The sequence below is a fragment of the Sturnus vulgaris genome, chromosome 8 (genome assembly GCF_052056855.1).
Source record: "Sturnus vulgaris isolate bStuVul1 chromosome 8, bStuVul1.hap1, whole genome shotgun sequence".
In the NCBI taxonomy this organism is placed as follows: Eukaryota; Metazoa; Chordata; class Aves; order Passeriformes; family Sturnidae; genus Sturnus; species Sturnus vulgaris.
In genome coordinates this window covers 36,399,292-36,469,291 of record NC_142250.1, presented here as the reverse complement: position 1 = coordinate 36,469,291, position 70,000 = coordinate 36,399,292, and the positions used below count along the sequence as shown (strand labels likewise).

General features: G+C 43.5%; 1 long non-coding RNA gene across 4 annotated transcripts; it reads right to left on the bottom strand.

Moving 5' to 3' along the window:
- Window positions 1–21,184: 21,184 nt before the first annotated feature.
- LOC148223065 (uncharacterized) lies at window positions 21,185–62,329 on the bottom strand. Of its 4 annotated transcripts, XR_015805222.1 has the most exons (13): window positions 61,671–62,329; window positions 59,488–59,609; window positions 52,014–55,346; window positions 51,086–51,196; window positions 44,755–44,975; window positions 42,550–42,656; window positions 34,408–34,598; window positions 31,918–31,970; window positions 30,840–30,941; window positions 28,832–29,730; window positions 23,548–28,295; window positions 23,037–23,124; window positions 21,185–21,746 (listed from the first exon to the last, which is right to left on the bottom strand). It is a non-coding gene; the product is annotated as an uncharacterized LOC148223065 (long non-coding RNA). The 4 variants fall into 4 exon arrangements; XR_015805220.1 differs by lacking the exon at window positions 31,918–31,970 and having other exon boundaries at window positions 23,649–28,295; window positions 28,832–30,941; XR_015805223.1 differs by lacking the exons at window positions 23,548–28,295; window positions 31,918–31,970 and having other exon boundaries at window positions 28,832–28,895.
- Between the last annotated feature and the right edge of the window lie 7,671 nt (window positions 62,330–70,000).

Sequence of the window (70,000 nt, the reverse complement as noted above, 5' to 3'; positions counted from 1 at the left end):
TTAATTATATTCCAGAACAAAAAATGGCTTGTTTAAAACGACTGCTTCCTGCAGGATATTCTGGTTACAGCCAGATTCCTGCACAAAGCAGGTCCCGCTCCCTCCCATGATGATCGAAGCCCCCACCAGCACCAGACGCTTTGCTGCAGACGTTTATTAACCCTTTGGTCCTGATACTTTTGAAGCTCTGAACTTGGCACACGGGTTTGTTCAATGTATAGATCAATGTATTAATTTGGGAGGGAGGCTGGAATTAAACTCCCCTATCTGCTTTGGCTGCCCCCCAGGGCTCTCCTTGGCTGGGAGGAGGAGCGAGGGGCTGAGCTGGAAATGCAGTGAGGGGATGGATCAGCACAGGGAGCAGGGATGGAAGTGGTCCCCTGCCACCACCGCACCTCGGGACCCGCCTGAAACTGGGGCAGAATCCAACCCCCTCTGCCTTCATCCCTCTCCCAGGGTTGGGCTAGACTCCAGCGCTGGGGAGACCTTGCCTTGGAAAGGCCATTGCCTCAATCAGCATTTGAATGACATTCCTAACCTTTTCCTTAAGTTCATTAATCCCTTTGTGTTTTCCAGCTCTAAGACCCTAAGTCAGGATATCATGTAAGCATAAATTTGAAGTTTATGATAGGATTTATGTTTAAATAAGAGCATCTGTTTAAATACCTTGTGAATCAAGGCTCTGGACTGAATTTACGGTCATCTGTGTGAGGAGAGATTGGGGAGGCTTTAAAAAACAGCGGTCAAAATCGATTCCAACCACAAATCTTGGATCTTCCGAGGAACACACTTTTGTTAGGAGAGCCCTCTCTAGAAATGTTTGCTGATTGACTCCATGCTCTGAGGTGAGCAAGGCCCATAGCTGTGGGAAGGGATTGAAACCCTGCAGGAGATATTTCCATAAATATCTTTACAGCACTGGACCTGCAGCGTCATGGCTAAACTAGCACCGAGCCATCACCTGGATCTGTCTGGGGAGAGATGGGAGTCCTCCAGGGACTGGAGCTGGTCTTAATGGTTGTCTCTGTAGAGTTCAACAGGGTGTAAAACCCTCACAGAAAATCTCCTGCCCTCAAAATATCTCCAGTCAGCTTCAGCTTGGATGAGCCTCAGGACCAACATAACACACGCTTTTAGTACTGATACCACACAGATTTGTCCATTCCCCCTTGGGACTCCTTGGAAGGACTCACGAGCATCAGAAGAGTTCATTCCAAAAAAACCAAAAAACAAAAAACAACTTTTGAACCTGACAGGAGAGAAGGTGCCTTTTAGCAAAGTGTCCCTTTGGAAGAACAGGAACATCTTAGGGGTTCCAAGAGGCCGGTCTCTCTTCAAGCAGGGTTGGGATGCACTGAGCACATCTCCCACACCACGACCAGCCAACCTCACGGGCTGTTTGTCCCAAATTCTCATCAGCTGCAAAATCTCACGTGCACAAAGCTCAGTTTGGAAACTCCTTAACAAAGCACTAAGCATTTATTGAACTTCACTTCCTTTAACTGCAGCTGCTAAAAGCTTTCCTTTATCGTCCAGCCCCGGAGGACAGCGGCGAAACCAAAATTTCCATGAATGTAAATTCCAGCTTCAGCTAATTTTGATGACAATGACTTCTCCTCTTTATGAGGTGCATAATGAGCCGGACCACAGGCTCGCCAAGAGCCATGACAAGCTCCAAGCATGCCCCAGTGGCTCCCAGTGCTTTCTGTACCCAAGGTTTAAACAGAGAGTGCCTCCAGCCAGCGCACATGAAGAACCGAGCTCGGCGATAGACAAATGACTCTTTTGTTTTACATTCTTTTTTAATTAGCCTCTTTTTAATGACCTGAGTTAATAAGTGTCAAAAGGTGCAAAACACAGCATGACTTCATTTTTAAAAGAGAGCATTTGCCTTTAATCTCATAAGTAAAGCAAGTGCCCTCTTTAAATATCAACTTCAAATCCAGATATTATATTGTAGGGGATAACAGTTTGCTGTGTACGGTGAATTCCCTCTCCTGCTCAGGCAGCTCAGTTGCCTCAAACCCGACTTACAATCCCACCTGGCGATGATCATCCTCTCTAATTCACCAGCATCTCTCTGAATTTAAATGTTATTTCAACTCCAGCTTGCCAAAGCATTGATTAAAAAAATATTTGAAAGCTTATCTGTTTCCTGAAGTTCCCATATCAAGATTGAGACCTGGAGACAAAATTATTTTAAGAAGAGAAAAACCATCAACTGCAACTAAAAAGGAATAAAGGACCCTGCTGAGAGCAGTAGGATTCCTTTTTTAATTTGCCATGAATTTAGAAATAAGGTTATTTTACTTTTTATGCCTCTGTGTTTTCCCATGGGCAGCTCATCCCAAAGAACTGGACAAACCCCCTCCAGGTGCCACATTCCTCCTGTTTTCCCAGAAACCTCCCTTGTGCCTGTCCTCCTAGGATTTTTGTCTCCTCCAACTTGTTATTTCAAAAAGACTTTTGAACACAAAGCTGAATTAGCAGTTTCCCAGTGAAACTTAGCAAAAACTGCACATTATTTGCAATTTGTTTTGTCTCCAACGATTACTGAATGTAGACAGATGAGGATTTGCTGTGCAGGAAGCTGCTCATCCCTGGTGAGAGGATGTGCCACTATCACATGTCATGGCATGAGAAAATCTGTCCCTGCATCCCAAAAAACCCTTCTGTGAAATTTGGGGTGCCAGGGCAGGGGGAGCACCGAGCTGGCACCTGCCATGGGCATTGCTCCATCCCAGTGCTGTCCCAGGTTTTTCTCCAAAGGAGGCTGCTAATCATCCTACCTCACTTTATGTTGATTTTGCAATACAGACTGATTTCCACCAGAGATTACTAAGACATCAGAAAAGCCATTTTCAGCTCTAGCTACGGATAGGCAGCAACCCCAAACTGGAAACCTCCAAATTTAGGGGTGGCTCCAAAGTGGTCTTGGAACTGGGTTTGTGGTTCAGCCTCCAAACCAGGGACAGGATTTAAATCCCCACTTCCCGGGGTGAAAACGCAGGAGAGTAATTCACAGAGTCACTCAACTTCTTTATAATATTGATCTTTTCCTGCAGCTAACAAAGAGAAAATTGTCTAAATGCTACAGTACATCTACACAGGAACATAGACATCATAAAATAACACAAGTGCTTTACAACCATCCCAGGCTCTCTGCAGAGCTCTCTCAGCTTCTCCTCTCTACCAAGAAATCAGAATTTTGGTAATTTTTATTGCAGATCCATCCCCATGTCATGTTTATTCCAAACATTTGAGAATAATCAGAAACACACCATGAGAGATGGAGTTTGTGTCTTTCTATTTTTAAGACGATCACTTTTTTCTTTTTTTTGCAATGGAGCTGAATATTCCTGACTTTACTGGGCCGGGGTCATTAAGCGAGAAGGTAAACTACAATAATAAAATTATCAACAGAGCTTTTGACAAGCAGTCATGTGCTTGTAAATGAAATTTATTTAGGTGCCACTCAAAACATTGTAATTAAGAGGTACAGAATGTATTACCAGATGGTTCCTGTTTAGTATCTATTTCCTTCAGAGAACAAGGTGATTAGAGAGAGCACTAACTTGTAACTGAGCACCAAACACCCCACAGGTCTGATCCAGCGCCTGTTGGAGTCAATTAAAAACTCCACTTGACTTTCATGCCACAAAATTCAGGTCCACCCACTATTTATTTTCACAAACACGATATTTTTTGGGTTTTGTGTTGTTTTTTTTTTCCCAGGAAACTTTCTTGCAATTTAGCGAATAACTGACACACATCAGTGGATGACATTGGCTGCTCAGGACAGTGACATATTTGCCAATCTTAAATACATCTAATTAAGAGCTTTAATCAGATTCGCCTACATTTAAATAATTAAAAGGTGGCAACAAAAAGGACCTTTGAGTTTCAAGCAGGACATAGAAGTGTCAATATCCCCTTGAACATCAGTGATTCAGAGGAAAGAGACCTTTTATATACATGAAATAAACTCCATCAGCCAAAGAAAGGCTTTGTTGCTCTGTTCTTTTCTACCCTTTTGCACATAATCTCCATTCATCATTATTTAGCTCATGTCATGTCACAAGTGTCTTGATTTTTGGTGCAAAGGACTGGGATTTCCAAAATGAAGAAAATGGTTAAAAGTACACTGGGAAAACAGAAATTATTTTTAAGCAAAAATATTTTTCAACGGAAAAATCTTTTCAGCAAAACCATTTATTTTAATGCAGTTACCTGAAGGGGGTCATTCAGCCCTTGCAACTCTGAGCAATCTCACTGAAGCCTTTTGCACTTTTCATGTGAAAAAAAATGGAAAATTCAGTTCAAAAACAATCTCAGCCTTGCAAGGTGGTTATGAAACCCATCAGCTGCAATCTTTTCATGGAATCATGGAATCACTGGATGTTTGGGTTGGAAGGGACCTTGAAGACCATTCAGTTCCAATCCCCTGCCACAGGGTTAGATGTGGAAGCAGTTTTGAATTACTTAAATCAATGTTTTATTTTCAAAAACGGCTGAAAGAAAGAGCTCAGCCTTTAGCAGCAGTGTGCAAAGCTGGGGTACTGAAGACTAATTTTTGCCCCTCTTAAAAACTCAGATTCAATAATACAATAAACTCTGTTTAATGATATTCCTTCTCCAAGTGTGTCCTTTTCCTACTGGATTTTCCCACCTGACATGGTCTATCAGTGAGGCTGGTCTCCAGCTCAGCTCCCAGTTTCTGCAGCCGGATCAGAAAAGCAGCAGCAGTGCTATTTCCAAAAAAAACCCCTAACACTGCTGAACTTTCAATTTAGAGGAAAATACTGTATTTGTTAGGTACAAGCACAAGTAATGAAAAAAAATACATAACTGCATTTGTATATATAAGGACAGAGAGGTAAACCAGGGTCTTAATTGTGTCAACCGATGAACCAGGTCATGCAAACCACATTTTTTAATTCTATGCATTCACTTAAACTTAGATAAAACCCAGCAGTTTTGGGGAGAATCTGTCCTGTGCAGTGTTTTGAGTCCCAGCAAGTTTCAATTAGTTGTCCTCATTCCATCAAACTAAATTTAGTCCAGGCATATCAGTTGTGAGTTGTAAACTTTCTTCTTTTTCATCAAATGAACCACATCACGTAATAAGTTCTTTTTTTCTTTTAGAGGAGCAGAACTGTCCTAGGAATTTAGATTTTCCAAAGGCAGTTTTGATACAGAGTACATTCCCCATTTGTTTGTCAGGATAATAACAGGAGTCCTGGTCTGTACCAGACATGGAAATGGCAGAATTTTATGATACAGCAGAAACCACACAGAACCAAATATTTTATATAGTCAGGGATAATTTTTAAGTTTTACCAGTTCACTATCACACCACGACGCATTTATAATTAACTCAAGGATTGTTTCTCTCCACATCAAGCACCCAGAGCATTTTAAAAAGCAGTTTTTCCTTAAGCTGGCAAACTGGAATTCCAACCCCAACGATCCTCTCTGTATTCCGAGCACTTTCCCCCCCTCTGCCACAATTCCACGACGATTATTTTGCAAATTGCCAATCCAGAATGGTCTCAGCTCGTGCCTGATTTTCCGTGGGCATCTCCAGCTTGCATTAATTGAAGAGCCTGGCCAGCACCGCCTCGGCTTCGTAAACAAAGTGAGATTTCCAGAAGCCACCGAGCAAACTCTTTTCTGGAGACCCCTTATTAAGCTGCAGGTTTCTGTTTCATTTGCCTGCCTTTCACTTTAAAGCAGGCAGCAGCCACTGAGAACACAATAATGAAAGAGGTCATGGAGCACCAGTTGTGCATGAAAGATGCGAAAATTTACTGCAAATGAGACAAGAGCAGTAAATTCATTTTTATTCAAATTACTGTCATCATACATTACCACTTCTCCTGTAAACATTGTGCTTCAGACAGTGTGACAGCATATTATTATTTGCGAGATTATACTATTATTAAGCTATTAACATGTCACCTCCTGCTTGAAACAATGACTCAGCTTGGTACTGCATAATAGGACAAGTTAGGGAGACAAGGCGAGGTGACAGAGAGGTTAGTTGTAAGAAGGGAGGCCATGCATAGAGTGACAGCTGGCACTTAAAGGCTAACATTTATTCAAAAGAGCCCCCATAATGAGGATGCAAGTGGCTTTTATTTACATACCGGACCCATCCACTTCCCATAAACTGATTCCTTTTTCTTTCTGTCCACACAAGACAGCCCTCGGCTCCTGGAATGGGCAATGAGGAGCCACCTTTCCCTCAAAGCTGGAAAAAGTTGGGGATTGAAGTTGTGGGGATGACAAGTGGGGAGATCAGCAGTGCTGCCGCCCTCTCCCTTCCTTCCAGTGGGAAATTGTCCTAGAGGTTTTGTCCCCAGGACCCTGAGAGGTTGCTAACGATTAGAATTTCGTCATTTCTAGCCTTCAAAGGCTGCCAGTGCACGGTGGCAGCACAAAGCTGCAGTGATGAGTGGGTGATTTGCTGCCTGGTGCTGCCCTGGCTATCCCTGCAGTGGGGCTTGGCCCCTCCATCACTCCCCACAGCTCTTCCTCCACATTTCCAGGAGTTTTAGGGGTCTCAGGTAACGGTGTGACTCTCTCAGCAGGGCTGCACCAGCCCTGCAAACACTCAAAGTGCTTCTTTTGCAGCCCTAGATGAGAGATCAGCTACTCTGCCTCGTGCTCTGCTTTATTTCCCTTCCACTCGGGTTTGCCCTCCTTTCCCGACCTGTTCTTGATGAAGTTGAAACCTGTTTATGTAAATATTCCTTGCCAAGACTTTGCAGCAATCTTGGGGGGGAAAGAGTGTCATTCTGTGAAGCCAAGTAAACACCAAGCTTTGTTCTAAATTAGTTGGGGAAGTGTCTCGTGAAGTAGAACAAACAGAGAGAGACATCAGCGAGTTACTAATGATCCCTTGTCAGGCGAGCAGAGAACTGCACACACACACACACGAGGTTTCCAGGACTCCGAGGCTGCCATTCCCACGTGTGGGATGCAATGAAAGCCACGATGCAAATGACACTCCCTAGGCACAGTCCGTGCCATTCCAGTGAAACCCCAGGCTGCAGGAAGGCAGCTTTGGTATCAATCTTGAAAGCTTAGGCAAGAGTTACTGGTTGGGGTTGGAAAGACCTTAAATCCCATCCCAATGCCACCCCTGCCATGGCAGGGACACCTCCCACTGTCCCAGGTGGCTCCAAGCTCCATCCAGCCTGTTCTTGGACACTTCCAGGGATCTGGGGGCAGCCACAACTCAGCCAGAATCACAGGGAAGAATTTCTGCCTAATATCTTAATGTTCCCCTTTCTATACTGTGTTTTCTCTCTTTTTATACTTCTTTTCTGGTTTTAATCTGTCTCCTGTTCCTACAGAGTAAGACACAGAGAGGTGGCATCACTTCAGGGCAGTGGCCCTGTGAATTTGCTTTACCTGAGCAGAGCACATCCTCCTCTTGCCCCTTCTCAATCTCTGTACTCTTCTGTAGAACACCAGCATTATTGAAATCACTCCAAAACGTCTTTTTTGGGTAAAATAGAAGTTCAAACCCTGCAGCACATCTTGAAAGGTGCCCCCCACACTGCAGGGTGGCTGAGGCCAAATGTTCCCCACGCCTGCAATCTGCAAGGATTAAAGCCATGCAATAAAAACAACCAAAAATGGAAGTTTAGACAGTCTGATCTAGGTGTGCCTCAGTATTTCCAATTTCCAGGGTGTTTCCATTACACAGGACTGGATGAGGCTCTTTGGGTCTTCCCACCCAGGCCCTTCCCAGTGCAGACAAGGTGTCCTCTAATCCTCTGTCACCAGGCTGTGCTTTAGGAGCCGTTAGTGGTTTTTCACATCATTACCCACATATGGAGTCTGCTCCACAGCCTGGCTGCTTTGATATCAGAAACCTTCTCCTAAATTTCTAACCTCTGTGGAGGAGCAGGTAGCTGGTGCTTAGATGTTGCAGGGCCTGCTTTTCTCCCAAAGTCCCTTTTTCTCTCTCACTCGAGCACCATAATTGTGCATTTACCATCAGTAGTCTCGATTTCACCTCTCACTTCTCATAAACAAGAGGTTTTCTTTTAGTAAATATGCATTTATTTGCCAGCACAGTTTTCCCTTTGGTCACGTCGCCCTCATCCATCAGATTGTTTTTTCAATCTGCCTCGACATGTCTTGTCTTTCCCTGCCATGGACTGTCCTGAACTGTCAGGATCTCCTGACCCTGCTGGTGAAAACGTCCTCTCTCCCCCAGATCAGCTCTCCTGGCTCCTTTGTGGACATGTCCTGGTCAGCAATTACTGTGTTTTATCACACAAGCAGGACTGGTATTGACCTGCTCGTTATTTTAGGAGAACGAAGTACTCAGCAAGGTCATTCACAGAATTCAAAATAGTGCAGACAAGTTGGAAATGCAGCTTTGTGCTGTTGCCTCATCTCCCTAAATTATCACCCGTTTTTTTTGGAGCCCTTTGCCCTTTAGAGGTACCCTCCTTGTCCATTTACCATCTCATGGTTATTAAACCAAAAAAAAAAAAAACAAAAAACCAAACCTGAGAACCACAATGAGACCCATAGATGGATAGAAACCATTCCATTTGATGTGTCCAAAACAACACTACCTTGCCCTGCTAAATCAGCTAAATAAAAGCTCAGGGGACTGACATGTGGTGTCAGTTTTTAAAATCCCAAACCCTAAGAGATACACAGAGCCCTGCTTCACATCAGCAGGAATAAAGTTGGACAAAACTCGGAATTAGAAAGAGTTTGTGGTTTTTAATCTGGCCAGTAATCGCTGCTCTCGGGCACACCACAGCCCAGGGCTCTAACAAAAGATCAGCACAGGAACCATTAAACACTGAATTTTCCCAGTGCACTGCGAATGCACATATAAACACTGAGTAACCTTAGGCTTAATCAGGGTTCAAAACACAGTTAAGCACCTCTTAAAACACTTTTTTGTTTACACTGCTGCAGCTTAGACTTGCATTTCCTTGCATGGCACCAGCCACATTTGCAGGCTTAATTTTTAACCAGGACTGAACAAGGGCACAAAAATCGCTCTTCAATAGAAATCAGGATATTCTAAGGGCACGTGAATACCACAAGGGAAAATGTGAGGGGAAAAAGCCCTTACAATTAGAAAATCAGTGCAAAAACTAAAAACTGCACTTCATTTCCCCAAGCATAGGCATGGATTATTTAGGCTGCAGGAGCAGGAGGATGGTGTGTCCTTCACACTTCCATCAGAACGACCAACAGCAATGCTTGTCCCCACACTTAATAATGCCCTGCTGCAAGTGTGTGTCCAAACACCAAGTCTGTTTAAATCCAACAGCAATAAGGAATAAAAATACCAGTGCAGGTAGCAGCCCTGGTGCAGATATCAGCAGTATGCTGGCTGACAAAGGAATGGGCATTTGGGTCATGATGGCAAATATTTGATCTGATTTATCAAAGGAGTCAATGGCGTCATGAAGCCAAATTAAAACAATTTATGACCCACCCACCCCCCCCCATGCAGGTGTTTTTTATATACACAGAAACCAGTGCAGCTTTTCTTTAGGTATTCACAGCAATGACTGTAAAGGGTTTTTTTACATTTAATTTTTATACAAACATCCTCAAACCCCTCTTATCTGTGAGCAGCAACAGAGGGGTGGTGGTGGTGGGGATGCACGAGGAGGTTTTTCCAGCTGCCTTTCCCTCCATGCCATGGATGCTGCTCCTCAGGACTGGGAGGGCTGTTAAAAGCTGCAGAAGGGGAGTCACCCAGCCCAGCAGAGCCTGCCCTGGCAGGGGGATCTCGTGTGCTGATTAGACTGCATTATTTCTATTATCCTATTGGGCTTCCCACTCGGAATTGAGGCACTTGCCCTTATTTGAAACCAGCAGCCACCAGGAGAATTTGCTGATTGCTAATGAGAAAGAGAAGGTTTTGTTGATATCATCTGGGACGTCCTTGCTGTGGTTTGCTATTAAGATCTGGAGCTCTACATAACACACCATATTAAGCAGGCAGTGACTTTATTATGGGATCAGTCTAACTTTTCATGTCTGGTGTACTCCTAAAGCCTAGGCTAAAACACCTTTTTCCAGAATATGAAACATAATATCTTGGTGCTAGCTGCATTATTTAAAAAGGGGCAATGTGGTTCATAACTTTACATTTATTGCATACTTTTAAGCCACTTGACCCATATAAATATTACTATAGAGTTGCCCTCAGTTATTAAATTCTTATTGCTTATAAAAAGGGCAGCAGGAAGTATATAATCTATAGACTAAGGTGTGTTTTTTTAAGGGGGAGAGGGAAGAATAAAAAAAAAAAAAAAGAAGGAAGGCTGGAAACAAATGTGTTTTGATCTTGCCCATAGCCTTGAAGTTAAAACTTTTTTTCCCCAGCTTAAAGCAAAAGTCAGTTTATTTAAACTCCAAGAATCATGTACTCACATAGCAAGCAGGTCTTGAAGTCAAAGTGGAAACCCCACCTCTTAAAAGAAATAATTTGCGGAAACTTTCTGGTCTTTATTCCATCCAAGGCCAGGTAGGGATGGGACAGGAGCATTTTCAGGGGTCCCACACAGCCCCTGGTTGCACACTGGCCCCCTGGGCCACGGTTTGCACACGTGTGGCTGCATGACAGCGAGGACAACACATTAACATAGGTAATTTTACTTCAGAGTTGCTTGGGGCAGAACCTCTAGACCTAGAGGTTACTGCTGTCAAAGTAGGACCTTTTTCTTCCTGTCACTTCTTTCAGAGATGAAGGGAAAGATTTCCCTTAGCCTACAGCATTTAGCGTGCAAACGCTCCACCACAACATTTTGAAACTATAGAAATCATGAAACCAGCCTGTGACCTTCCATTTCAGTGACAGTACAGGAATCCCTTGAGCAGCGGAGGCATCCTCTGATATTTGGAAAAGTGTCATGTTTTCTTTACAGAGAAAACTGTCATATTGTTGTTGGCATAAAATACAACACTTCCTGGAGTTGTGATTTCCTTGTTTGCTACAAAATGTCACCTGGGCAACTGACATGTTTTTGTTTTGCTTAGAGCAACTTCCCACTTATGATATTCAAATCGAGTTGATATTGATACCTTAAGCTGTGCTGAAAGGAGCAGCAATTACAGACATCTGAAATTCCTGCAGAAAAAGGCAGTTTAGCTAAAAGACACGGACCCTCCCGACAATGGCAATCTGGCTGCAAGTTAAACACAGCCCTTATATAATTTGCAGCCTATTGATGTGCCAGGCAGTAATTCTCCAGCAGGAAAAAGTCTCGGCAAGAAGCAGGCACAGATGAATGAGATGCTTCTCCTAAATAAGCAATGGAGTGTTCACTGGAAAAGGAAAAAAAAAAAAGAAAAGAAAAGAGGAAGGAAAAAAAAAAAAAAGAAAAACAAAATGCTCAGCCTGAAGCAATAAGTGGAGCTGACTAGAAAAGTACGGGGCTTTTAAATCTTCCCTGTGCTCACATTTTGCAGCACTAAAGGATTTTAATCTCAGCCAGCATAGCCTTATTCCAGCATTGCTTTTTTAGGGACAACTTTAACCTTTGGGTCAGTAGGATTGCTTGGTTTTTAAATACCAGTGGGGGTTTTTTGACATTAAATAAATTGAGAGCAGTTATATTTCTATTTTTGAATGTCTAATTTTTCATTTCTAATTTTGTACACTGCAAGAAGCAACATTGCCTGAAATTAAGGGTGCTGAGAGGCATCACTTCTTTGCACAGTTAAAATGAAGAAAATCATATTTTTGTTTAAAAAAACCTCCAAATGCTTTCAAATCAAGAGAAATTAAACTTTTTAATTACATGCCCCTGCCATAGTTAGGGAAGTTAAATCACCACTGAAATCATGCAATCTGAAGCAGCAGATGATCTTCAAATTGTATTTAGTAAATGGGTGCTGGAATATCTAAGAATATTTAATATTTTCTCTGAGGTTTCTTCGTTAAAGATGTTTTAATGGAAAATGAAGGAAAAAGTGTTCACCTTTGATCTGGGCAGAGGAAAGGGAGCTGTGTTTATTGCTTTCCAGTAAGTACTTAATGATGCCAGTTTTGACATGTGGGTGTAAAATATAAACAAACTTAAGTACACACATGGAGATCTGTATGTCTAGATATGTTTATCTCTAAGTATTACAGAGATATTCTCTATATGAGCTCTGAGTGAAGCTACACAGATGCACAAACAATAATTACTTCTCCACAGAAACAAAAAAAAAAATCCTTTCTAAGGCAAAAAGAGCCTATTGTGTTTGAAGTTGCAACAGCAACAGAAAGAAAAAAAAAACGAACCAAAAAACAAACGCACATCCTAAAATTATATCTATTTAGCAAATACTCTGCTTCATTTAGGAAGTCTGCCTTTTAAATGAACAAGCAAATTTTTAACAGATTCGCGTGTTTTGTAAAATATGTCAAACAAACTAAAGAGAAGGTCTCCTAATTACTCATCAAACAGCCTGCAGTCAGCAGGGAATGCAGCCGCAGTGATATGTTGCACTAATGTTAGGGCAGACCCGAAATATTTCCTCTTGGAAAATAACAACAGCGGCGGCGGCAGCAGCGCTCGGCAGCGCCTGCAGCTCGGTCCTGCCAGCACTGGCCATTCCAGGGGGGCAACTAGGGGCTCCTAAACCCCCTAAAGCAGCCACCCCACACGGCTTTTTGGGGGTTAAATATTTTGTGTGCCAGCGATGAACAAAGTTTTGTGTTCGCGCAGCTTTTTTTTCTTTTAGCCCTTTTTTTTTCTTTTTTCTTTTTTTTTTTTTTTTTTGTCCTTTTTATTAAATATCTACCACAGCTAATTAGAAAATATGCAGAACTGCTTCCTGTTTGAAATGTGGAATTGTGTTAGAGCCCTTTTGGTAGGAACAGGAGAAAAGTCCCCATTAGGCATATTAATTCCCGTCCCTTTTAACAAAGCTGCTCCCTGCTCTCGGCGTTGGAATTCATTTGAAAATAAGAATACTGCGGAATTAGTGGCCTTCCTTTCACAGGCAGGGTGATGTTATCTGATATTAGATATATACAGATTTTTCTGGCAGGATAATCAGAATAAAATTCCTTATTCCTGCGTAATTGCTATAATGCAAGGCCCTCTTATCCTGCTCTCCCTCCTCAGCCAAAACTCTGAGTCACTTCAGGTTTTTTTCTAGGCAGCAGCTCTGGCACAAGGCTCTCGCTTTGTAACTCTTCATGTCTCCCCTAAAGGGAGCAAGAGATGTTTGGCATGTCCCCAGCACAAGACATTTTTAAAGGTGTATTTAAGGTGTGTGTGTGTGTCTTGCAGAGTTAAGGGTAGAGAGTAAAGGTTTGTGAAAATCCACAGCCTAAACTGGTCTGACCCTCATCAGCTCCCAGCCTCGCTCCTCTGGCTGTTGGCAAATTTAGAGAGCTCAGATTGCCAATCTGCAGTCATTTGCACGGAATAATTAATCTGATGTGCACCCCAATAGCGGCAAACAGGATCAGCCTGATAATTTCACTGTGGCCAAGAACAGAATCCAACCCATAATTTCCACTCTGCTCCGATTTATTCTGTAATTCATATTTTCAACAATATGCAATCCATTAGCAGTACAGAAAAACACGCAGTAACTACTTGGGTGGACTCAGGATTCTTGGGCTGCTCACAGACAGATGGCTTGGTTTGTGATGTTTCTGGTTTATTTTCCCCCCTGCACTTTGCTCTCAGTTCTATTGCAACTGCTTTACTACTTCCACAGGATTTTTAAGATAAGTAGAAGGATTATTGGTCACACTCCTTGAAATTCATCATGAAGTGGGGCCGGCTTTGACTGCAGCTCGTTATTTGTTGCGTCTCTCTAAAGTGGAATATGTTCAGGACATGCTCCCTTCAAATCTTTGCAGAGAGGAAAACGCTCTCAGCAGAATCTGCCTTCGCATCAGCTCCTGGAGGGTCCTTAAATAACTTCTCTCCAACGTGGCAATATTTCAATATCTGCTAAGAGATCCTTGTTAACAGGAGGGACCCCGGATCTCATAACTGGGTTTTTATTACAAATCCCAGGGATGTTTGCTCTATAGATACAAAAGAAAACTTCTGCTCTCTTGACTTTTTTTAAGGTAAATGTTTCAGGGGTTGTGTTTTTTAAACGATGTATATTTGGTAAATGCAATTCCCTGCCTTCTCTTAGCGGAACTTTATTTTCTTCCTTTATAGTAATATATAGATCTGAAATTCCAAGGGTTTCTGGTGCTTTTCAGCTGTCACCTCAAGTCAAAATCATGGAGTTCAGCTATAAAAAAAATTGTATATAATAAATTTAACTTGACCTAACTGGAGGCTTTTAAAGCAAGCAGGTATTTTTGACATTTAAAAAAGAACATTACTACGACTGTATTATCCATGTATCTCCTTGCTGCTGAAAAAAAAAACCAAAAAACCAAAACGTGTCCTGAAGTTCAGTCCCTGCTCATTTCAGCAATAGTTTGTTGAAATGGAAAAAAAACACTTTGCAATGTTTCGGGTCATAAACTGAGCCCCCTGAATGTGATCTCCAGTCCCACCTCTGTGGATGTTGTAGGATGGTGGAGGGACCCCCGGTTTTTTGCAGCATCCCACAAGGTCCTGAGCCACCCCTCAGCCCAAGGTCTGCATCAGCCCCTGTTCAGCGCTTGCCGGGCGATTTCCCCCACCCAGCCAAACTTTCCTACTCCAGCTCAAATTTAATCAATTTTTTTTTTTTTTTTTTTTTTTTGTTTTGCAGCCTTTTGTAGATTGAGTCTTTTGTTAAGAAAGGACGTCTTGTTTCCCAAACACGGCAGGAGGAATCGCTGGCATCAGAGTGCCACCAAAAGGCAGCGGAGGAAACCGGCAGGCAGGCGCTGACCTTTGCAGAGACAGCTAAGGTTATGCACATAACATTTGCTTGTTTACTTTGCAAAATAAGCAGTGAGTTGGAAACTCCGGGCTTAGCAAGCGTCTCGCTACACCTGAAAAGCAACACTGACAACAACAGCAAAAGCCCTCGGTTGTTGCTGGGTTTGCTGTTGGTGTGGGTGGAAGCTGTTTCCCGCTCCCCTCTATATCTATCATGATGCAACTTTAATAACGTTAGCCAAGACTGCTCAGAAAATCACAGCTGTAGCTGGAGGCGAAAGGGAGAGAGGAAAAAAAAAAAAAAAAAAAAAAGGAAAAAAGAAGAAAAGAAAGAAAGAGGGGGAAAAAAAAAAAAAAAAGCTAAAATGAGGTGCTTCTCCCAAGCCTCACCTAGTGAGCTGAGTATTGGCTTATGCGTGAGAATAAGCAAACGAATCGATCGCTGCAGTAGGTTGATGGCTACTGGTCGTTTTGATGGATATGACGGTAAAAAAAAAGTCCAGATTGGTTCACAGTGGACCTCAAACCATGTCAGCTAAAACCAAAGAGACAAAAAAGTGACAGCTGCGGAGAGTACACTGCAGGCAGTCAATGGTTCCTGTGATTTATTGTTCCATCTGCCTTGCCGCTGTGAGGACAAGTTCCCCCTGATTTGGTTAAAATGAAAAGGACCTCAGAGAGCACAACGTGTTTTTTGAAAATGTGCAGAAACTATTTTTTTATTTCGTGATTTATGTGCCTTTCCCCCTCCATAATGTTTGCACCAATTGTTACCCAATAATGCTTACTGAAAAATGTGAAGCTTCCCAACCACTAAGAAATCCTCCAGACAGCCCCCACCCCTCCACCCCAGCACAAAAAGAGAGGGGGGAAAAATAGAAGAAGGGGGGGAAAAAAACCTGGGGAAAAAAAAAAAAAAAAAAAAAAAGAAAAAACCTGCATAAATAACCCAGGCTGTCAAAGCCAAGCCAGAAAACTAGTTTGTCTCTTTTTTAACCTTCCTGCTTTCCAATTAACAGCCGTGTTTCGGAGCCTGCCAGGCTGCCAGGCAGTTAAAAGCCAGGCTCGGCAAAGGCTGGTGTGCACCCATTTAATATATTAGAGAGATCTAACCCCGATTATAAATTTGCAGAGCCACCCAAGTGCTGTGGCCAAGAGTTTCCCATTCCTGAGGGTTTCACTGGAGTGGAGGGGACGGAGGGGATGGAGCCTTCGCTGGCTTCGCACACCAACTTTTTTCGCCGTTTCTGACTTGAAAAGGAACATTTCCTTCATGCAGTTGATGTAGCTTATTACCCCATTAAAGAGAAGCACCACACGACACTTCTGTCAGGGTAACACCGAGGCCTAATCAACACTTGGAGGTGTAACACAACACAAATATTCTCGCTCCTCAGGGAAGCCGGAGTAGCAGCCTGAGAAACACTCCGGCTTTTCCCCAGGAGGATTCAAGTATGCCATAGCAGAAATATGGTTAATGTTTTAATACATTTATGGAGCATAAATCATAAATGAAGCATTAAGCATCCGGTGCTCTCTCTCAAAAGTTTGAACAAATACAGGCAAATTGAAGGAATCTGCTAGAGCGAGGTATTGATAATTTTCCATGTGTATCGCACAGTGGGGGGAAAAAAAAAAAAAGAAAAAATAGACGCAGGGCCTGGGAGCCCTGCCGCCTCCTCGCATACATTATGTTCCCCACTTAATGCCACATGAACCAGGAACCCACAAGAAGCCAAGGGACGGCTCTTCCTCTCCCCCTCCAATAAATGTTTCATGCAGATCAGCAAATTTTCAGCAAATTTCCCATGAAAAGGCCGGCGGGGCCTGCGGTGCGCGGCGAGGAGCGGGGTCCCCGGCGGCCTGACCCCAGCAGCGGCCGCTTCCTGGCTCCAGGTTTCCTTCGGCCTCGCAGGTCCAGCCCGGTGTCAAAAGCTGGCCTTGTCTCCTGTCTCAGGATGTTGGTTTTACCTCTCAAGTGTTTCCTGAATTTGCAAAAAAAAAAAAAAAAAAAAAATTCTTGGGGTTTTGGGGTTTTTTGGGTTTTTTTTTTTTTGGTTGGTTTTTTAATTTTTTGTCTTCTTTCTGGCGGCTGTCTGCTTGTTCAAACCTTTGATTGGGAGGGAGAATAAAGTATAAATATGGAGGGGAAAAGAAGAGTAAGAAAGAAAAGCAAGAGAAAACAAGAAGGAAAGAAAGAGAGAGAGAGAAAGAAAGAAAAAAATTTCTTAGTCGCTACTGTTGAGCAGGGGGTTTTCTCCCGGGACCAGTTCTACTTTTGGAACATGTTATTGTCAGGCAGAGGTCAACATCTTTTACCTCTTTTTTCCATTATTCAAAATAAGTATTGATGTTATGTTTTAGCTATTTAAAAGCCAGCTGCCTTGCTCATTTCAGATATTTTTCCTGGTATTATTGTATGTGGTAATAGCTGGCCTGTGTATCGTCTTTCACAAAATCTACCCTTTCAGGGTCTCAGTCTTCAAATGATATCAATCAAAATTTATGCAATTCAAAATCCATATGTATAGAGTCCCAGTTCACCTCATTTAATGATAATAGTAAACCACATGTTGTGTACATGTCTGAAACACTTTTCTAGTTCTTGACTGTATTAACCCTAGGGGCACTATGTTTTTGTACAGCTTGCCCAACTGAGCAGCATAATATATTGATTAATACTTGGCAACAACTGCATTCTTGAATAATAAAACCATGAACAAGGTAAACGTGCGCTAATAAAACAAGAAGAGTGTCAATATTATTTGGGGATGTATGTTAATAAAAGATGCTAAAGAACAGGCGAGCCCCCGGCCCCAGAATTAACAAAGCTCAGTGCCTAAAGCTGCTCCCATTCCAGCCCCGTGTGATGTCGTTATCCGAGAGCCTCCTCGCCTACCTGGGCATCCGTGAGGCGGCCACAACAAATGCTCCATATTCATGGGGGCTGCGTCCAGCGCTCGGGAAAAAAAAAAAAAAAAAAAAAAGTTCTGCTTTTCCCGCTCTGCAAAAAGCAAATTAAAATTAACAACATTTCATTGTTACCCCCCCTGATTCTTCCCAGGCAGAACCCTGTGCAGGTATCACCAGCAAAGCCTGCGAACAGTAACTGATTTTACAATAGAATTTGCTTCTTACAGGCTGCATTATTTACTTAAGCTTTAATATACAGTTCGAAATAAGATTTGCTTTCATGGAAAAACGCTAAAACATTTGGCAAAGGAAGAGCCAAACGTTCTCCTTAATTTGTTTTGGCAACTCTGAAAAATAGATCCCATTACGCTCACGTTTGCATTCCAGAAACATAACAACAAATTATCATTTTACGAAAATCAAGATATAATTAAAAATGGGGGGATACAATAAGCAGCAAGTGAAGGCAGAAGAAGGAGGGTGACACATGTGGAAAGCAATCTTTTCAGCACTGGGGAAGGCTGAGGAGGGGAAAAAGCAAAGGACACCAGCTGAAAAGCTATTGCCAGAGCTTATTTATTTATTTTGGGGCAGAGGGAGGGGGGAAAAAACAGAGTGGGGGAGGACTTGGAAGTAAAAATTGTTTAGCAAACAGTTAAAATAGTTTCATGCCTTTTTTTCTTTTTTTGTTTTTCTTTTTTTTTTTTTTAAGGAAAACAATATTTAAACACAGGTTCATATTCATATTTCAGTCGTTTGACTTTGGTGGGAAAACAAATATTGAGGAATTAAACACAATTATGGTTTGATTAACTGGAGCTGGCTCCTAAAACCACAAGGTAGAGCAGCAAGATTGCATCTGTGTCTTCCCTCAATGCCATCCACATGAGTCACAGCGAGGCAGGAAAGCTGTTGACAAATTAATACTTTAAGAAAATAAACTATGGTCATGTTGAACATAGAGCAACTTTATCCTGATTAATTTGTGTTGGAGTGGCTCCAGCGCCCTTTACAAAGCCGCGCAGTTTGTACAAATGTAATTTCCTAATATTTACACGAGAAAAGCCTCAGCCGTTAAGATTTGCCTCCAGTGTGAGTTTTGTGGTTAGTAAAAAGACAATAAAAATACAGAGAGGTAATTGTAAGCACATTTGGAGGGGAAAAAAAAAAAAAAAGGGGAGAGAGAGAGAGAGAGGGGGAAAAAAAAAAATAAAAAATCCCTGGTTCTCTCCACTCCTCCTTGCAGAGCCCTATAAAAGTGGCAGGGACGCGGTGCCAGGCAGCCCCAGCTCAGGGCTCAGTGACACCCAAGGCTCCCAACGCCTGGAACAGCACCCCCGGCCCTCCAGCACCCCCAAATTCCCGGGATGCTGCTCCCTGCCCCAAGCCCCCTTCTCCAGCCTCATCCCACGCTCTCCCTCATTTTACGTCTTTATTTAAATACAACATCAGGCGTCCGTACAATTGTCTGGTTTAATAAATACGAGGAGGGGAGATGCAGTCAGAAGTGTTGCTTTGTTTGAAGAATATTAAAAATAACCTTTAGTTTTAATGAGATTTCTCCCCCCTCCCCAACAGTTTACACAATTTTCCAGATGCAAAATGAGCTTTTGGCTGTAAAATATTTTATCACATTGTCTTACACAATAAAGATTAGATGTTTTCGCTCTCTCTCAACTCCACCGCAATTATTTTTTAGTGTTTGCAAATCATAATATCATTTAAAAACCATATTTTATACCTCATCTAAAATACTTTTATAGCAGTGTGATGAAAAAAACCCAACACAACATCTATTTAACTACTCTTTTTAAGTGGCTGTAATATGCTTTGGTATAATTTCCCAGAAAAAGGCACAGCTAAAAAAGCTTAGCTGTTCTTGAAAACAAATCTCCCAAGAAGCATCTTTGCAAAAAATCCCCAGAATTGAATTCCCCTGGCTGAAGAGCCCAGAGAGCCTGAATATAAAAATAGTAGCCCTGTCATTTCACATTCATTAAGTGTGAAACTCAGAAATTAATAATGTAAAAATATGCTTTTTAATTAGTCTTACATTCTGCCCAATGTACTTAAATGGGATCAGCAGCTCCCTAATGATTTTTTTCTTAATAAAGTATTAGCCTGTGATGCACTGGGGTTGACAGGTATGATAAACTGGAAAGTACTTTTGGAGGCGTATGAATGATACCAAAATAGTACTCTCCCATTTAAATGTAATTAACATCAGGGAGCAATATTACATGAGGAGAAGCCTGCAAGATTTTTATTTCAGGGTATTTTTTTTTTTTTTCATTTCTTGTTTTATGAGTAGTTTGATGATTGCAGCAGTGATTTTATAATTTAATTACCTTTGTTGAAAGCTAAGCTTTTGCTAATAGCAGGTCAACAGGATCATAAAGCAGCCTTCAAAAATATTAAAAAGGAGGTAAATCCCCTTAGCTAAACCTACACAATAAGAACACGGGTGCGCATGTGTGGATGCAAAGGATTTTATGGATGTATGGATATACAGGCTCCACGCCTGTTCCCCTGTTATTTGTTTACTGTGTTATTGCAAATCAGTGTTTACTCTCCAAAGGGCTCTGTTATACATTCATCATCTTTTTTTTTTTTTTTTAAATAAAAGAAAAAAGGAGGGGGAAAAGAGAGAAAATTTAAAAAAAAATTAAAAAAAAAAAAGAGGAAAAGAGAAATTTTTTTTTTAAATTTAGAAAAAGGAGAGAAAATAAAAAAATGGGAGAAGAAAAATTAAAAAAAGAAAGTTGTGGAGAAATCCATCTGACACACCCTGGATTTTCCCAGAACCAATAGGGCTGAGGAGTGAAGCCACTCACCCTGGACCAGGACCAGGACCAGGATTCTCAGTTCCACCACCCCTTCCACAAACACTTTGCACTTTTTTCCATTTCCAGAGGAGCCAGCTCTACACCAGGAGATAAAAGATCACTGTTGACCTGCACTGCTTGTGCAGGAGTATTCCCTAACTTATTTATATGCCAAATGTCACTTGTGTTTACTGAAGAATTTCTTCTCATATCTCGGAGTCACAGCGCTCCCCAAAGATGCACTTGCCATAGGGTAAACAAGCAGGGAGGAGGGCAGCATTCCCAGTGCCATTCCCAAACCAGAGGCAGCATTCCCAGTGCCATTCCCAAACCAGAGGCAGCATTCCCAGCTCCCTCATTCCCAAACCAGAGGCTCCTCCATGGGTGTCACCTTCTCGAGCACACCCTGACTTTTTTTGTTTGCAGGCTGAGGTGCCAGGTGACAGGAATGGCTCAGGACACGGATTCATGGTGGCACTGGGGATGTGGCTCTATGGTCAGTGTCTTTTCTCCACCATGGCTCCAAGTTGGAATAAAGAGAAACTTGGAGCTGGCCAAGCTAACCGGGAAAAAAACATGGTCAGACCACAGGTAATGAAAGGGACTTTTTATTTTCATACTGGTTTTCATTTGGCTTTGGGAAAATAGTCAATCCAAAAAACAAGCAAACAAACAAACAACAATTTTTTGTTTGATTGGTTGTTGGTTTTTTTTAACTCACTCTTCCATTACAATCACATCCTTCAAGGCTGATCCTGGTTCTGAACATCCCAACTAAACGAGAAGGTCTTAGGCCAAGTGAAGCACTCACGTCCAAGGTGGGGTCAAACATCAAGGCACAGTCATTCAGGTTTAACATCAGGAAGAATTCTTCATGGAAAGGGTTGCCAGGCATTGGAATGGGCTGCTCAGGGAGGTGGTGGAGTCTGGATGTGGCACTCGGTGCTCTGGGCTGGGTGACAAGGTGGGAATCAGGTTGGACTCGATAATCCCGGAGATCTTTTCCCATCTTAACAATTCAGTGATTCCCCATGAATGCAGTGCCACGCTGTTATCCCAAAGACGTGGGGTGAGGAGTTCAGGGCCCAAATGGCAGCACTGCCACACGGGAATGCAGCTGCATTACTCCAGCACATCCATTTCTCCTGCTTTGGTAACTTCCAACGTCCTTTAAAAATGCGATCATGAAATGTCATCTCTTTCCTATTTATCTTGGCGCTACAAAACTGCCCAACTATTGGCTATACGTGAGCTCTTTTATAATATTTTTCCAATCACAAACACCATTCCATTGCTCCCCAGGGATGCTCGTGATGGATCTAGCTATCTATCTATTTACGCCTTCATGAATCAAATCATTGGACTGGAGAAAGTTTGGATAATCTACAGCTTTCATAAGATTTCACCCAACTTACACTCCACGGGGGATTTCCAGGAGTGTGACGTTGTTTGCACCCCTCTCCTCTTTTCCCACGTGATTTACTGCCCTCGCTCCAAGATCCAAGTTTAAAATGCATGTCCAGCTCCCAGCCTGCAAAGGGAGTTTTGCAGGAGCAGGGATGTTTTAATGGGCAGCTGAATCAGAAACTAATCATCCGAACTGCCCTCATGTAAACACGCGCTGGAAATTTTATTACGGAGATATTTGGGGTTTTCCTGATAGAGAATAAAAGACAAATAATCGAACTTATTGGAAAATATTGACATAGGGCCACACAGTGCAAACCTTGGGAAAGCTGAGCAGTATTTGCTCAGAGGAATAGCCCTGGTGCAGGCAGAGGAGCGGATACTGCTCGGCTGGCCGGGGAATTGGAGGGAGTTTGTCTGAGTCAGACATGCCGGCGATGGCCCCACACTGGGGCATCATAATGCTTTAATTAATTAATGTCTGTAAACTGTTTGGTGATCTTGGGATGAAAGGAGTTCTGGAAATGCCAGGTATTATTGAAAATTAATTACTCCAGCCTTCCCCCCCAAATCTTGCTAAACATATTTCATTTTTTAATCTATCCTGCTGCTTTAATAAAGCTCATTGCAGAATTATTTTCTGCTAAATATTAAAGGAAAAAAAAGAAAAAGAAGAAGGAGCCTTTTAAGCAGAGGATTGAGCTGCAGCAGAAGAGATTGTGCAAAAGTCACATTTTGAGGGGACAAAGTCTCCATGTGTGAGAGAGGACACCATGGTGAGAGTGGGCTCAATCTGTGTGTCCCCATCGTCCCTCCCAATGGCCAAGCCAAGCCCTGGCATTCACACGGGGCTGGAGAACCCTATTCCCATGAGAAACAAAGCTGTGGGAGAGGCAGAACCAGTGTGAGGGATCCAAGGACAGCACAGACTGTTCCAGCCACCGCCACGAGCCGACAAATCAATCACTCTCAATGCTATTCATCATTCCATCACAGGAGACAGAACATGTGTATTATTTATACAAGTCTGAAATCATTTGGTGTTACTTACTGAAGAGTCACCTTCCACATCATCATGGAGCAAAAGCCCTGGAAGAGACTCTGTGTCCAAGCCCCACCAGGCACATTCCAGATATAGTCTAAACAATAAACAACAAGAGATAAAAACCAGACATTATCATGGCTTGGCTTTTTTTTCGGGGGGGGGGGTTGTTGTTTGTTGGGGTTTTTTAATGCTGCAGCTTTCTACACATGAATTTTAATTTATGTAACACAGCAATTAATGATTTTGTTAATTTATAAGGGCCAGGCCTATGGTCTGGCTTGAGTGTTACAAGACTGTAGTAGAGTTGGAGCATCTTTCAATTCTTCTCAGGCCAAATCAACCCTTCTGCCTCTGCAAGCAGACAAACCCAGTGTGTAACACACATCTCCTAAGAAGTTCAGGGGGAGAAGGGAAGGAAAATGTCCCAGTGAAATTTCATAGCCCTAAAATGACCCCACTCTGTGCCCTGCAGAGATGTGGGCCATGGAAGGACCTGTCTTCTCCTGGAGCATCCCACCCCATTTCTCTTGGAGCCATTTGAGCTTGCTGGGATAAGGAAGCAGCTGCATTAGTAGGGCATCCATGGTTACTCCAGCAAGAACAACCACCAACACCAACTTCTGCTCTTCCTCCTCCTCCTCCTCCTCCTCCTTCTCCACAGTACATCCTCAGTCATGGGTGAATGAAAGAGGAAACTTCCACTCCCTCAACTTCTTCCCACAAATTCTGAAAGAGATGAAGCCCTTCCTTATGACAGTCAGTAAATCCACAGGTCAAGTATCACCTAACACCAATTTTCCACAGAAAAACGCACATTTCACCAGATCTTCCTCAGGCTACTTCTGAAACTGAACAGCAGATGGGGCTACAGAAATCATCACATTAAAAAAAATATATATATGAAAACCAGCCTTTTGCATTCTGAAAAGCAATTTATTCTACACCATTTCAAAAAATAAATAGGATTCTCCTTTTCTGTTTTAAGACATCAATGAATCTGTCGCATAATGGGCTTTTGTAAACCGATTATCCTTGATAATCTCATTAGCTGAAATTATTTTACTTTTCTAACATGGTAGATTTTTAAATACCTTTTATTTCAGATCCCTCTGGGCACGTTGCAGTGAAATTTACTATTAAGCAAAATAATTATCTATCTCAAACCTTAATGCTAAAAAGTAGAAAAATAAAATAATTACAATCTAAGGGCAGATATTAGAATAGAGAAAGTAGAAGGAGGAAAAGGGAAATTTCTACAAGCAGGTAAATATCTTCTCATTATTAATAAATAAATCATACTTGTTTTCCTAGGAATATGAGGACACAAACAGTGGTTGATGCAAATGACAGGTTGAGGTGGGGTTTGCACCTCCTGTGGTGATGCTGAGAGTGGCTTCATGCTTGGGAAGGACGATGTTCCCCAGCTCCCACCAGCCAGGAGCTGCAGCACCCACTCCCCACCCAGACCTGAGCAATTAAGAAATGTGAGTTGTTTCAAAATCACCTTAAACCTGGGTTTTTGGTTTTTTTTTCCCGTGTGGAAGTTTGCAGCTGTAATGGGATTATGGTGTCAGCAGAGGGAGGGAAGTTTGCAGCTGTACTGGTTCGAGGGGTAGGAAGCAGCTGTTAAAATAGAGGACTAATGGTGATTAATTCTTATTATGTGTTTGAAGATCTCACAATGAGTTCAGGAACCAAGCCCTCCCTCAGGGAATAAACTGAAGGAGGAGGATTTAAAAAGAGGGAAAATAGAAGGGGAATTTTAATGTACATTTGGCCTAAACGGCCTGGTCTTAAATCACTTTATTAATATTTAAGTAAAATTTAAATCAACATTATTAAGACAAAAAAATATCTAGCCTGGGAAACCTGTAACTCCTGCATGTTTATGCAGAATGGGAGATCACCTGTGCTTCCTCAAAAGCACACATGCCAGGACCAGCAGGGGAGCATCCTTTCACCTTGTAGGGGATGGGTGCTGTCACCCCCGGCACGGGAGAACCTCCCGGTTCCCACAGCCCTTCCCCAGCAGCTCCGTGCCCAAACCACGACGGGAAGAGTTGGGAAGAGCCCCCACCCCACTTCTGCATCCACCACCAGAGGCAGGGATGCTGGTAGAGACAGCCACGGGGAGGAAGCAGCACAAAGAACCCAACCTGGGCTCGGCTCAATCTGCAGCCTCTGGGGAACCTGCAGCATTTCCCAGTTCCAGGACAATTCACATCAGAGCCAGGTTATTTGTTGCAATATTGTGGCCGGATCCTACAGCCCGTTTGCAGAGGTCTGTGATGTGCTGGATGTGCTGGGGCTTCCCCAGAGCACAGCAGGTAAAAGATATGAGATTTCTATTTATATACCACAGCCTGGCCAGGAGAGTGACAATTGAACAGCAAAGGTACAGGGAGAGAGGAGCAGCCTGGAAAGGCAGGCAGAGCAGGAAAGGTGCCCTGAATCCCTGGGAAATGGTGACCCAGCACAGGGTGCTCAGAGCACCCAGCCCCTCTTCCCTGGGGAACATCCCCCAGCTCACCCATTCTGCACCCTGAGAGTGTGATGTGGCTCTCAGGGCCCTCCTGAGGCCAAGAAAATGAAGGAAACAAAAAAAAAAGAAAAGAAGGTGAAAGCAGCAACAGGGCAAACTCCAAGATCGGGGGTTTGTTTTTCAGCCAAGGCTTTAATGAGGATTAATCAAATATCACACATGCAGAGAGATTTCCATGAATTATTAGAGGAGAGAAATGGGTGGGAAAATGAACAAAAAGCTAAACTTTTTTTTTTTTTAATGTGCACTTTTCCTTTTTGAACTTAAACTTTGAGATCATACTAATCTTTTCAAAGCTCAAAGAGATCACAGAAAGATTTTTTTCAGGACCAAAAAAGAACTTCCTTTACCAAAATACCTCTGCCCGTGATTTTTCCTGTTTCCACATTTTTAAGATGTTTTGTTTTTCAAATATGAAAGGACTGACAACAATAACTCAGGACTGTGCACCAAGAGCACCACAGAACCCTGCCTTTCACATGGCTGCAGCAGATACCCATTCCCAGCAGAGCTGGTTAGTAAATTAAACCATTCCTTCTAGCAGCAACTGGTAACTTGGAGCTGATGATGTAGGTCAGAGACATCTGCAGTAAATTATACCCCTCACCACAGAGGGAAGGGGAGCACTTGGGACATGGAGATGGTGTGGATTCCATATTGGAGACCAAAACACACATTTTTACTCATAGCTGCTGCATAACCAGATCCCTCACTTTGGTTATTTTGCACCCAAGCCTTCATGGGTCAGTGATAAAGTTTAGGATGGATTTATGGCCTGAGAGTCAGAGACAGGAAAGTGGAATAGGATGGGGTTTAGGTGCTGGGTGCTCAACCACAGGGCCCTAGGAGCAGCCCAGATGCCCAGAAAAATACAGGATGGCCTGAAAATTCCTGTGAGTTGGTTTGCTGGCTTTGTGGGAGGCTTGGGTTTCAGCAGTGTGTCCATGTTATAATTAATAAGCAATTTCTGTTTGAATGGCGTGTTTTGTCTTCCTTTGAGCACGTTCTCTGCAAAGACAAAGATCAAGACAGACCTACTCAGAACACAACGAAGATAAAAGGGAATCATAAAAAGAGACAGACAGAGGAAAAGGAAGAACAAGGAAAAAGAGAAGACAAAGAACAGGGAGACACCAAAGAGGACATAGAACAAAGATAGGCAAAATGAAAAGACAAAGAAAAGTAAAGACAAAGAACAGAGATGATAGAGCACCACAAAATATGCAAGAGAGGCACAAAAGGGAAAGGAGGGGAAACAGTAACTGAGAACAAAGGGCAGAGAACAGAGCAAGAGCAGAAACACACAGGAAGGGAGAGAAATGGGAGAGAATTCAGCCAAGATGAGGCATGAAAAACAGCCCAAAGAACAAGCAAAAATAAACACAATGAGGGGAGAAAACTGCTAATCATCTTCTGATTTGCATTCAAAAATAAGTCATGGGAACAGAGGCTCAGCGACAGAAATGTTGACAAGTTGAATGTCAAGATTTCTTGTGTCCTCTAAATTCAGTCAGCCTGTCACTACTTATGAAACTGGCTGTGGGAGAAGGGGAATGGGAGCTGAAGGATCAGTGCCTGGTGTGGGAGGAATAGCAGGAACCAGTGCTGGCTACAGAAGTGATTTAGAGGGAAGTGCTTGCAAGCAAGAAGTGCCCAAAAAGCCAAAAATCCCTTTTCAAAAGCAGGGGATCCATTTCTGTGATGAAATAAGAAAATGCTTATCCTATTCCTTCTGCAGCTTTGCAGTAAAGGAGCGACAGAAATTCTGATGTACAAGTGTAAGTGTACATGTCTAGTTCTAATATTTCTGTAGGCAGGTTTAGGTTGGATATCTGGGAAGGTTCATCCCCAGAGGGTGCTGGGCAATGCCCAGGCTCCCCAGGGAATGGCACAGCCCCAGAGCTCCAGGAGTGTTTGGGCAGCACTGCCAGGGATGCCCCAGGGTGGGATTGCTGGGGGATCTGGGCAGGGACAGGAGTTGGACTCAACAATCCAGATGAGTCCCTTCCAACTCAGGGAATTCTATGAGTCTATGAAAAATCATATTATAAAATATCAGCTTTACTGAAGCAGTTCATGAAAACTCAGCCATGGTAGAAATGCCAGGAGCTGTGGGTTTGGGGCTGGCCAAGGCAGTCTGTATGGAATTTAACTAGAGAGGCCACAGAGGCTTCAGTCCTGCTGCAAAAACTGCACCAATAAATCATTCCCAAATCTTGACAATGGGCAAAAAAATAATTTATAGGAGGTACAGAAGTTCATGGTGAGCATGAACACTCAGGAGATTTGTGCATGCTACAGAAAGGTATAAAGGACTGGAGGATTCTGGGGTTTCCCTGTTGGCAAGAACAGCAAGAGGACACCAGAATGATGGAGCCAAGCCAGGAGGAAAAAGTTGAGGCTGTCCCATCCCTGGAAGTGTCCAAGGCCAGGCTGGATGGGGCTTGGAGCAACCTGGGACAGTGGAAGGTGTCCCTGCCCATGGCAGGGGCAGGGACTGGATGGGCTTGAAGGTTCTTCCCATTTCCAGGAACTCCTCACCTCCCTGATGGCCCATTGTGTTTCAAAGCAGATGTCATGGACTGGGATGAAAATGTCATTTTTCAAATCTGAGACAAAAAAACCTCTGATTTTGTAAAACACACTTGGAAGAAACTCCAAAGGTGCAGGGTCCAGTTTGGTCTCATGAGACCAGATCTCCCAAGGGACCTCTGGATCTGGTCCTGCAGATGTTCCAAAGCATAAATTAATAGATCTGTAACTATAAAATAAAGTTCTCTTTCAGGTTTCTTGTAGGCCACGGGAGGTTCTGGAATTTCATTGGCCATGCAAATGGGGAATTGCACAACAGAAGTTTTTTTGAGCTGCCACAGCTTTCCAAAACTGAACCTTCAAAGGTTTTGTGCTATTTTTCTTACTGAAACTCTACTCTTAATCCATATACAGGATCAGCTGCCATGAAGGCCTCAACTACCACTGATTTTATGTCTGTGTCCCTGCTGCAATACATTGTCTGTTATTTTAATGTTAATCATTGACATTTCCATGGAATTTGATGTCACTAATACACAGACCCATCCTCCCTGACATTCCTCATTCTGTGTGCTGGCAGCACAGAAAAGCTGCTGTGCACTGGGTTAAATGCTTCCCATGCTGCTCCTTGGTTATATTTTATTTACCAGGTTTTCTATAATGTGTGATATATATATATTTTTTTTTTCCTTTTGAGATTTCCTCATTTCTTTCAGAACACTTTCACCTTATTTCCGGGCTGCTTTTCCCCAAGGGGCAAAGTGGAGGTTCAGAAACTTCATGTGAACTTCCTGAAAAAGAAACAGATCACCTATTAAAAAACCCAAATGGAATGTGCTGTGAATATGGTTTAATATATCCCAAAGAAAGAGCTGGCTCTAATCACAACATAGGATCTAAAATTCATTGTTGTACTCGGTTTATTGATTTACTAATGTATTTATTATTTATGATTTCGATGGCAGATGGAATTCTATTTCCATTATTTGATTCAGATTAATCAGGGGATAATGTGCTTCTTTTATACTTTCACCAAAAAACTCTTCAGGTGCTGAAGACTCATGTCCAGAACTGCAAATCAAATCCCTTTCTATCCTGCAATTATGGCTATTTCCTTCCACAATTATAATCTGTTTCAAATCTAAGGTTAATATTTGAAGTGAAATAGTTGCACACATACAAATTACATCTAAGGTAGAAAGGTTTTTGTAGGGCTCTGGTCTTTCAGGTGCTTTCACTGCTTTTAAAATATTTGTAAGTTGTTTTGGGGATGTACCAATGCTCCTTTACCCCAAAATTTCACTGGAGACATTGCTGCTGGCCTGGATGGGCTCATCCCACCACTCCAGACCTTGGGAAGAACAAATCTGCCAAAGGTCCTATAGACAACACCTGTGAAGATGTAAAAAACAACTCACCATGTCATCAGGAACTCTTTGATTTGTTTGCCTTCAGAACAGTTTTGACATTATTTAACTCACGGATTATGAACTTCCCAAATCTCCTTTATTCCTGTATCCCAGCACCAAACTTGTGATGCTGGATCACTGGTTTCCTTGGAGAACAGCAAATACTACTTGCAAGAGGTGATTGAAATCAATTCAGAATATATGAGGTGAAGGAAAACTGAAAATCATAGAATCATGAAGGAAAATACCTCTAAGACCATCAAGTCCAGCCATTAACCCACCACAAAACCATGTCCCCAAGTACCATATCTACATGTTTTTTAAAAGAGAAATCAGAGAAATTAGGTTTTCATGCCAGCTGACTTTATTCTACCCAAGAATATTCCCAATAGTGCTGGTACTTGATACAAGGCTTTGTAAGATCTGGTTGGAAGTTCCTTTTAGCACTTTTTATTAAAAGGACACTCTACTCTCTGAGTCCTCATTGCTACAGTGCAAGCTTGGGGTGTCTGAAATAAATAAAATTTAAAAACCCAACCCTAACAGGCTTGAAACTGGAATAAACAAAAAAAAAAAAAACAACCAACCAACCAAAAAAAATTTTATATATATATGCCACAGCCTGGGGCTATTTCCAGAGACAGACAGAGGAGCAGAGGCAGCTCTTGGACACCCCAGGAAAGCAGAGAAAACAAATTGTCTCCTCAGGATGTTTAAAGTCAATTTTCACTCTCTGTTTTCCAGGATTTCAAGAGGTCAGAATGAGGATGCTCCTCCAAAACCTCTTTAGGCCCCATTCCCTTTAGGATATGTGAGGATCCACAATCCTAAACCAAAACTTCTCCATCTCACCTGAAGATGACATTGGTTCTATAGCACCTACAGTGCAATGAAACGAGGGAACAATCCCACACCTTCAATATTCGAGGGAAAAAAAAAAACCCTATATCTGTAAATCTGAGCTTTTTTTCCCCCTTTTTGCTTCATTTTTCCATGTCAAAAACGAGCACCACGGGGCAAGCCGCCCTTCTGCCTTTGCAGACTTAGGAGAAGCAGGGCTGAGGTGCAGGGGTGTAATTTAAATCTCATTATGTCTGAGTTAAATCTCTCCTCAAAAATCTGGCCCCGCACAACGCCGAGCTCGGGCACAGCCCCAAACCACAGCTGTAAAAAAAAAAAAAAAATAAATAAATAAAAACAACAAAAAAAATCCCTCTCTCGTTTGAAAGGTCCAGTTGTGCTGCGGGACAAACACACGGCTCTGCCCAGCTCTTTTCTGCTCTACACTCTCTGAATTTTATAGTTAGAAAATGAGGGGCATCTTACCCAATTAGGTACTCCATAGCCTAATCAGCTTCTTTCCCGACCAGCAAAATGTGATGTGCCTCGGCCCAGCTGTTCCCTGGTGGTGGTGTTGTCAGTCAGATCCTGCTGGAGAGAAAAGCCATGGAGAGCCGAGGACATTCCTGCACATCTGTTAGCTGAAAGCAGCGAGAGGAAAGGATGCTACAGCAATTTCCAGCAACAATAAGGGTTAGTTGCTCATCTGATACTGACAGCGTGCACCTTTCCCTCTTCTTCAGCGTGTCTGTCAAATAATGTAATTATTAAGGACCAACAATGTGGCTTTTTATGTGAACCAGCGCTGACTATGCTGGAGTATTGCATTTTTAATTATTATGATGTTAAATGGCTTTAATTGCTGGCACTCTCCTGATTCACAGAGCATTTTTATAACATTTATTAAAAAAAAAAGGCCAAAGTTTATTTTACAGTCTGCAATAAAGCAGAACACAAAACCCAGCAATTGGCTCAATGAGCCCAACACATTAGTTCTATACACAGACTGCATATTATTCTTGCTCTGTAAGTGATGTGAAAAGCAAAATTGAAGTCCTGCACAAAATTTGATCATCTTACTTAATAACAACAGATGCTCAGAGCAGTGGCATTTTGAAAAGAGCTCTGTATGCTACTGGTTATTAAATGGCAGGACATTTGGCATCCTCCAGCATTACACCATTTGAAAACCATGGAGTCACATAAATAGCCGATGAGAGCTGGGAGAGAAAAAAAAAAAAAAAAAAAAAAGCCAGCTCCTGTCTGCATAGCAAAACTCATTTCATTTAAAATATTTAAAATGAGCAGGCTGCCTTTCAAAAGAAAAGTCCGGAAAACTTAGGGGAGGGGGAGCTTCCCTTTTATCTGGGAAATACAGGAAAGCAAATACGTTGGGAGGAAGAGAAGAAATGGTTCAACAGCACGACTGATCAGCCTTAACTGAGAATGTTAATGGCTTCTGCTGCTTTGTGACAGGAGCTCAGCACAGTTTGGGAAAGGCTCTGGCACCAAATGTCCTCCTTGATTTAAAAAGGAAAATATTGGCAATATGTAGGCAAATTACCATAAATGCAGGATGGATAACAACACGTGGGGATCATTTCAACGGAGCAATTCCTATTCAAAAAGAAAGGGGGAATCACCAAAGACCGTGGTTCACTTTCTTTGTAGGGTAAATTCTCCTCACACAACATGTGCTGCCTGCAGTTACACCATTGTTAGATTCATATCTACTCTAAAAAGTTCTAATCGAGCTGATGAGCACATAGAGTGGAGTTTTCACATTTTTATTTCAGTTTCAGAACAACTCTGTTCCACCTTTATCAAGACACACTCAGGATGCATTTGCCCAACATATTTTACTTAGAACAGTTAATTCTATACACTGTTCCAAGGAACATCAGCAAAGCTGTGAATAAATACCTACATTAGGTATTTCTACCATTAAAAATATATAAATTAACTATCTTTAAAACACCCCCAAACACACAGTGGGTTTGCCTGCGAGCTGAAGGAAGGATTCACTGGGCTATAAGGGGGGGTGGGATCTGTGTGCACATTGCTTTTATTTCTACTTAATAAAATCTTGAAGATTGGGTTATAATGGCCGTGCCTCCCCATCCTCAAGTATGGTGTGGCAAATGGTGCCACTGTCATTAAGGGTGCATTGTTGTTTGTTTTATGCTAATCTTCCTTCAGTGTGACAGACTGTCACCTGCATGGGGGGTAACTTTCAGCACTATATTAGCCCATATGGCACAAGCTAAATTGTATCTAAGCTATGGGCTAATTATGGATGAGTTAATAAAACCAAGCAATGTCAGTCTGGCCACTTCTTCTGGTCCTCTGCCGACCCCCCGAGTGAGTTATTGCCTGCACTGTTCTCTTAAACTATTTTCATTTTTGCTCTCCACAATTGCTGCCAAGCTTTATGGTTAAGACGCTTTTATCCTTCTCCTTTCTCAATCCGGTGCAGGATGAGATTAAAACAATCTCTGCACCCTTTTTCCATGTGATAACTTTCCCTGCTAACCGAGGGGTGGTGCAACCTCCCGAATACTAAACACAAACACACCGTGTTCAGCTTCCTGGAAATCTGCTGGCACGGCTGTGACATAACAAACCGATTTTTGTGTTTTCAGGGAGTGAAAAACACGGTTCATCTTCCTTAAGTACAGGATCAAAGAGATGAACATTTATTCCCTTAAACGCACAGAGGAAACAGAAAACCACAGGAATGGATGAAGATAGAATCTTTTCACGGGTTTTAAGGTCAAGCAAAGGCTGAAGTGTTTTTTTGGACAAAGACCCAGCTTCTTTCCCTTCTTCAGAAAGAGGGGAGGGAGGAGGAGAGTCCCTCCCAAGTGTTAATGTTCCCACATCTCTCCGTCTGCTCTGCTTTGTCCCCACTTGTGCCTTTCAGTTGTCAGCCCTGGCAGCTGTTTCAGGCTCCCTCTTCAGCAAACTTTGCTCTCCCAAATGCTCTGTGCTGTGCAGCCAGCACAAGGAAAGCACAGCAAAACAGTACAGGCACCAAATTTTGGACCAACTGGACAGAAAATGTAGAAAAATCGTGTCAGTGATTAATTAAAAAAAACCCAAAATTAATACTTATAATAAAAAAAAACCAAAAAACCAAAAAAACCCAAGACAACTACAAGAAAAAAACAACAAAAAACCCCCAAAAACAAACAAAAAAACCACAACCCCCCCCAAAACAAAACAAAAACAAACAAACAAACAAAAAAACCCAATGCAAACCAAACAAACCACCACAACTTCAGTAACAGGAAAATAAAAAAGGAGGAAAAATGAATGAAAATGCCCATCAGTTCTTTGTTTTCACTGTTGCAAGGCTCCTGCACTGATCTACTGCCTGGCAGAGCATCTCAGGAGCAGGTAGAAACCAAGGCTAGCTCAGAAGGAAGGATTAATCACAGACTGCTCAAGTTTTAATTAAACAAAACCCCAAACAAGTAATTTCTAGCAAAACGTCATTTTGGGGGATATATTCTTCAAACCTGTCAGGGAGGTGTTTCCTCACACCAAGCAGTAGAATTCAGGACTCAAGGATATGAGATATTCAGGATATGAGATATTCAGGACACCACTCAATTTGTGGCATTAGCCACCCTCAACCCAAGAGCCCAAAATTTGGGGCAGCCTCTCTTTGTTTGCTCAGCTACACCCACGACTCCTCCACTAGTGCACAGGTCTTGTAGGATTTTCAAGATTTGGATTGATTGAAGATTTGATGAGTCCCTTCCAACTCAGAATAATCTGGGATTTTGTTTTCTGCATGCAGTCCAGCTGGGTTAGCAATGGAGTATGACAATGAGAAGGCTCAAGCATAAAACTTCTGGAGCAAAGCATAGAAAGTGAGAAGTGTGAATTTGGATGTAGTAGCAGATACTCAGCACTTCAAGGTTTTGGCCCAAGCTGTCCCCAGAGGGGTGTTAAAACCTCCCTGTGAGCAAAAGTTTGAATTATATCAGTGCACTAAAGATATTTAATAAAACTTACAATAAAAAAAAAATTAAAAAAACAAAAATACCCAGGCTCAGTTTGTGGGAGTCAGAACATCCTTCCAGTCCAAGCAGCCTCATTTTTAGATAAAGCTGTGCAGCTCTAAAAGGAAATACCTCCAGGGTCCTGTGCTTTGGAGTGATTACTTCCCCATCACAACTTCATACCCCTTTCAACACGAGTATGGAAGAAATAAGGAGATTTCTTGTTCTTTATTTCCTGTAAGGAACAATGCCATGTTTCACACAATGCCTTGTTAAATACAAAGTCATCAGGCAAACTGCCTTTAAACCCATCATTTATAATGAAATGTTTCATCTGGAACAGGAATTGTTTTTCCAATTCCAAGTTTTACTCTCTCCTTGGCTTTTTCCTCTTTCCTTTCCTATTTTCTTCCCTCAGTTTATAGACAGTCTGTTAATCTACTCAGACCTACAGTACTGAAAGCTCTTCTCACTCGGGGAGTCACCCCTGGAAGTGTATTTGTGCCTTAAAAGTCAAGTTCAGACTTAATCACCACTTAAATAGCACAAGGAGACCAAGGCAATATCCTTGCTATTCAAGTTACTTAGTCCTTTGCTCAAGAAAAATTCTTCCCTAGACTATTCCCTCACAGAATTGAACCCATTGGTTTGAAACTGAGATTAAGTTTTCCCTCTAAAAGATTAACTTAATGAAATGAAATTCAAATTCCATTCAAACAAATTCAGCAATTCTGGAAAATCTGATGGTTCATGTTACACCTGAAGTGATTCTAACACTTTCTGGCCTGGTGGAGCTCGATGAGTCTATGATTCTGTGAAATTACTTACCAAATTAATTAAGATTAATTAATTAATAAAGCCTAGTTCAACCTTCAAAGCTGAGCTGGCGTCTCTTACCCTGTTTTCTCTGTAACACCAAGGAACTTTATTTGCTGTCCTGCTGTAAAAACACTGACACAGGAATTTCTGGGTTGTGCTTTTCTTCCAAGCACCACCACCCCTAAAATTGCTGTTTCTTGGTCCACCAGGGTCATTTGTTTGATTCTTCCCCCAGTGGGTGGTTGGGTGCTAGAACAGGCTCCCCAAGGAATTGTTCATGAAGTCCAAGAGGAGGTTGGGAAAGGCTCCCAGGCACAGGGTGGGATTGTTGGGCAGTCCTGAGCAGGACCAGGAGCTGGGCTCAGTGATCCCTGCAGGTCCCCTCCACCTCAGGACATTCTGATTCTATGAAATTCCCCAGGCAGCTCTTTTTAACACTTCAGCAAGCTGGGAAAGGCAATCAGCTTCAGGAGCTGGAAACCTCTACTTCTGATCTGCAACCCAAAACCCGACTGCAGGAGGATTCACAGGAGCAAAAACCCCACAGAAGGTGTTCGTGGCTCTGTGGGTGGATCAATCCCATTCCTACACGAGCTTTTCTTGTAACAAACCCTCTACAAATGACCAGCCAGGCTCTGTGACCTAGCCTTTGTTCTCATGAATTGCACCTCAGGTTGCTTCCTCCTCTCGTGTCTCACCTGATGTTTGAAGAGATCTAAAGATCAGACCTCTTAACAGCACACTGTGTTCACTATACAAATTATTGATTGCTTGGTTTTAGACCATTTTTCTCAGCGTCTCCTGGAGTGAATTGAGAACAAAATGCAGCTGATAATATGTGCCCTTTCCTCAAGTTCAACCACCAGAACTCTTAGGTTACAATCTCACAGGATGTTTCCATCATTATCTAGCTCCCCCCAACCAGTAACACTCAGGTTTTGAGAAGCAGAGCAGCCCTCACTGATAGCCTGAGACATTCATTATCTCTCTGTAATATCTGTATATCTGAATTCTATAACACAATCTGGATTATACGTTTTCTATATTTGTTTTCACGTTTCTTTTAGCAGAAAATAAACTCTGAGCCAAGCTGCTAACTTGGCTGTTGTTCTGACTTCTTTTTCCAGAAGATCCATCAATACACTAAAATTAAGCTTACACAGCAAAAGCCTTCTTTTTCAGGTATCTTCTTTGGAAAAAAAAGCTCATTACTCTGTGTAAATGAAGATTTGATCCTTATTTGCATGGCAAGATTTACCACAGGGCATTTGGAGTAGGAAAGCAGTTACAGTGAAAGCAAAATGTGCTTGGGAAGAACCAGTGTTATCCCAAAAACAAGCTAATGAATGCCCATGGAGTGCTTGATTTATTGCTCCTTCCCTGCATAATCCTGCCCTGTTCAAGGAGCTAAAAGACCTTTTTCAGGCACTTGTTTTCCTCCACCACTTTGCTGTATCCCCCACAAGCTCAAAGAAAACAGATCCTCACCCAAGATCATCATTGCACTGGCATGTGCTGCCTTTATGTGTTCAAACCATCTAAATTAAAATGACCTCGAGGCTTTTTTTCACTAGGAATGCACAAAACCCTCCTTGACAGAAGCTGCTTTGGGCCACCAAGGCCAGGAGCAGCAGGGATGAGAGGCTGAGCTGTGCCAGGCTCCACGCTCACATTTACAATGGTTTGGAGCTGGATAAAAGGAGCTGATGATCTTAAAGGTCTCTTCCAGCCTTCAGGATTCTATCAAAACAATTTACTGGAGGTGCTAAAGGTGCCACATCTCCAAGTCCTGTGGAGCATAAAAGGGTTGGAGCATCTCTGTGCCCAAGAAAATTTGAGGGAGCTGGGGCTGCTCAGCCTGGAGAGGAGATAAACGAGAGGGAACCTCAGCCCTGTGTGTCCCTGAGTGTCCCTGGGTGTCCCTGATTGCCACTGGGTGTCCCTGGGTGTCCTTGAGTGTCCTTGTCTGTCCCTGGGTGTCTCTGCATGTCCCTGTCTGTCTCTGAGTGTCTCTAGGTGCCTCTGTGTGTCCCTGTCTGTCCCTGGGTATCCCTGTCTGTCCCTTCTTGTCATTGTCTGTCCCTAACTGTCCCTGTCTGTGCCTGGGTGTCAGGCTCTGCTCCAGGGCCCAGCAATGGCACCAGAGGAACGGGCAGGGACTGATCCCAGGAATTCTGCACAGGAAGCAGAACTGCCCTGGGCAATGCCCAGCCCTGAGCAGATTGTCCAGAGAGGCTGTGGAGTCTCCTCCCCGTCCAGACCCAACTGGACACAATCCAGAGGTGCTACACCTGCCACCTTCACTGACATAAAGATGTCTTTGATGAGGAAAGGGACACTGAGAACAGGCTAAGCACAGATACCGAGGAGTCTGAGAGGAGACAGCACAAAATTCAGCCCCATTGTGCACAGCACACTTTTTCCCAGCAGCAGGAAGAATCGATGTCTTTACATAGGAGAAAGGTCCTCTTTTACAGCCCAAACTCCATCATTTGATATTCAGCAGCTGGATACAGTAAAAATCAGTCCTGGTGTAAAATATGAACTCCTGGTAAGCTGATACAGCTCGGGCTTTTCACAGCCCTGGGCGCTGAGTGTCTGAAGATTGCTCAGCTCGGAAAGGTCACTGGTGCTGTACACAGGAACCTGACCACAGTAATCTGTAAAGAGCAGATATTGTTCCCCTTGTTTGTAAAGACTTTAGGAATGTAAACAGGAGCACTCAGGCTCTCTCTTTGGGATGTATCAGATTCGTGGGCGCTGTGTGCCGAGTTCACAAATGTGAGACTTCGCCGTTGGTTTTGGCAAGTCTGGTCATAATCTTCAGCGAAATCAAAACACTGCAAAGATCACACTCCACATTTCTAAGCCCTAATTTAATTAAAATCTTTCAGTGGGAAGGGATGGTTTCAAGCTCTCCCCCCGTCTTCCTTTGCATACAGACATAAACATTCACCAGAACCAAACTCGGCATTGATTTTCCTTTATCCCTTGTACTAATCTGAAGTCCCAAGAGATGAAGAAATGAGGTTAAGGTTAAGAAAGTTATGCACAACAGCTCTTAACCTGATGGCAGGGAGATAAGAAACATGCTAGTATCATTTAGGTGAACTCATCTATCAAATTACCTGTCCCTGTTGGATTTGGTGGGGAGTGTTCCCACTTTTAAGTGAATAATTCACTTGTGCATCTTCAAAAGGTTTCTCTGCAAGCTTTAAGTCAAACATCCATTAGATTAAAAAAAGGAGAGTTCCTTGAAGTTTTGGCCACCTGTTTGGAAGAGGTCTCCTGGCATCAGGTTAGAGACAGAGCAAAAGAAAAGCACAACAAAATGTGCTCGATGCTGCATTACATCTCCACATTCTTCCTGATGTGGGAATTCTGATGCCAGCACTGATTCTGTGTTCTACAGTGAGGTCACTGACATCACAGGCTCAGCAGAGAGCTTTCCCACAGGTCACAACTTCTCCTGGCAGGAATTGTCCCCACATCAGGGACACCAGTGAAACCAGCAGGATTTATTTTAGGGGGGAATGAAGGCAGTTGGGTGGTCTCATGTCAGTCACAGCCAAATTCCTGCAGTATTGATGGGCTGTTCCCAGCAGAGCTTTGGGATGAGCCTCAGTTTAACTGCAAATTTTTGGTGATGTTCAAAATTTAACATCTATTTTAAGGACAACTCCTGGCAGCCAATGTAGCTTTTACTGTAGATCTTTGTAATTCATTGTGCTGATTTTGGTGACATTGTTTCCATCTTGAAACCACTTATTAAAAAAAGACAATAAATACTCTGTTTCTTCAATATAAAACTAAGAAGTGTTTGAGTGGGAAGCACTAAGCAAGCTCACTGCCTTCCTCAGACATTTGTTTTCCATTTGCCTTTTAAATATAAAATAATGCTTTGCTTAGTAATTTCTCTGTTTCATTTAATTATTTGCACCAAATCCAGATCACTTCCTCCCTTAGGTAAAGATTTCTGTTTATTAAAGGCAAAAATGCATGAAGAATTTTATTTTTCCATTTAGCAATTTGGTCCAGTTTTCTAAAGGGCACTCACTCAAGATTTTATTTGTGTAAAACCAAGTTGAACCATAAATTCAGTATATGCACTCCATATAATCACTTTGCTCTATGGAAAACTCCAGAAAACTATGGGAGCCAAGGGTAGTTTTAACTGATTTTGTCCTTGGGAAATCACATGTCCCAAGACAAAAAATATTGAAGGAGGATCATATATTTATCATTAATGTTGTGAGGTTATTAGTCAGTTGTAAGGGCTTTGCATTGTTTTGAGTTTTTTTTCTTTTCTAGTCTGGGTTGTTTTATTATTTAATTTTTCTCTACAGATATTTTCCTGGCCAGAAAATTAGTTATTAATAAAAATGAACTTCAGATACTGAATTTTAACCTCATCAAAAATCAGCAGAGAGACTGCTGGCCCCTTCAGTCCTACTCCACTCTCCAAATAAATCAAAATAAAATATTTGCAATGCAAAGTATTGCAGAAGGCATCAGGGTCCGTTTAACTACTGGAGGAGCCAAATTCAGGTTTTTAAGGCACAAGCTGAGTTTTTCCTCTTTTTTTTTTTTTTTTTTTTCCATAGCTTCACTTTGCCCACTGAGTGCAACAACCAATTCCAGAGGCAGGTCCTGGGCTTATTGTGCTCCTACTGGAGAAATATCCCTTGCTGGATGAAACAGCTACTCAGGTTTCTCTCAAAGCTCTAATTCCCAAAGCAAGGAATTTGGGGTAGCCATCCAAAAATAACTGAGTGTTTCCTGATGAGCACCATGGCCAGACAAAGAGAATCAACCCAGCCACATTTTTATCCAAATGGAAGGTAATGGCTCGTTCATCTAATTTTATATTCAAGCAATAAATTGAATAAAAGTTATTTTAGACTGTTCCTCTCATTGCAGATTTATAGATGGGACAGCTAAACCTCAAAAATTAACTGAGGAAATATTAGTCAGCCATTGACTGCAAAGTTTCTGAGTCTACAATATCTTCAGCAGTAGAAGGGGAGTTGAGATAATAAAGTTTGTTAATAGAAAAGGAAAAGATTTTAAGAATTTGGGATAATCAGACTCACAAATAGCCTGGGGGGTGCAATGAGGAGTTTACAGCACAGCTTTTTCAGGGAAAACACGGGATACAGAATTGTGTATAAACATTAAACATCCTGGACAATGAAATCACAGATTCTCAAAGTCCTCCAGGTTGGAAGAAACCTTCAAGGTACTCTAGTCCAGTCATCAACACTGAACAGGATGACTTATCTATCTGATTTATCCATCTGATTTATCCATTTATCTGATTTATCCATCTGATTTATCCATCTGATTTATCTGGATGGGGCCTGGAGCAGCCTGGTTGAATGGAAGGTGTCCCTGGACATGGCAGGGGGAGGAACCTGGAGGAGCTTTTTGGTCCCTTCCAACCCAAACCAGTTTGGGATTCTGGGATTCTCAGTCATTTGCACTTTCCTTGTCTTTATCCCAGAGCCTGGCCTGAGTGGTGGCTGCTGGAAGCTCAGGGACAAAGCTGGAGGCACAAACACATTTTTCTGCCTTCCATGGTGTCAAAGTAAAGCCATGAAAATGAAAATTCTCTCTTGGTTTTAGCTCTCATACTGGGGTGTAAAACTGCTGCCAGTTCATCTTTCCAGTTCTTGATTATTTTAATATTTCTAAATGCCATAGGAGCTCTCAGCATCCTCTTATCATCACAGACATCATCCCCACACTCCAACCTCAGCAAAAAACAGAGGGAAAGCCCAATTTCCTGCCCAATAACTGCACACACTTCTAATGTGACATGAAAAGAAATTCAAACAGGGAAGAGATAGTTGGAGAAATATCTACCCAGGGGGAAGGAAAATCATCCAAACCTTGATTTCTGCAGCAAATGGCTCACACATGGTTAAAACAAAATAGCAAGGAAAGAGAGTAAAGAATGTTGTGCAACAAACTCACTCCTTAACCTGACCCAGCTCCTGTGACAAGTAATTTTTAAACATTCTTAGTAATCCCTGATATTTTTCTTAATAAAAGTGGCTGCAGTGCAGAGACTCAAGGACAAAGAATAATTAAGTTATACCTCTAAAGTACATTAAACCATATTCAAAGCAAATGGTAACATTAATTCACAATAAACCTGCAGAAACATCACTTGATAAATTATAACCCGTGCCTTTTTTGTACTGTGGAAAAAATTCTTTTGGACCTGGAGAAATCTGCTTCTCTTAGCACAAAGGATGTTCTGCACCAGTTGGTTGTAGACAAAAATGCCTTCAAAGATGCCAGCACAGCCTCTGGAAGAGCAAACCTCAGGAAAAAGAGAAATTTGGGAGGTGTAGAGCAGGGAGAGCGGTGAGGAGGCTGCAAAAACACCTTCGTGCCCCAAAGTGGCTCGATCAGAGACGTGAAAGATGCAAATTAGGGAAAATTGGGACAACTTTCCATTACAATGAGGAAGACTGGGATAGCCCGAGGTCAGTTTAGGATGTGGAAAAAGGCACTTTTGACCCAGGCTTTCTCTTTCTCCAGGTGTGCCCAGCATGAGTTTTAAATTAATACGGGCTGGAGGATTCAGCTCTTCAAAAATTAAATTGTTATTCCATAGAGCAGTTGCTGCCTAGATGCATTTGTAAGAAATAATAATTTCCCTCAAAAAAAAAAAAATCATTAAGCAGAAGGGCATCGAAATTAGTTACAGAAACAACCACATTTGTGCTGATCTTTGGCCGCTGTAAATCAGCATAACCTGGATGACTTCAAAGGAAATTGTGCCAATGCACAGCCCTGGGAATCTGCTCTGCTGCACTTAAACTCTGCCCAACATCTTGACATCCTGAGCGAGTTCAGTGTTTATTCTGTGGCACTAAAAGGACAGGAATACACACACACACACACCTTTCATCTGCTCTCAGCAAATTGCTGGCGATTTCTCCTTGGCTACCACGCTCAGCTGTGGCCACAGAAAGGTTGTCCAGCTGCTTGGGAGCGCATTTAAATATGAATTGGAACACGAGTGTTCCATGGAAATTTGGCGGCTCCCAGCTCTCCCTGGCTTTGTCCTCCTGGAGATTGTTTGTCCCTCCTTTCAGCTCAATAGCTTCTTTCAAATTATAACAAACAGGGATGCTGGGGAATACCAGGAAACAGCTCCAAAGATGTTGTGCTCTTTTATATTCCTGGGCATGTCACTTGCTAACAGCTCTTCCAAACTGGAACAAGGGCGACCGAAATTCCCCACTCCTGAGAAAACAAACAAACCAACCCACCCACCCCCTGGAAACAAAGAGAAAAAAAAAAAATATTTCCTCAATTAGGCAGCTAAAAAAAAAAAAAAAAGGGTTCAGAACCTGGCAAGACTTATCCATGTGTGGGCACCTCGCTTTTCTCACTCCTCTGGCTCATTTCAAACGGATTCCATCAAGAATAATGGCCAAGAACTGGTTCTTGGTCTTCCCTGGAAAAAAAATAAGGTACAAAGTAAATGAGATAAACTGTGCTGCAGGAATATAAATTAATGATGACTTCATAGCAGACCTTCTCACTTTGCATAAGATTAATTAGAATAAGTGGCTGAAATGGGAGCTAGAACTTCTTTCAAAGCTTGGATTTTCATGGGTGCACCTATTTCTTATCAATTTTACAAACTGGAATACAAGTCGAGATTCAGATGCATTGATTATTGTCAGATTCCAGTCTCTAGAAAAAGCAGTAGTGCAGAGGAATTAATACTATTACTAATATTGCTATTAGCACTGTTATTTTCCTATCTGTCCACTATGACTCTGCTTCATTTTCTAGGGGGAAAATAAAAGTGCAGCTAAAATATGCTCTTATGTAAGTTTAAAAAGATCACAAAAGAGCAAATCCTCATACTTTTTTACCCCAAATACCTCTGTTGGCTGCTGACAGGCAGGGCAAGTTATCCCAGACACAGACCTTTGTGATCCAGAATTTCTCCCTTTCCTAATCTACCTACACGGAAAGCAGTTTTCTCTAATGAAATCAGAAAATGGCAGTGGCAATTACTGCATGTCCAGAGCATGTTTCCAGCCTTTATCCTTTCCCTGATGGTCCCAGACTCGTGGTATGGGGAAGCTAAATTTTTTTTTAAATGTCATCGCTTTTGTCACTTTAAGTTCTATTAAGATTGGTTATTGACTTTATGTATAATTAATGGCTTCCAAAGTCCTACATTTTTACACGTGATAAACCCTGGTGCTGAGAAAGGAACAAATTCCTGTTGTTTTTTGCCCTTCCCTCTTCCCCACCCAGGAGGAACAGGAGTCACTTGAACTAAAGCCCTACGGCTTCTCCCATGAACGTGTCTGGATGTTTCTCACTTAGCTTGACGTGACAATTATTAGACCTGGCACATATAAACACAAAAAGCAAGAGGCATTAACAGGTCTATTCACCAAGGGTTCTGCACCCTTTGCACAAAAAAAAAAAAAAAAACTTTAAATAAAAGTAACATGCCTAAATTGTGTAAATGTCAAGGTTTTCTTATTCATTAATTCCTCTCTCTTTGATGTGCAGTGCTCCCAACTCTGTCTCTGCTCAATGGAGAAGTGCTGGACTGATAAAAACCGACTCATCCTGGCACATTCCTGGTCTCACAAAGGATGCAGACTTGGACCATGATCCAAAAATGCACTTATGTGCATTGCACCTACGGAGAAGCATTTGTTTGGAGCTCATTTCCCCCTGCCCCGAGAGGACTGGCAGCCACAGCAGGGCTGGGAACAGCTCCACCGTGTCCTCCTGGTGCCCCACTGCATCTGAAGGGAAAACAAAGAAAGAAGTGGAGAGGAAAGTTTTGTTTTGCCACCTTTGTGCTGTTCTGGAGAGCTTCTGCCCCTGAGACAGAGGGTCACTGTGGTCATCCCACCCACAAAGGAGCAGAAGCTTTGATGGTGACTCCACACTCTCAGCAATCTCCACCCTTGCAGAAGTGACAGCATCTCAGAGGAGAGACCATGGGCTCGTTGTTTATTGCAATTCTAAGTGTGGATATTGTCCTCTGCCACCATTTCAGGCTGTGCCAAGGCAGGCAGCAACAGGGAGCTGCCAGGATTCCAGGATGGAGTAGAAAACCCAGCCTTTGGCTTTGACCTGGACACCTGGCACCTTGAAGGGGTTTGTGGAGATGGAGGGGGGCCTCTTCCTTTTACAGGGAGATGCTGAGCTCTTCCACACAATGTAAAAGAATGTTTACTTGTCTCTTTCTTTGGGGGAATTCAGTTTCCATAGAAAAATGATTTCTTTATGTACCAGAAAAATACCTGAGACTTTCAGTCATAGAATGATGGAATGGTTTGGGTTGGAAGGGACCTTAAGGATCATCTCATTTCAACCACCATGGGAAGGAAAATTTCACTAAACCAGGTTGCTCAGAGCCTGAACAATTCCATATAACCCCTACAGAAACAAAATCCCCTGTCCTCAAAGTCCTTAAATCCACTCAAAATGCCTGTAATTAATCCCCTGACCAGCAACAGCTTCAGTGAGACAGTGAGGAAAGAGAGGCAGCAGATTTGAATCCCCAAACTCACCTCTGTGGCTGTGTGAGGTCACTTTCTTGCTCCTGCCTTCCCCCCAGTGACATTGGTGGCGTGTGGCACTGGCACAGATGGTGGCTGTGGCACAGGCAGAGCATGCCAGCTGTCTGGGACACAGGTGTGGATGCTCCTGCTCACTGCTCCCTGCAAACCACACCTCCAGGAGCCAGGCTCCAAGCAAAGGGACCTCACCCACAGCTCCACTTCTCACTTAGCTGGTGAAGAAAGATCACAAGCAAAAACGTCTCTTAAAGGCAGTTCTGCACAATGCCTGAATTGATAAACTATCAGGATTTTGTCATAGTGAACATATTGTAACAGCCATTATTATGCACTCTTGAAACACAGATCCATCCATAAAGCAATTTGAGAACGAGGCACCAGTTATTCAGGCCCTTGTTGTAATCCAAATATCTGCCTTATCCCAAATGGCACAGGCAGCTGCCCACACGTCCATGAAATATGGAAACAGGCAGGAGAAAATCCAAGAGTCATCACCACTTGGGGGTAACATCACCTCGGCTGCACGGTGATTTTCAAGTTACTGATGTTTATTTTCAAATCCATGGCCCTACAGATCAGAGGGAAGTCACTGTGGGCTGTATTTTTCAGTGAGTGGCAGGAGTGATGACATCAATAACCAACTCCCATCAGTGATGGAAGAGTTTCCCATTTCCCTTCAGCACCACCAACAGCCATTCTCCAACGCTGAGCTGCTGGCATATCAAACACACTCATTGATGAGGAATGGGGAATTATGGAAAAGTCCTTCCACCATCCACCAGGGTTTTTATTAATAGCTCAGCCCTTGGCTTTTGGACAAAGTGAGAATGTTCTGTCTCTCCATGGGAATTGGGAAAACAATTGCCAATTGGGAATTGGGAGCAGCCACCAGCTGGAATCCAGGGAAAGGCACTTCACCCCAGCCATGGCTGTGGGGTGGTTTAGGGCTCTGGTTTCCTGGCTCTGCCAAATGGAAAGAGCAGGGGTCAGGGAAGACACACAAGGGAAAGAAAGGTTTGGTGGAGTGGCAATTTTACAGCAAATTTTCATCAAAGAGGAGCAGCCACAAAGAAAGGGGAAACACAAGACAGGTGATGCAGATAAAGCAGTCTGAGTCTTCCTACACCTCCCACGAATATCTGGATGTCAGCTGAGCTGTGAGGATGCTCAGGGGTTTTGCCAGGGTTGTGAGATTTCACTTGGTTTCCCTGGAAATTCTGCCTTTCAAAGGCCAATTGGTGTTTCTCCTGTTTTTCAACTTGGCTTTCTGCACACAAATATCAACCAAAACACCCCAAAAACAGATACTAGGACAGTCATAACAAGACCCCACAGAATCCTGGAATCACAGAATTGTTTAACTTTGGAAAAGCTCTCTAAGATCAAGACTTCCAGCACTGCCAAGTCCATCACTTGTGCCACATCCACAGTTTTTTGAATGCTTCCAGGGATTGTGATTCCACTATTTCCCTGAGCACGTGGCTTTAGATTTCTCCAGCAGTTAATACATTCCAGGCTATTACCTGGTCAAGGCTAAATTTGTGTACACAGATAAAGGTTTGTTTAGAACTTCAGCTGATCTCATGAATCAGTCTAGAAAAAGAGGGGAAAAAAAGCTGTGAAATGTTGAAGAAAACACCAAATCTCATTTCACCTGAACAGGGGTGCAAGGATAAAGGAGGTCTGAACCCTTCCTCTCTGGTCTGGTCTTGAAACATCATGGTGCTCCTCTAAAACTGCAGCTCTTCAACAAAACCATCAAAGCCAACATGAGAAGGGCTTTACTGAGTAGTTTTTAAATTAATTGGTTTGTCTTGGGTTTTTTTTTCTGGGGGAGTTGACTAGTGAGTCTTCACAGAAGCTGAAGAAAGATAAAAATGCTGAAGACTCGCTGCCTTGTGGCACCCAATCACCACTGCATGAATACCAGGAAAAAGTAGGAGCATGTCTCCAACTGGGATAGCAAAACCCAGCCTGGTGGAGCAGCACACGTGGTCCCTCTTGGCTGCTCCATGCAATACCTCCTTTGTTTGCTCCTAGCACAGCTATTTATATCACACACTCAACTGAAAGGCAAGCGGCCAAAGGTTTGCTTTTTAGGGTTAGTTTGGGCAAACGCCCAAACCTCTGGATGCTAAACTCTCCAAACCACCAGGGTTTGCAGAATTAGGTTAGAAATCACACACAAATGGGCTTTCTCCAAAATCATTTTTGCACTCCATTTGTAACAGAACCACTCTCTTGACGTGCTTTTATATTTTCCTATCAAGATCTAACCAGGATATGAAAGCACTGAATATTAAAGGAGAAAAAAAAATGACAAGTTAACATTGCCCAACCTGATTGGAAATACAGTGCAAGAAATAACATTGCTGCAGTGGAGGGAATACGTCCTTCACTCGGGAATACAGTGCTGGATCTGGTGGTGAGGCATCAAAAATAGATTTCATTTTAATTAAACAGATTATAGAGGTATTAATAGAGGGGAGAGAGACCCTCCTGAAAAGAAGAGAAATGGCAGCTGAGCCATAAGAAATGTCATGAACAGTTCGTTCCAGAGGTTTCTGTGAGCTCAGGGGTGCTCCACGCTCCCCATGGGACAATGTCCTGCCTGTACAGGGGACGACTTGGCCAGCACGGCCTGAGCTCACATTTCCAGCTTATTTTTGGCCCTGAAGACCTGATGCTCCACTTGGGCCAATCCATCTTCATCTCTGGAGCAGGGAGAGTGATTGTGCCAGCAGGGACCGGGTCCTCTAACGCTCAGCTGGGCAGCGCCGGCGAGCTCGGTGCCACGGCCCTCGTGTGCCAAGTGACCACCCAGCCAACGTGCCAGGCTCGGGCTGGCAGCCAGCTCCTGACAGGCACATTCCCAGCTGCTCTGGCTCGTGTGGGGTAGCCAGAAATGTGAAGGAGACCACGCAGAGCCCTTTGCCTGGAGCTGGGGGATGCTCACGTGCAGGTCCTGAGCAGAGCCAGATGATTCGAGGTGTGGTTTGGATGGTTTACCTTCTAAACAGAAAAGTTTGGGGAAGGTGGCAATATTTGGGAGGTAGGTTTGGGGGAAAGGAGCGCAACTCCATCACCATCCACACCCCAGCACAGCTGTTTGAGACATAAAATAAGGTAAGCAGCTTTCTGCACAGAAAAAAATTCTTTAAAAGCTTCCTAAGGTTAAAATATTATTCTAAATATGATTCTGGAATGTCATTCTGTTTGAAAAACACCTAAAAACCACCTAAATGCTACGTTTGAAGAACAAAGGTTATTTCAAAACACAGGATTAATTAGTAAAACATTTTGAAAACTGTTCTGTGATTTGTTCTATAATTTTTCAAGCTGGGATATTCGTTGAAACAAACCCTGTGAATGGCTCCCTTTTGAATGACTCAGCATTTTCCCCAAGGAAAGGTGTCATTCCATATTTGTCAGCCATCCCTACCCTGAAACATCATCAAGCCCCACCATATGGATCCCTCCACCCAGAAATGTCCTTCCAGCCAGGGATCTTACCCAGCAGGCAGCTGCAAACCAGTTGTTGTTTTTTTTTCTCCCACCAGTATCTTTCACATTTGTGTTGCATCCTACAAAAACTCTCCTTTTCCCTCTGTTACAAAGACCTGCAGGCTGGAATTATGAGTTGCAACTCTTAGACAAGATACAGATGTACACATTAGGCCACTGCATCCATTCTCCTTATTAAAGATGAAGTTCCACTTTATATATTTAATCTTGCTTTAGTTAACATTTCAAGTGCAAGACAAAATGCTTCATGTCTTCCTTAATAATGGATGTAACCAAGCAATATCCCTTAATACAGAATTGTGTTGCTTTTTAATCAAACTCTCTATTGCTTTCTTCTTTTAAATTACAGATGATCTGTGCCTTCCCAGTTTGTCACTCAGCAATGCAGCAATTCCACAAAAACACATATTTTTAAAAAACCCTGAGAAACATCTTGTAATATTCATGCAGCAATGCTGTGTCTTTTTAAACTTTCACTATCTGTGTATTTTAAAGCATTTTTTCCAATGCCCTTGCTACCTAATTTGAGAAACAAATCCACAATCCTGAGCAAAACTGAAGGTGGACATATGTGTCCTTGTCTAGCCACTAATGTCCACTATTCCCATGTTTTACAGTGGTTCATCAGCTCCCTCCTTTAAAGAATTTGACAGGAGCTTTTTGCCTTTGGCAATCCAGTTGCAGTCTCATTCTACATCTGTTTTGATTGTCAACCTAATTCTGAGAGCAGTCAAAAACCTAGTCAGATCTCTCATGAATATCTTGGCAGGTTATGGCTTATTTAGGCTACGAGTGGCTCTGTTGGAACAGCATCCAAATATACTACAGATTGACTTGCACAAATATAAATCCCTCAGTGTTCACAATTCCTTCCTGCAAACAATTAGGAAAATGCCTCATTGAGCAAAGATGCAAATAACAGTCTGCAGCACCTCCACCAAGTTGTGCCCTGGCTGGAGCTCAGCCTCCCTGCCTGCCTCAGTTTCCCTCCTTCCCTGCCTGCCTCCTTCCCTGCCTTCCTGGCTTCTTCTCTGCCTGCTTCCCTGTCTCCACCCCTGATTCTCAGCCTCCATCCCTGTTTCCCTACCTTTTTCTTTCTCTCTCCCTGCCTGCCTGCCTCCCTCCTTCCCTTCCTCCCTCCCTCCCTGCTTGCCTCCTTCCCTTCCACTCTGCCTCAATTCCTGCCTCCATGTCAGCCTCCCTGCCTGCACCTCTGCCTCCATCCCTGTCTGCCTCTCTCCTTCCCTGCCTCCCGACCTCCATCTCTCCCTGCTTTGCCTCCCTGTCTCAAATCCTGCTTCCATATCTACTTCTGCCTGCACCCCTTCCTCCATCCCTGAATCCCTGCCTTCATCCCTGCCTCCATCCCTGAATCCCTGCCTCAAATCCTGCCTCCATGTCTATCTCTGCCTTCACCCCTGCCTCCATCCCTGCATCCTTGCCTCCATCCCTGCATCCCTGCCTCAAATCCTGCCTCCATGTCCACCTCTGCCTGCATCCCTGCCTCCATCCCTGCCTCTCTGCCTCCTTCCCTGTCTCCCAGTCTCATTGCCCATCTCCCTGCCTGCCTCCATCCCTGCCTTCCTCCTTCCCTCCCTGCCGTGCCGCAGCCCCAGCTGCACGCGGGCTGAGCTCTCCTCCAGCTGCAGCAGCAGCAGCAAGGTGAAGCGCGGGAGCTCTTCAGGGAGGGGAGAGCAAATTAAAGCTCACTGCAGGAAAGTTGTGCCCCTGGCACTCTGCTCATGCAACAGCTGCAGATACAACAACGATCATCTGACATTCTGACATATACGTTGAGCAAAGCAGCGAGCGAGCCAACGCCGACACAACCTCGCGCAGGGCTCCGAGTCCCAGCCTTGAGCAAAACAGGTGTATGACATCCTGTTGCCAGTCTTCAGAGGTTATGGGCACGAGGAGAGACATCTGAGAGAGGAGCAGATGAAAATAACAAAGAAGGTTAAGGCTCGGGTTGACAAGCTCATTGATAATGTTTTAGGTGGAACAGACCTGCACGTTGACTACAAATTGCTCCTAATGCCTCCCGTAGACTGCAGGCCCCAGTCGAAGTGAAAATGGGCTCATTCATTACTTTCTGCGAGCAAATTTCTGCGAAAAAAGGAACCACTGCGACCCAGAAACTCCAGCTGTCCTTGGGGGCCGAGGCTGCAGAGCTGTCTTGGTGCCAGAGGAGCAGCATTATATTATGCGGCCTTCAGGCTTCCGTGTAAATAAACGGGAGCAATGAAAATCCTTTAGTAAATATTTTTGAATTTGGTGGAAAATCCTGTTGCAGCATTTTGCTTTTTAATGTTCTGAGACTAATTGATTATCTAATAGGAGGCAAGGACACTGCCAGGAAAGGCAATGCTCTCGTGTTAGCATCCAGGACGTGGCTCTTTGTGAAATTTCACTGGAAAAAAATCGCGTTCGGAGAAGGATTTAAAATCCAGTCTCCTACATTTTCACACTGTAGACATTGTGGCCCAGAAACAGCACATGGGCTGCCATTCCTGGAAGTTCATTGCTTCAAGTCACATAGCTCCCTAGGCTAATCAGCCTTTACTAAGTTGCCTTATTTTGGGGAAAGAAAACACATATTAAAGTGAGGCCATGTCTCCATAAAAGATGCTCGGAAGAGCACTGTTGGATATTAAAGTTAGCATCTGCTATTGTCTGGTTAACAATTGGCAATTACCATTAGTTTCCACTGTGGCTGATGGAGTCACAGATGGCTGATTGAGTCAAGTAAGTGCACTTATTCCTATGGAGGGGTGTGCTGTAGCAGGAAAATACTTACACTCACATCACATGCAATCCAGGCAGAAAGTCATGAGGAGGCTTCCAAAAAGTCACTTCCAGCTTGTCTGGCCTGTTTGAGATAAATCCCAAAAGATGCTGTAAAGAAGGGCTGTAAAAACAGAAAAATAGGATCCAAACTGCAGTCAGGGGTTAATACACACAGAGAAAATCAATTTATTGTGACCTGCAGAGGTACCACTGTCATTACAGGTAAAGCTGCTGGGAGAAATTTGGGTGACTTCTGTTCTTTTTTAATAAAACTGGCTTGCTCTACAGCACATTAAAAACATTCTGCTAATCACAATTTATCATGCTTAGTGGAAAATCTTCGCCACTTGGTTTGCATGTCCTTAATTAGAGATTTAATAAGTAGACAACTGTTTAAACACAGTCACTTTGCCCATGAATATCATTCACCTTGGTTTGATTTAACACCTATAACTGCTAATACATTGTGCCATTCCATAATGGGACTTCTATGCCTCTCATAATTCTGAGGGATTAAAATCAAGTGTGCCTTTCACATCTGCATGTTGAAATTATGAATTCCTGATAGTTTTTACCTGGTGTCTGTTGCACTTTTCACCAGATCTTGATATTTCTCACTGTTGTCATGGCTCAAGGGATGTCCCCCTCAACTGGAGGACTGAGACAGGAGTTCTGCTGTGGGTTGTCCTTTCCCAACAGGAGCATCCCTACCCTGCCCTACCCAGATCCAGTCCAACACCCACCCAACACCTAAAGATGTTTAAAAATACCCAATCCCTGGCAATGCCAATGGGAGCCAGGCACCTCCAGCCCCCTGACACCACTGCTTCTGTTACTGTGAGAACCAAGTTTTGCCAACCTCTCCCATGCCAACCACAGCCACTCACAAATCCTGTTCTTATCCTCCCTGGAACACTTTGAGGATTATGATCACTTGCCTTGAGCCAGCGAGAGGATCAGCTGAGCTTGGAACAACTGCAGACAGCACAGGAGAGTCAAATGAGGCTGAGGCCACCAACTGGCTCTTGACCATCTCAGGGGAGTTTGGATCAGGTCCTGAGTAAATCCCAGGTGTGTTTTGCTTTGAAAAAATTTTCCAAGATTAGTTTTCCAATCCTATTATATCTTCAGAGACTCCAGACATTGTTGGATGTGAAGGTGTTCGTAGCAGGGATTTGGAACTAGGTGATCTCTAAGGTCCCTTCCATCCCAAATCATTCTGTGATTCTACGTGGAGACCTAGAAATGAAAAATAAAAAAAATTTAAAAAAACAAACAAGCAAGCCAGTGAAACTCCTTTGTCTCTCTCTTGTTTCTGACAGACATTTTCAAAGCACCTTTGCCAACCAGTTCTGAAAAAGCAGCATTACCATTTTCTGTGAAACTCTCTCCAGGGTGTGTTTACAGCACGGGGAGAGGATGAGGTGAGGACACATCACACCCGTGGCAGGGGCTCTGAGGAGTGGTTTTGGTGCTCTTAGCTCAGTGCCTGGGCTCCCTCCAGCCCAAACCTCCCCGATTTGGCAGCGAGCTCAGGGTTTGTTCTGCTGAGCTCTTCCCCGGCCGCGCACCCAGCCCTCCCTCACCGCTGCCTCCCTTCCCTCCACGCTTCATTCACTACCAAAAAGCAAGGGAGAAAACCCCCAAATCAGGCTCACTGTCGAGCTATCCCTCCCATTTCTGAGGGTGACTGCCAAGCTAGCACACAGATGATTTTTCTTGGCATCTTTATTTTTCGATGATGTTTTTTCAACGCTTAGCATTAAGCTGAAATATTGTTTGCCAGGGATCACTGCCCATCAGGTGCTTTATTACAGATGAAATTAGATTTCTTTACAGTTGCACTGGAAGAGGAGAGAGAGATAATGTGAGTAGCTTTTTAAAACTGACAGTCATTTCAGCAAAGCAGGAAAATACACACTACCCCTCCCTGATCAAAACTGTTTCCCTTATCCCTCCCAAATTAAAATTTGATTTAAACAAACAAATAAATAAATAAATGAGAGGGAAAAAAACCAGCTAAATGTATTTATAGTACTGAGAATATATTTTTTCCAGCATGGATATTTTTATTCCTACAGATTTACCCGTCGGTTTCCTGGGTTTCACTCAGCGAGCAGCAGCCAAAATCCCACAGCTTTTTACACGAGGATATTCCCAAGGAATATCTTCTCCAGGGAGAGGAAGGGGAAAAAAAAAAAAAAAAAAAAAAGAAATAACACAACCCTAAAGGTAAGTTTTGGGAACATTTGGTGCCAGTAAGACAAAGCTCGTTGCCGCGGTGCCCGGCGCTGGCAGAATTCCACGCGATCCCGCCCGGTGCTCCGCTGTGCATCCTTCTCCTGCTCAGGGAAGGCACAATAAACCAGCCAACATTGGCTCCCACACAAAACATGTTAACTTCAGGACATGCCAGGCAGCTTCCCAACCCGTGTACGCTTTCAAAAGGGCAGATTTATTTTCAAAGGAAACTCCTTTTGCACGTTTCTCTCTGAAGCCGCTTTAAAAGGGTTTGGTGGGGTCTGGGTGGGATTTTTCTGAAGGGGAGGGGGAGGTCAGAGAGATTTTTTTTGGCCTCCAATCCAGCGAAGAAACCTAAATTTTGCACCTGCATAACGCTAAAGGCAGAGGCTGGATAAAGCTGTAAATTGTTTAACAGCCAATCTGGAGAAGGAGCAGCGCTCAAAAACATAATACCTCTGGAAGGCTGGAGGCAAGATTCATTTAAACAGTTTTCACTGTCATCGATGTCACCAATTTGAAGCTTGTCTTGTTTACCGGATGAAGGTTTCACACTGTGTCAATGTTCTGCCAGGATTCAGCATTAAAATGAGCAGTTAGTACAAGTCAGCCATAAACATGGCAGATCTGTTAGACTGGCAGAAGCCACCGCGAGCTCCCTGGTGCAGCTTTTAAGCACTTGGCATGCTGCTAGCTCAAACTGGAGAGGGGGCTGTGAGCATCATTTGGGCCTGAGTGCAATGCACTTGAAATAATTACTTTAATCAGCAAAAGTTAATTACTTTAAATCATAAATTAATGGCGGAGCATTTGGCAGAGCCTGATGTGTGTGGCGAAGCTGTCAAGCAAAAATCACAGGTGAACCTGCGACCCCGTCTCAATATCACTGGATGAAAGAAAGGAGCTCACCTACTGTGCGTGCCACTTCTGCCACATTAAAAAGAACTCTTTGTAACAGGAGAACAGCCACCTTAAACTGTCACCTATAAAAAAGGGACTATAAACAAGCAGATTGCTGCTAAGCAGGTGCTGCTGGAGGAGTTGGCCCTTGATAATAATAAGATCTTAAAATGGCATCTGCCTTTATTTTATAGCACAATTGGAAAGATGGTTAAAAGTAATAAACCCAGCTGATATGTTTTATGAGTTAGTAGTTAGCAGTGTTGGTGGGGGAGGGATCCAAGATTTGGGGGGGAGATGCTGAAGACTGGGAGCAGCTTGAAGGCGCATTGAGGAGAGGGAGAGGGCACATCCCCAGCCCCACACTCCTTAGGCTGCATTTCTTATTTCACCTGACAGCCACTTCCAATTTGAGGCAGCACCATGAAGAGCCCAGGAAAGCAATGAAAACCCTTCTGCAAATCCATCCTCTATACCCACCCCTTAAGGAAGAGCTCACACTCGGCTGAGTTTATGTCGTTGCTTAGGAAGACAAGGTGTGTTTCATTAAAAAAAACTTTTGGACTTTTTACCCATTAAAAAAATAAATTATAACGAAATAATTAAAAATAAACTGCAAGTTTATAATAAACAACATCAACAATTTGTTAATGAAAACAGGAAGATAAGGCAAGGCTATGTAGCCACCACACTGAGCTCTGAGAGCATTGAATCAATTCCTGGAATTCAGAAGAGAAGGAGAGCAGAGAATGTTTGGAGAATAATGAAGTTGGGAAAAATGCCTACAGCATTTAGGAAAGTAAGATAAAATTATATCATAGCAAAAATAATTTGGGTTTTTGGAGGGGAAAGGGAGAATGTTTGGACTTAAGGTCATGAGCATATTCATGTCTAGGGCCATCCATGTACTTAATACACACATTAAATATTGATAGAAATACTAACACATGCATCAAATATAATTCATTCTCTAAATTAACTTTGATTACAGAATCAGACTCTCCAAAGGAGGGAAAAAGCTCTGGGTACCTCAATACTCTGAATTTTTTCAGGGTGATTCAGCAATCCCAGTTCCATAATGCCAGTGCCTTAAGGGCAGCTTGCACTCTGCTCAGAGTTGTCTATGACACCTAAGGAGAAAACAAAGGTGAAAAAGTGTTATGGGCTGCATTCAAATCTAGGAAGTATTTTCACAAAATACATCAGGATAGAATTTTATTTTTTTTTACTGGTACCTAAGAAAACCCCTTTATCTCCCACCCAACCTCCTGTCTCATAGAAAGCCTCCAAAAGGAAGAAGGACTTTGCAGAGCATCTCTCAGATGATGTGCTCTGACTGCAGTCCTGGCGACCTTGGATTAGAGAATTCCCCCAGGGAAGATGTCTCAGACCCTGCAGTCATCCCTCCCATCACTGACCTTCACCCACTGCTCCCTGGACAATTCCCAGGGTTTTGGGACACAGGGTGTGGAGCAGGCACCTAAAGCCAGAGGTTGGTACTGCAGATTCACTGGGTGGATTTCACTGTATTTTAAACTACCAAGTTTTTCAACTTTTACTTCGGCAGGGAGTAACAAATTCTTAAATTTGCATAGGGCTGCTGTTCTGTCTCTTTCTGGTGAACCTCAAAAATACCTAGTCAGAAATCCCAAACTGCTTCTTTGCCCCAAACAACCTCCCACTGCAATTTTGTCCCTCTCTAGTGTGGAAGAGGAACCATCAGGAACCTCTGTTGCCAAAAGCACTGTGGAAAACTGTTGATTTAGGCTGTGCTGAGGTTTGCTCTGCAGCTCAATAATTCACAAGTGTCCAAATGAGCTCTGCATTGACAGCATTATTGGTGCCCCTGCTAATCCTACAAAACACACCAAACTATAGAGCAGCATTTTGATTAAATTCCTCAACTTTCCATGATCCTAGACGCTGTTTTATGCATGACCTTGAATGCACATAACCAGAAATTTTCAATTCACAGAGACCTTCTCTTTGCAAAATATGGTAAGTGCATCAGGAGCGGATGTCTAAGTAACAGCATCCAAAATTTAATCAAAGATTGCCTTGGACAACTGCAGAAAGTCAGGCTCTCCCTCAGCGAGATAACTTGCCAGAATACTCATTGCAGAGGTTGCCAGAGAGGTGACTGAATACACAGGCTGAAATTACTTCCCTGGGCTTTCCTTTGTTGCACAGAGGTGCTAAAGTTTTTAATATTACTGTTTATTATAGATGTCCTTTTAGTCTGCAGCAGCTCAGGTCAGCTGTGGTGGATCCCGAGGTTGGGACCTCCAGTGGTGCAGAGGAGCAAACATCCCCTTACACTCCCTGAAAAAAGGGTGTCAAAGATTTCAGGGCAAGGAGAGAAGAAAAGGAGCAGAGCAGAAGGGAGGAAACTGCACAGACAGTGCCATGGGGAGCAAGGAGTGGGGGCTTTTCCCCAGTCACTGCCACCACTACAAGCACCAGCTTTTCCACATAAAATAATGAAGGAAATTTAATTGTTGAGCCAACTACAATGAAGTCATGGCAGCCCAGGTGGACGCCCTGGGTGCCACACTGAGCTCTGCCCCACGGCTGCTCCAGCCAGCACCTCCCTAAAACCAGCAGACACAGTTTTTCCATCTCCAGGGCAATATGGCCTCAAAACACCAAGCTTAGTCTGGAAGGTGTTAGCAAATCCAAGGGAATGTGGATTTCTTTATGAGCTCCTCAACACATAAAATCACTCATGCTCTGCAAGAAGCTGGTCTGCTCATCTGGCACAGAGCTCCCCCAGGTTCAGCGTGCAGGAGCCCTTTGGAACAATAAGCTGGAACGCAACAGTTTGCATTGCAAAACCTCAGCTAGCCTCAATATTTACATCTGCTGGCCCCAAATCTCTGCTCTGCACCCTTTTTGCCAGGCCCTGTCCCTGGCAGGAGCTGAGCACACAGTGGCACTGATGTGCAGGGCCGGGCAGCTGCCAAAGCACGGAGAGACCCGGAGGCATCAGAGCGTTCCAGGCAGCAGGCACCACCAGGAGCAGCAACCTGGAGGGACAGGGAGCATGGAACTGTGCTCTTTCACAGTTGTTCAGGGATGTTTCATCCACTTCTTTATTAGTATTCCACCCTAAACACGCATTGAAGCAACTGGATGCTAAGAAAGGATGGACTTAACAGAGCATTCATTTTTTTTCTAATATTTTTTTCGTCCTCGGCACCCAGACTGTTTCAAATTAAAGAGAATCCGGCTTCAGGAGTCAGTGCTATTTTAATCATTCCAATGTGTCCAGTACAGGAGATGAACTCAAAAGGTGAATATTAAAAGTAGTTGTGGAATTCAGTCATTTCACGAATGAACACATAATAGCCAAAGGCAAAACCGGAAGGCAACTTCACTTCCAATCAGTGTTTTCATTTTATTGAAACCAGATTGGAATTCCTGGAAAGAAGCCTACATATCACGTCTTTAATACTAATTTTCATATACTCCAGTAAAACTGTCAGGGTGAATCAGTTGTTGAAGAAAGCTTCCTGTATAATTTACAGATGTACCTCCCTGTAGCCTGCGATTTCGTCCTGAATCAGAAATGTGGTTTTGATCACGCTCACAGATTTCCTCTCACCTGTGCAGGTTTGCCTCGGCTCTAATTTGATTATTAAAATGGGATGTTTTATGGCAAAGCTGGTGATAAAAGTGAGCCAGCTGCTGTGTACCAGCCAGGCTTTACCCACGTGCTGCTGCACATCCCCACGCACACCTCGCAGAGGAGCTGCACGTCTGAGCACAGGCACACAACCCCAAATCCATCTTCTCAGCATGAAACAACACCAGGAAACCAAACCACTCTGTCTGTTTGATGCAAACACCTCCCTAAAAACCATCAAAGAATCGAGAAGTGGCATTTCCAACGGGAGATAAGTGCAGCCCTTGGATGGTGGCTGTAAGAGCCTTTCCTCCTAAGCCCCACCATAAACCCAGCTCTGTGTTTTTGAAGCGGGGGCCAGCAGGGCTGGGTGGCCACCAGCCACAGAGGCCTCTCCGTTTTGCACTGATAGCTGCTCTTTTTGTTTCCCCACGAGCTGCCAGGCTGCCAAATCCTCCTGCCAAATCCCTTGCCTGCAAGCTCACAGAAGAAAGGAGAGCGAGAACACACCCGGGAGCCCCCCCTGTGTGTTAATTCCCTCAAGTGCTGCATTATTCCCACACTAGGAAGGAGGGATGGGGTCAGCACTGGGATGTGGGGTTGTTGTAGGGCTCCTCCAGCTTTAGGAAGTGTCAGCACTTCCATTAAAGCTCCATTAATCTGGGGTTTGTAACTCATCTCTAAAAATTTGCTCAGGCTGCAGGAACTTGGCAAGCAAGGAGCGTGTTGTGGGTTTTTGTTGTTATCCCCCCACAGTTGTTAAAAAATCCATGGTTTGGCTGCTTTTTAAGCATCTTTTGACACGTGTATAAAATGTTTATTAGTTTTAGACATTTTTGGGCTTGTGAAACTCAGAATTATCTTCATTATTAAAAAATGAAATTTAAGGAAGCTGGAGGGCATCTCCAGAGACTTTGACACAAATCCTGATGAGGCCACATGTATAAAAAAGAGTTTCCTTGTCTCAGACCTGTCTCCACCCATGTGCTTCACAAAAACAGGGCTCTGCACTGGCACAGGGAAAATTCCTTGGGGAAAAACGAGGCAGCACCAGGTGAGCTGGTCAAGCCATGGACAGGAGGTAGTGGTGCAATCACAGCCTGCTCCAAAACTGGGAAAAGAGCCCACTGATCCCCTCCCCAAATTCCAGCATCACAGCATCCAGACAGGTGATAAAAAAATCGGAGCAGAACATGGAAATCCGGTATTAAATATTGCAGTCTGTACTTAAACAATCTAACTGTGGGGGAAGGAGGAGAGAAAGTGCAGGAAAAGAGCTGAGGAACCCGTGGTTAACCAGCCAAATATCACATACAAAGGATTCCCTCAGCCAAAACCTCAATTTGGCTTTTTGGGGTGAAGGTGTGTTGTGTTCTCACACTGGGAGTGGGGCAGCAGTGCCCTGGCATCCAACTCCCAGCACCTCAAAACAGCAAGATGCTGAACAGCCCTACCCCAAAATAAACCAGAATATACCCAATCCAACTTATCTTTATATTTAAATTTCTGTCAGCACCATCTATGTCAATCCCTGATCCTTTTTAGTTTTTTTTTCCAAAATACAGGATGATTTTCTTCTTTTAAGTATTAAAAAAAGTGCTTTAAAAATGTAGCAGCACAAGTGGGTTAATGCATGAGCCTCTCACCTCCAGAGATGTGGTTTCAGAGTTTGGTTGGGCTGTCACATCACAGGCTCAGGGCTCCCTGGCACGTCTGGATGCAGCCATTCCATCACTGGGATGAAGGGACGGGTTATCACAGGGCAAGGCTGCAGCACAACACAAGAAACGAGGTTAGGAATTACATAAACTTGGAATTTCCAAATTAGATTCAGCTCTTTTTCCAGCTGACAGCTAGATCCAGCAGCATCCATGTATTTAAAGTATATGGAAGTTGGGTGGAGGTGTTGTTTGCTTGACACCCTGATGGGATTGGGATTTTAAAAACACATATTGAGGTCTGCTCAGGCAGCAAAGCGTGTAAACACACCTCGAGCTTCAAGGCTATGCTTCAAACATTTTTGATACGTGATATATTCTAAATATTTATTGTTCATGCTGCATAATTAACTTTGAAAGGTGTTGTTTTGAAGGGTGCTGAGGCCCAGAGTGGTGCCTACACCTGGAGTTTGGGGTGCTGTGGAAGAAACTCTCGGAGCACCAAGGGTGCGTCACAGCAATCCAGGCCAATTACAACATCCCATGGAATGGAATAATTCCTCTGGAGCTCTTCCCTGCAGTGTGGGGTAAAAGTCCCAGTAGGTATCCAGCACTCCCTATGGAATGGGGGAAGAAAAAAAGCATATATTGTTTATTTCTGTTGTGACAGATGAAAACTGAGAATTTTCAGCATCCCCAGACAATTATCAGGCTTGTCTCTCATTGCCTGACTCTGCCTTTTCCCAAACTCAGACTTACAGATTGATCCCAAGGGATTGCTGCCTCTAGAGTCCTCCAGACATTCTTCTGGAGTCATTCCTTGAAAAGTCCAACCCAAACCATAATTCCCCTACTCATGCTTCTAATTAAAATATCCCCATATCTAGTCTGCATTAAGCATACACATCCTCGTTCTGCCATCCCTCTGAACAGCTTTTCCTCAGGATTTTCAGACCTGCATGAGTGGAAAATTTGCCTTCCCAGCACCTCTCTTCTCCAGTGTTGCAGCAACCTCAACTTTGAGTAGCTCTCAGTGAATGGATGGAAATTAAGAATAAATTATAGTACATGAACAGCAAACCCAAATCCTTCAAAAGGCACAGACATGGAAATTTCCCTTAAACAAGGAAAAGGGTAAATACCAATTTAACTGTTAAATGCAACTGGAAATATTTTGCTTCCTGAATTTCCCACTGCAATCTGTGAGATTTCTCTGTGTTTGGTCTCTTTCCATACTTTTCCTTCAGCTCCTACTGCAGATCCCATCACTTCCCAACAGCCCTGGGAGGATGGATGGTCCCTCCAACCTCATAGGGCAACTCTTTTCTTTTTGGTTTTGCTGAACTATGTCACAGATCAAATAATGTCACAACTGCATTTCAAAAGATGAAGATTTTTTTTTCCTCTCTGTCTCCCTTAAAATTTACACAAGGTGATATGGAACTTTTAAACTTTTTTCTGTGTGTGATACTGAGTTATCAGTGACCAGCCCACAATCCCGTGGGGAAGGCAGGGACATCTCCAGCAGCAATCCAAAGGCATTGGGTGAGCACAGCCCTAAACACCTTCTGAAGTAACCAGAATAAAAGAAGAAACAAGAATATTTCTGTGTATTAATATGGAAAATACAGAAAACCTCGGAACTTTAACACAAATCTCTAATCCACAAGCATTCACATCAGTGCCTCCTGCAGCATTTTTGTTCCATCAAATCATAAATCCCTCCAATCCCAGGAGGGACCAAGAAACACCTGGAGGAACGAGAGTCCAAGATTCCATTTGAGCACCAAAGCTCATAAAAGGGTTAAAAGGATGGATCCTGGGAAGCATTTTTTGTAGTGCTTGGGCATAAAGCAGAGATAAGGCTTGGGATCCTAAAGTACAAACTGAGGACTCCCCTTTCCTGGCAGAGCACCAAACCAGCAGATCTGCAACTTCCAGCATCATTTCATCACTGTGGAAACCTGGATTCCACCAGATGAGGCTTCCTGCTGAAATAGTTGTCATTTTCTTGGAGGCTCTGGAAGCAGAACCAAAAGCCTCTTCACTGTGGACAGGGGCACTGGGGAAGGTGGGGAAGGAATAACCCTTAAAAAAAGAAAAGCATGAAAAGCAAACAGGAATTTCTTAGTTAAAGCCTAAGTTCCAAGTGCAGAGTCAGATTTTCTTACCTGAATTTTGGAGAAGCAGCAACTCCCATTCCTTCTGCTTTCCTGGGAGACACAGAGGACCCTGGTCAAGGAGTGGCTGTTGGTGCTGCATTTTTGCCAGGACGTGGCAGGGAGTGTCCCCCTGCCCCAGCTCAGTTCCAGCCTTGGCTCAGGAGGTGATTCCTCATTCACCAGGGAAGTGTCACTGCAGGACATCGTGTGCCTTCCCCGGGGAGGGATTCAGAGGGCTCCTCCCAGTAGGAAGTGATCCCTTGGGATGAGGGGATGTGCATGACCCTGACAGCATCTCCCACTTGCAGGATTCCCATTTTTTAAGGACTGAGCAGCTTTGGCAGCCAGCAGTGCCCATGAAATCCCTGTTACATAGGAGAGGGAGATGGGAAGGACACGCTGCCACCTTCACCGTGCCCTTCAGTGTAACTCACAAACCTCAAGAGCTGCTGCTTCAAATTCCAACTGTTTTTTCTCCCTTCATTTTGATTTCCAGTGCCTCAAACAAACGAGCCTGGGGCTGGCAGCAAGCATTGTGCCTTTTGGAGCAGGATGAGGAAAGCCTTTGTCCTGGCTCTGGAGGGCAGCCAGAGCAGAGGCCTCTGCATGGAAAGACATGTGCCTGGAGAAGGCAATATTTTGTCATATTTTCCCCCTTTTGGTTAGTGTCCAATATCACATCTTGGGTCACCTGGTGCAGACAATTAAAAAGAAAATCCCACAAACATTGGGAATAGTTGTAGAAGGCCTGAAAGAAAAATAGGGGGGGAAAAAAAAAATCAATTTTCCAAAAATAAAACCTCTCTCAAAAAGCATATCCAAACAGCCAGCACTCAGCACTGTGAATAAAATTATCAGACCCAATAAATATTTTATGCTGCCATTCTAATTGCCAAAAAAAAAAGTTAATTTCTGAAGCAAAGTTTCTTTTTTTTCCCCCTCATCTTTATTTTTAAACCCTTAACATAACGACTGAATGCTTAATACGAACTTGATAAATTTTTAAAAGCTTGCTTTGGGGGGAAAAAAAAAAATAATAATAATTCAAAGCCGAACTTGAGCAGGAGACCACAGGGAAGTGTCTAATCTTTAGTCGGACGCCTGGCACAGCCCCGCTCCGGCCGGTGCCAGCATTGCATTCTGACAGAACAAGTGTTGCATGAGATGTGAAGGATGACTCCGGTCTGCCGAAAAACCCTGGAGCAGGTGTTCCTCATCCTCATTTGCAATGGAGCATGGCCCCTGGCTCAGTGAGCTGGAGCAAATGCGCTGGCAGGCCCCATCATGTACCTGCGTGCTGAGATGCACTAATGATAATGGATGCAGGCCTATTAACCAGCCCATTTGTAATGGCACACGGCGCTGATTGCTCGGGGAGTGAGTCAGCGCCTTTCCAAGGGGAGCGGGGCATGCCGGGATCCCATGATCCTCCGAGCATCCCTTCTGCTCGCCTGGGCCTACAGCTCTGCTAGTCTTTATTTAATGATACAAATGAATACATGAGCTGCTACACGATTATACGCCGGCATAAGGCGCCGCGGGCAGCGCGCGTCCGCGCCGGGTCCGAGCGGGTTTAAGCCGTTCCCTGGTTGGGCTGGACTTAATCTGAGAAGAACCAACTCCACGGAAGAGTCAAGGGTCCAACAAGCATTCCTAAGCTTGGGGATTTACAGAAAGCTGCTGCTGATCTTCGAGTGATTTTTTTTTGGCGCATCTAGGGAAAAACGTTCTGCTCAGCTTCTACCCTTCATTGCCTGGCTTTCCTTGGGAGAGAAAATCCTCCAAGAATAACCTTTCAAAACACACACCAGGGCTTCATCGAGGTTTGTGTTGTTCTTAAATAACTCCTCTGATGCGTTTTATACAAATGACTCTCGCTGAAAGCCCGTTCCCCCTTTGTGCAATAATGAGGGAGCTCCGAACGGACGCTCCTGTAAAAAGCACTCGTTAATAAATAGATCCCATTACTTGTAGGTACTCGATTCCAGGGCCAGCTCAGTTAAACAGGCCCTGTTGGGCCAGAATATTGCAATCAGCAGAATACACTCTAATTATTATTGTAAACTCAAGGCCTGGATTTGCTGTGTTCTTGGCAAACCCCAATAAGCTGCTTACACTGCTGGTGCTGCTGCAGCTCTTTGGATTCCTCTGCAAAATCTGCAGAAGGGCTCTTTTGTTACTCTTTTTCCTTTTTTTTTTTTTTTTTTTTTTTTTGCAAAATAGGTCGTTTGGTTGCCAATCTGGTCTAGCAGGAAAATCTCTCCAATTATTTTCCTTAATAAAATGCTCAGCAGACAACACATGGAAATTTACGAGAAAGATCAGCTCTTACCTGAAGTTGTAACAGCCACTTTGTATAAGTGCAGTTCCCTGTGCAATGCTTCACAATTGAAGCTGTGTAAGCAGAAAAAAAAGACAATTTGTGCACATAAATTCCTGCATCAAAATTATCTAGCACATTCTGGTGGCTTTACACTACTCCAATAACGCAAACAACTAGAAATAAAGCTTAAAAGTTGATTTAATTAATTACTTGAGTATCTTTAAATCTAAAAGCAATTATATCCCATCAGCCAGATTGGATCCAGCATTCCTAATTTTGTTCTGCTTTTCCCTTGGCAAAGATTTGAGTTTGAATGACCGTTCAGCCAAAAAAAAAAATAACCTAAAACAAAACCCACCTAAAATAAAAGAGGTATATACATATCCCACATCCACAGTGGTCAGGTAAGGGCCACAAATAAATGTCCACATAGATATAAGAAAGAGAAAATCATATTATGGGAAATTGGGTCTGCTGACCCAGGAAATATCTTGTCTATAGAGTTCATAAAGAATATGAGAAGAATGAGGGACTTGGCTTTTAAATGTGCCATCCCAATATTCCCAATTATCTGTATAAAATCTTGCAGTTCTGATTTTGCTTTTGCTCAACTTGCTGCTTTAAAAACCAAACTTGGCAACCCAATCCCCCACCCCCAAGTCCTCACAACCCCCTTTGCTGGCAGCCATCAAAGGGGCTGGAATTTCTCTATATGTATTGTACAGTATATTTCAAAGGAATTTTTCTGCCATGCACAGTATATCAATACTCAATGTGGGAGTAATTTAACTTCTTAATTTATTGCAGCAGTAACAGCATTTTCAAACTGGTCATAAAATATTCTTGTACTCTTCTAATCTGGGTTTTCAATGTTCTATAATGGGAATTCTATGAATAATATTGGGAAGTGAGAGATATTTTATACGGTATCTCTAAGGGAACAGTGTTATTGCATAAAAGTTAGGTGACATGGGAGAGACTGATAGAGGTGGTGTTTAAAAAAAATTTACCCTTCAGGATTTGTCACATGAATAATAATGATTTAGTGACATTTTCCCTTCCTAAAAATCAAATCTGCTCCAAGATAGGGTTACAAAAATATGTTCTAATTATGGATGGCTCTGATGCATAGAGAGCAAACACAGCAAGTATCAGCTATCTAATGGCCATTGCAAACAAGCCAAATACCCTCTCCTGTCCATTTTTCAATATATTCTGATTATTTTTGGTATCTTGCTATTATTAAGGCCCCAGTGAGATCAAGGTCCTGCTGTAGGACATGCCTCAAAAACAACAGGCACCTGCTGGAAGGATCTGCACTCAGCACCCACTGCAGAGAGGAGAGAGAAGAGTTGAGAGAGGAGAGTGGAGAGGGAAGAGAGGAGAGGGGGAGAAGAGAGTGGAGAAAGGAGACCAGAGAGGGCAAAGAGGAGAGAGGAGAGAAAGGATCACTCTCCTCTCCCAGGCAGGGCTGGAGCTGGATTTCCCCAGATCCTAAAGGAGAGTCTGAAACAATCCAGGCACAAAATCTCTCAAATCTCAACCCATGCTGCCATTTAGGGAGCAAGATGAAGATGTTTTCTAGCCACGGGATGGAATATCAGAGGTGTCTTTCCAGGGAGGGCTGTGTGGATGCTCAGAGGTCCTGGCACTGTGGTGCTGCAGCACTTCCAGCAGTGCTTGGCTTCCCTGGAGGCTGCTTTTTGAATTTCCTTCCAAGGATTTTTGTCCTCTGATACTCCCTAGAGGTCAACAACAGCCTGTCTCACACCTTTTTGATTGGCACACAATTTTGTTTTGGCTGCAAAGGGAACTTTGTCCTTGCCCTAAATCAATGTTCAGCCCCGAGCTTTCCTGCCTTGCAGAGGCAGGGTGGGCAGTGCTCCAGAGGGCTGGGGGCTGGCACTGCCTCCTCTCCCCATCCATGCCCGCTGCCAGGAGCTCCAGCCTGGGGGCAGCACCCTGGGCTCCACCACCCTGCACGCCCAGACCCCAGTTTTTCCATGGAAGCTTCGTTTCCTTGCATTCCTGGAGCAGCAGGTTTCCTGTTATTGTGCTTTCTGTTCTTCAGCACTCCTGGTGAAATTTATTGTTGTAAAGCGCCCTGAGCACACTGGCAGGGAAAGACAATTACCCAGCATTTCCAGTCTCAGAGAAGTGTAATTGTGATATATCTGTGTGCTACCTTCCAACACAGTCCTGTGGGCTGGGTCTCATCTTTCCAATTCCACATGGTTGTCTTGATGCCCCCTGTCCTGTTATCCCTGCAGCTGGGGGCTCTGTGCAGGCTCCTGCACTTCAAAATAACCTTGCCATAGTCAGACACGAGTCAGGAACTTGGGAGGCACAAAGTGCAACGGAGGAGTCACTATCACCAGTATTTCTACTCATTTTAGTAGTATTCAATTCACATTATTTTCGTTAGAGCTTTTCCTGAACCTTGTCTTTGGTGTAAAATCAGAGGATTCTGGGTGCTTTTTGCTGGAAATGCTTTCCTGGGAAATATCTACTCGTTGAACCCAAAGCATGAAAAACTCAACAACACAGTGAACCAGTTCCTGCCCAGTTTTCCTGTGCCATAATTTTTGGATAGAGACCCAAAATGAGCCAAACACAGCCAGGTGAGGGCAGAATCACCATCCCGGGTCACACCACTCCCAAAGCCACATGAGGGGACCGTAATTTTGGAACCAGCCAGCTGGAGCAGATGGTTCTGGTCAGTCCCTCAGCAGCTTTTCTGGTCTGTGCCACAAGCTCTAAAGCCAGGGATGAACCAGCAGCTTCTTCCCAGCCTACCCTGGTGGTAGAGGAAGCAATTTTTGGGATCTTAGTGAGGCATGGAGCTCAGGGAATGAGCATTTCCAGGGTAAACAATGTGGCTTTTTAAGGTCTTAAAATATCAGTGCATGAAATGCTGTCCCAAAAATACATAATTTCCCCCCATTTTGGGTTTTTATTTACTGCCATTTGGGCATTTATTGGGAACTGAAGCACATAGGGACTCAGTTTAGTGATGGAGCTGGCAGTGCTGGGATAACAGTTGGACTCAGTGATCTTAGAGGGTTTCTCCAACCTGAACAATCCTATGGTTCCAGGATTAAACACAATTGCACAAGGATCCCGTGGGATTGGCCATCCTGGACTGGTCCAAAGGTCCAACTCAGCTCCCAGAGACCACAGCCAGGGAGAGTTGGAGCAGGGAGCAAGTTCCCTACAGCTGTGCTCTCAGTTCCTGGAGATTTGAGTAACAAACTCAGCACTGATAACTTTTGGCCCAGCTCTTAGTCCCAACACTTTCATGTGCCCTGTCCCCATACAGGAGCCACCTTTGACCCTCCTTCTATACCTGCAGATGTAAATATCCTATACGTTCTTTGCAAATAATTTTCCCTAATATTTCTTCATATAATTCGGTTTTTTTCCCCTTTGCCACTGCCACTGAGCCCTGACTGCACACGAGTGCAGTATACAAATACCCAAGACCAGGCTTGGCTATCCCTAAGCTGATCTCTCCGTTCCCTATAATCATTAATTATTTTACACAAGAAATGCCAAGCAGCTGGAAGCTTGGGAAGAATCAGTTATGAGCTGACTTGAGAAGGATACAGGATGGATGCAAAGGGCAGGTGGCAGAAATCCCACATATTTTCACCACCACAGAGCTACACATCAATCCAGTGCTTTTTTGCAAGACCCAAAGCACGCCTGCTGCTTGGTCTGAGACATGAAGGATCTCGTGTCTGCTTTTATGTGTGTTAGCCCTGCTGAATTCTCCTAACTGTGAGCACAGCTGGGCTTTAGTTCTCTCTAAAGCTGACCAAAGGCAGTAGGATTTCCAGCATCACATCCATGGCTTTGCTCATGTGAGCACCCAGACTTGTACACGCACGCATACGGAATTTTTTTCCACAAAAAAAAAAAAAAAAAATTATTCCAGGTAAAAAGAAGCCTCTGAGGTTACCAACAGTGCAGGTTAATTGACATTTTTTTCAGTGTCACTGCTTGTGCCTTCTGGTATAGACAAGGCTGAGAGGAATAATAATTTCCCTGCTTGGCTACCCATTTCCAGAGCTGATGGTCAGTGGCAAAACATCTGGAGCTCAGTGAGAGCTCCCTTGAAAAATTAAGAAAACTCCGGAATTCTAAGAGTTTCAGCAATATATTTCAAACAACATTTCAAGCTCAAATAAATTGCTTTTCGGACAAAGCAAAACAAAAACACTTTTGCAAGACAAAAACATTTTCCTGGACTACATCCAAGCTTTGCATTTGCCAAAATTTGAAGTTATGCCCGAGGGAGAGCAGAGTACCTTTGGCACATCTGCTGAAACGAGGAGAACTGTGTCTCTGGCTGTGGTGAAGGAGGAGGAATGTAGCAACTTAAGCCTGCTTTTTGGGGTCAGGAAGCACAGAAGAAGTGATGAAAAACAGCCCAAAGCAAGAGGAGAGCGATTTAGTTTCTCTTCCATGAGGCCGCCTCAGCGGCTCAAGGGAGGAGGGGGGGGAAAGGAAAAGAAAAAAAAAAAAAGAATGAACAAAAACTGAGGGTGGCTTGGCTGGTGTGTTTGGGGTTTTTTTTTGGTTTTTTTTCCTCCCTTTCCCATCTGCAATGGCTTTTGTAGAGATATCAAAATCAAGAAGAGAGAAATCGGATCAAAGAGCCTGAGCAGCTTCGCTGGTAGCAGCAAATACCGTTGGCACCTCTCCTTAGGTAGAGCCAGGACCACACGATCCTCGCGATTGCTAAGGCAGGATTTTCCTTGAAGTCCGGCTAATCCATTAAGGGAGCAGCCTGGCAGGGGCAATGGGCCAAGACCCAACGCTCTGAGAGCTCTGCAGCAGCTCTGGGAAGCAACTGGAGCAAACACCACGGAGCAGCCACCAGGGCTGGTGTCTTATCCCGCCGCACAACACAAAGGATTAACGCGCTTATCTGGGAGCAGCGAGTGAGCCCCGCGCCGGCACCAAGGCACAGCCACTTATAGGATCGCTTAGAGGGGGAAAAAAAAAAAAAAAAAAAAAGAATAAATCAATCAGCAGAAACCCTGGGGAGCTTGGGAGAGGGAGATTTCGAGGTTGTCCGTGGTGGAGGCTGGAGGGTGGCGAGGGGAGCGCCAGCGGGGCCCCTGGTTCATGAACCTGTCGCTCTAAAAGCCTGTTTGTGCTTAGCCAGTCTGCTGGAAGCACATCTGCTAATACCCACTAAAGAGAAAAATGGTGTAGGGAATATGTGGATGTCTTCTCTGCCGTGCTTGGGAAGGCAAGGAGCAAGGGCACGATATTCTGCTTGGGGGAGGAAACAAGGTGAGCGAGTCGTGGAAGTACAGGGAGAAGCTGGCAGGGAATCACAAGTGTTTTCTGTTCTCAGCACGGGTAGAGAGAGGGGAAGAACACCCCCAGAAATGCTCAGCATCATTATTTGTGCCCCTTCCAAGGGGTGCCATAAGCCTGGGCCTCAGTGGCAGGGTGGGAAACGCTCAGGCACTTTCATGCCTCACCTCGTAGCCCTGACACCAGCACCTGGCACTGGACAAGATGCATTTTGACAGCCTGACAAAAGCCCTTTTCAGGGGGGATGTGGTGGCAAAAGCAGGGAAGGGAGAGCATTTGCACCCTTTTTCCAGATGCTCGGAGCCAGTAAGAAAAGCCAAGCAAGGGCAGCTCCTGCAGACACCCAGGTGGAGCTGCAAGGACAAAACACACCCTGTCCTGCTCCAGAAACACCCAGGGCCACTGCTGCCACACATTCTGCATAAAATGTTTTTGACAAGTGAATAATTTCACGTTACATTGACCCCAGGATTTGATTGATAACCAAAAGACCCTAAAAGGTTCAAATTAACAGCATGGAGGCTGAAGTAGTAAAGGAAAATTTATGGGGAAAATATAAGTGTCTACAATCTGGGATCACAAAGTTTGTTTGTTGTTATGGGTGGTTTAAAGAAATTGTCTGACAAGGATTTGGGGTAGGCAGCAGCCATGACCAGAGGGCAAGGGAACAAGCACCACTCATCTC